The 70,859-nt window shown below is 42.9% G+C and overlaps 6 protein-coding genes across 6 annotated transcripts in view; 3 read left to right on the top strand and 3 right to left on the bottom strand.

Annotated features, from left to right (window-relative positions):
• Positions 1-2,940: 2,940 nt before the first annotated feature.
• On the top strand, positions 2,941-5,280 carry LOC134448786 (uncharacterized). The gene is made up of 3 exons (XM_063198445.1): positions 2,941-2,988; positions 3,290-4,450; positions 4,865-5,280. Exons 1-3 carry the CDS (start codon positions 2,943-2,945, stop codon positions 5,278-5,280), a joined length of 1,623 nt encoding a protein of 540 aa, XP_063054515.1. The 5' UTR covers positions 2,941-2,942.
• Positions 5,281-11,512: 6,232 nt separating this feature from the next.
• Positions 11,513-16,786, bottom strand: si:dkey-11p23.7 (V-set and Ig domain-containing protein). The gene is made up of 4 exons (XM_063197985.1): positions 16,712-16,786; positions 14,775-14,902; positions 13,482-13,743; positions 11,513-12,050 (listed from the first exon to the last, which is right to left on the bottom strand). The coding sequence occupies exons 1-4, from the start codon at positions 16,764-16,766 to the stop codon at positions 11,569-11,571; spliced, it is 927 nt and encodes a 308-aa protein (XP_063054055.1). The 5' UTR covers positions 16,767-16,786; the 3' UTR covers positions 11,513-11,568.
• A 2,056-nt stretch (positions 16,787-18,842) lies between these two features.
• Positions 18,843-22,775, top strand: siglec15l (sialic acid binding Ig-like lectin 15, like). Its single transcript, XM_063197986.1, has 9 exons — positions 18,843-18,898; positions 20,058-20,459; positions 20,669-21,055; positions 21,215-21,254; positions 21,492-21,520; positions 21,623-21,655; positions 21,794-21,847; positions 21,933-21,968; positions 22,082-22,775. The coding sequence occupies exons 1-9, from the start codon at positions 18,853-18,855 to the stop codon at positions 22,132-22,134; spliced, it is 1,080 nt and encodes a 359-aa protein (XP_063054056.1). The 5' UTR covers positions 18,843-18,852; the 3' UTR covers positions 22,135-22,775.
• Positions 22,776-30,743: 7,968 nt separating this feature from the next.
• Positions 30,744-38,677, top strand: cmtm7 (CKLF-like MARVEL transmembrane domain containing 7). The gene is made up of 5 exons (XM_063198645.1): positions 30,744-30,955; positions 33,689-33,865; positions 35,390-35,488; positions 37,293-37,374; positions 37,868-38,677. Exons 1-5 carry the CDS (start codon positions 30,842-30,844, stop codon positions 37,879-37,881), a joined length of 486 nt encoding a protein of 161 aa, XP_063054715.1. The 5' UTR covers positions 30,744-30,841; the 3' UTR covers positions 37,882-38,677.
• A 6,310-nt stretch (positions 38,678-44,987) lies between these two features.
• Positions 44,988-59,016, bottom strand: cmtm6 (CKLF-like MARVEL transmembrane domain containing 6). The gene is made up of 5 exons (XM_063198646.1): positions 58,881-59,016; positions 58,497-58,606; positions 49,066-49,242; positions 48,060-48,158; positions 44,988-47,250 (listed from the first exon to the last, which is right to left on the bottom strand). The coding sequence occupies exons 2-5, from the start codon at positions 58,599-58,601 to the stop codon at positions 47,101-47,103; spliced, it is 531 nt and encodes a 176-aa protein (XP_063054716.1). The 5' UTR covers positions 58,602-58,606; positions 58,881-59,016; the 3' UTR covers positions 44,988-47,100.
• Positions 59,017-61,187: 2,171 nt separating this feature from the next.
• LOC134448301 (cytoplasmic dynein 1 light intermediate chain 1-like) overlaps positions 61,188-70,859 on the bottom strand; it is a 14,102-nt gene continuing 4,430 nt past the window's right edge. Inside the window, exons 8-14 of the mRNA XM_063197987.1 lie at positions 70,692-70,827; positions 70,468-70,579; positions 68,917-68,976; positions 68,659-68,703; positions 68,169-68,259; positions 67,020-67,139; positions 61,188-62,027 (exon numbers count right to left, since the gene is read on the bottom strand). Of these exons, the coding sequence (XP_063054057.1) occupies positions 61,906-62,027; positions 67,020-67,139; positions 68,169-68,259; positions 68,659-68,703; positions 68,917-68,976; positions 70,468-70,579; positions 70,692-70,827 (686 nt within the window). The 3' untranslated portion in view covers positions 61,188-61,905. The remainder of the gene's footprint in view (positions 62,028-67,019; positions 67,140-68,168; positions 68,260-68,658; positions 68,704-68,916; positions 68,977-70,467; positions 70,580-70,691; positions 70,828-70,859) is intronic.

Genomic DNA, 70,859 nt, shown 5'->3' on the forward strand with positions numbered 1-70,859 from the left:
GACGTTAACCAAGAAAGACGGAAGTGCAAATGAGTCAGCCTACATTCAAAACTGTTTATTCAAGCGGATGAAAAGAATATCCTCCAGAATTTTGTCATTCAGGGACGACCTAAGCGGAGAAACAGAGAATAAACCTCAATGATGAAAATGTGCCCTCCACGCTGACTTGGGTCACGGGGAGCACTATGATGGACATTGTGAGTTTGTGCATATTTGAAGCGGCCATGGATGCCCAATAACGTTGAACATTGTCGGTGCGCTTTACACGCGCTTCCCTGCAATGTCTTACAATAATGCAATGCAAACTCTGTCCTTTTGTATGACAGTGGTTTCTCTTAATTAAGATGTGGAGTGAAGACTTTGTAATCTACAACTCTCTCTCCATTCAGTCAGAGAATGTCTGATGTCACACAGGACGTGAACCTCAGCCGTCATGGTAACGTGCGCAGGGAAATAATGACTTTTTTTTTTAGTTTGAGGAACGGTATTAACCGGTATTAACCGGTTACCATTATTTTTAAATAAGTGTTCCCGTTCCAGAACATAAAAAATAATAACGTTTCCGGTTTCGTTTCTGTTCCCTGTAAAATACAAAAAGTTCCTGGTTTTCGTTTTCGTTCCTTGAACCGGTTCGAAGCCCTGCTTAAAACTAAGTCTTGTGTCAAAAACCTTTTTGTTGTGATGTTGGACAGTAATCTCAGTTTCAATGCTCACATCAAATACACAACTAAATTTGCCTTTTGGCTCCTTAGGAACAAACTAAAATTAAGGATTTTGTTGACAGGATTTGGAGAATTTAATACACGCTTTTATTACCTGTAGAGTTCACTATTGCAATACACTAATGCTGCAGCAAGAATTCTGACTAAAACAAAGAAAAGATACCACATCACTCCAGTACTTAGGTCATGGCACTGGCTTCCAGAGAGAATTAGAATTGAGTTTAAAACTCTTCTGATAGTTTAGAAACTTAAATAGGCCCTAAATATGTTGTAAATATGCTTGAGCAATATCATCCTAATAGATGTCTTAGATCTTCAGAATCTCTTCTACTGGTTGTGCTTAGGGTCAGGTCTAAACAGGTTGAAATGGTATTTAGTCATTATGCTGCAAAATGCTTGAACCAAATGCAGCATTTTGAGCTTGTTTGACTTTTTGCTCTTTTATTCAGAACGAACAGCGCATTTTTGTCCTTTAAAGCTTTGACTTAATCTTAATTAAGCTGTTAAATATAAAAGATTTGTTTGATGACATCAGTCAAAATGCCCATCCGTGACATTGGAGAGGGTGCATGTGGCGCTCTCGTAAGAACACTTGATCCATGCCATTCAAATCAGCTCATTTGCAGCTGGTTTGGTTTGGGTGTCATACTGGCTGGCCACAAGTAAGAAGCCATGGTCATTTTACATTACATTTAACTAATCATCGCTATCAGGCAGAAACTTCATCTCGAGTAACTTTTCATTGTTTTTTACTTATTCATTTATGAATATAAATAATGAAGGTATTAAATAATGTATCATACACATGGAGACTGACCAGTATACTGATTTATAATGAATAAGGATGAATAAAAATTCAATAAAAGATTGTGAGATACGAGGTTTCTACTGGTCAATGACGTTATAAAGTTTTTACATTTGACTTAAAAGCAACATCCAAGGAGTAGGGAGGTACAGAGCACAGCAATACACAAGTCATACAAGCAGGGGTGGGGAACTGTATTCATTCGAAGGGCCACTTCAAATTGTATTAAGTCCTCCAAGAGCTGTACTGTGAACACAAACTAGGATTTCCCCCTGCACTTAAAGGACCAGTTCAGTCAATTTCACCAGTTGTAATGTTCACACTACCCTGGACTTGTCAGTACCTGAGTTTTTTTTTCTTCTTCTTCAGCCTTTTCCGAGATCTTGGTCACTGTAATGGGGGCAGCTCTTTGTTTACATTTCAAAAAAACATATTTATTTATTCCCCAAAACATCTGAAAGGTTATAAAACATCAGCAGACAACTAGCAAACAGCGGTACCTTTTGGGAAAATATTTGCAGTAGGCCTATGTTACATTTTTTAAAAATGTAAACAAACGCCACCCCAATTAGAATAGCTCAAATTTAGGAAAGGGCTCAGCCAAAAAATGTGGCATCACCGGGTACTGACAAGTCAAGGATAGCATAAGCAATACAACAGCATATTGAAATTGACTGAACTGAATTTAATGCCTATATTGTGAAGGCAGTCACATTTACAACAGATCCCACCTTCCCACCCCTAAAAGTGTCACATAATTGCATATACGTCATGTTTCACGTGAAGCTGCATGTTGAGACATAAAATCCCCACCCCTGCATACAAACAATACGGCAATAATATGGCAATAGTGGGAGCACTAGTACTTACATTTGTAGGCATGGCAGTCATTTGCATGGGCCTTAAAACATTTCAGTTTGGGTTTTGAAGCCTTGAATACAAGCTCGCCACAAACATTTATGCACCACAAAATACATTTCTCTGTCAGATTTTATGTAATATGACCACCGTTGACCACTACCTAAATTCATATTTTCCTTTTGGGAAGTAAAGCTCTGTTAAATCTAAAAGTAATCCATCATAATCCCTTCGTAGCATTGTTGCATTTCACACGCACACTTCCAAGACAAATTTTACGACAGGGACAGCTGTTCTCTTTGACTGTGCGTTGTTTCGGACTTGTTTCTTTTTCTTGTTCTTCAGTTATGCTAGAGTCTTTGTTGAGTTTTACACATGAGTTATAATTTATTTTGACTGCATTCAACATCAGTCATATGGGGATGTTCTATTACTGTGGTGACAAAAAACACTAGTGGGCTTGTAGATGGAGAGGAGAGAGGTCTGCATATAATACCACAAGTCAGCATTTATTTTTTTATGTTTTTATTTCTCGATTTGTCCTTGCAGGTGGAAAAATGGGGGTGGTACCTGTAATGTTACTCTGTACAATATATCTCCCTGGTAAGACCAAGATAATTATTTTATCTTATATTATATATAAACTTTATTACAGGCTCAGGGCCCAATAGGCAGACACACAACATATACATATTATATTTAAATAATATATTTATATATATACATACAGTATAATATGTAGCATATATATAGCATATATATATATATATATATATATATATATATATATATATATATAAAAATTATAAATATATATATAATTCTTGTTGCTGAATGAAACATTTCATTGATATAAAAAAAAGTGCACCAAGTATACGTATCTAAAGTCAAATGATGTCCACAGGCATCCTGTCAACTGAAGACAAGGGGACAGTATTCCTGACCGCCTTCCCTGAAAATGTGGCCTCCTATGACCCTATAAATCACGTACACAAACTCATCCTGACGGCTCTGTACGAAGACACCAGAGTCAATGTTACTGTTGGGTCAGCTTCGAAAGAGTCATTGCATATGAATGCTAAACAAGTGGAGTCTGTATACTTAGACGACTCTGATGAACTGGGTCGGGAAGTGCTGTCACAGAAGTCAGTGGTCATCAGAGCCAGCAAAGACATAGTTGTTCTGTCCGTGATGTCAAGAGGGGACCGTCAGCAAACAGTGGTGGTGCAGCCCACGAAAAGTCTGGGGACTCTGTACTACACCCCCGATTTAAGCTCATACGGCAGCAGTGGGAACGGCTTGGGTTTCCAGGATTTCCCTGGTGCGAAGGGGAAAATAGTCGTGATCAATTCAGACAAGGCGAATGTTGTGAAAGTCCGCTCCTCAGGGCAAACGGAGACAAGGGAGCTTGAACCTTTTCAGGTTTTCCAGATGAACAGCTCCGATTTCCAGCCCGTCAAGATCGAGGCAGAGGAGAGAGTGGCTGTGCTCCTGTCACATCCCTGTGCAAAAACGACCAACTGCACCTGTGAAATGATGGCGATCCAGTTGCGACCTGCCAACACCTGGGGGAAAGACTTCCTTCTTCCATACGCCGAAAATGAAACAGTCGCTGTCACCTCTGACAAGAGTTTCACTGTAGAAGCTGGATCTCTGACAAATACGGCCAGTACTCCATCCTACTCCTCCTCTCACCATCTCATCCATGATCTAAAAAGTCAGTGGGCCAAGTCCTCAAAGGATTCCTCTCTTATGCTCCTCGAGCCGGGAAAAATCACTCAGGTTATACCCAAGTCACACTTCGCAGCTTGCCTGCTCACTTCCAACCAGGCCTCCAAGGCATTAGTTATTGCTCCAGACTCAGAAAAGAACAACGTGCGTTTCTGGAACGTTCCTTTACTTGCTGACTGGAAACAGTTCAACAGTTCTCTGAACTACTCCTGGGCAGAGATTGACCTACACGTTTTTGAGAACTATCTCATCTGGCACCCATCTGCTAAGATCATGGTCTACGTCAAACATGGAGAAAAATGGAGGAAAGCTTACACTCTGAGTACTGAACCAGGTAATTTGTGTGGACTTGCTTTTCTGGACATTTGCATTCAAACAAAGCATCACTACCATCCCCTTACACAGCAGTCTTATGCTTTCATGATTATCCCAACGACCATCATCATGTTTTCATGATTATCCCTAAGCGTATGAGTGTGAGTGATTGTGTGTGTCTGTGTGTGCGTGTATGTGCGTGTATGTGTATGTGAGTGTGTCTGTGTGTGTGTGTGTGTGTGTGTGTGTGTGTGTTTGTGTGTTTGTGTGTGTGTGTGTGTGTGTGTGTGTGTGTGTGTGTGTGTGTGTGTGTGTGTGTGTGTGTGTGTGTGTGTGTGTGTGTGATTGTGTGTGTCTATGTGTGCATGCGTGCGTGCGTGTATGTGTGTGTGTGTATGTGTGTGTGTGACTATATGTGTTTCATGTTCCACAGACCCCCAGGGCTGCTTGTTGGAGCCGCATGTCTACAGTGTGACTGACCAATCGGGCACGTGGGCGGAGTCCATCCGCCACTGCCAGGAGGAGCAGCAGGCCGAGCTGGTCAGCATCAACACCGAGGACGTCCACCTGACCCTGTCCGAGAGGCTGAGCAACCCAGCGGAGGCCAAGGATGCCTGGGTCGGTATGCGGCGCCGCCTGGTCAACGGAGAGTGGTACTGGCTCAACAAGCAGCCCGTGAACGCCAGCAAGTGGGAGCAGGGCGAGCCGGGAGTCTCCGAGGAGAAGTTCTGCGTCTCCACGTCCCTGCGCGGCCCGCACAAGAACACCTGGAGGAGCCGCAGCTGCTGTGACAACATGAGAGCTGTCTGTTACAAAACAGGTGTCTACCTCCCTCTGTGGCCATGGTAACCACACAGGGCTCTAATGCCTCTTTTCCACTGCCGGTTTTCTGGTAGGCCTACAACTTGACAAAGTCCGACTCGGCCGCCACTTTTTGCTTTACTATTGAGCTGTGTCGCTCTTATTCGAAAAGCAAAAAGTGGCAGCCGAGTCACGCTTTGTCGAGCTGTTGGCCGGCCAGAAAGGCAGTGGAAAAGGGGCATAAATTAACATACACCTGCCAATTGGCCAAATGCTGGTGAAATTTCAGATTGGCTGGTAGAAATGAACAACTTACTGTACTAGCCACTTTGACCCATTAGTGAGTGTGTGTTTGGCTAGTAGGATTAACATCTACTACTCATTTTGACTGGTGATGAAAAAAGTTAATTTAGAGCTAGGGCTGCACAATTAATCGAAAAATAATCAAAATCGTGATAAAATAGTGAAATCGAACTCATGATTTTAATCGTGATTTAATCGTGGCAATAGTGACCTACTTTAGAGAGCGTCCTTGAAGCCAGAACATACAGACAGGCTGGTGTTTCTGGCCAGAAATCTGTCCACGCCTTTACATAATTATTACAATTCATTTTATTTTGCTCATCCCGTATGTAATTCATCTTGTTATAATATATATTTCATCTTGTTATAATTTTCAAAAAAATCTGCAAAAATCAATAATCGTGATTAATAATCGTGATTATGATTTTGACCAAAATAATCGTGATTATGATTTTTTCCATTATCGTGCAGCCCTATTTAGAGCCCTACAACCCTGAACCCTGTCAGTAGCAGGATGAGCTTATCCTTAAGAGAATGGCCCCGTTCGTGATGGAGCATGCAGTGACAGTCTGTGCAGTCTTGCACACTTCGCCATTGCAATGCATTCTGGTTAATTCTTAACCAGAATGCACTGTAATTACGAAGTGCGTTTGCGTGGCTATATGCGCCATCACGAACAAGACCATTGTGAAGTTGGAGTGGAGCATGTATATACTATATTAACTAAAACCACAATCACTCGTCAATGTACATGTATTTATTAAAAGGTTTTCTGAGGTATGGTGACAGTAGTAAATGATATGTGTGGAGAAATGGGGAAAACCTGTGAAACATGAAATCGACTGGCGTTGAGCCATTTACACTGGAATTCAGCCATTCAAGCATGTAGGCCTATAGCCTTGTTGAGTGTTAATTAGCGCATCACACAATATTATAAAATACATGTATGTATATTTGGTATAGCTGTGGTGTTAAAGGCGCACTGTGTAACATTTTTATTAGTAGTTTATTTATTCATTATGACCGGGAAAATGACACTTTTCATACATGAAAAGGGGGATCTTCATCATTGTCCACTACTTTGACTTTCCAGAAATACAGACATTTTTAGCTGCAAAACTGTCAGTACTTTGGTCACACTAATACATTTTTGTTCATTATTTAGTAAATATTCATGAAAAGATAAAATTGGTAGACAGCACAGTTTCAAGGAGCAGCATAGCTGCAATACCTACTTTTGCCACCATCCTACACAGTGCATCATTAAGCTCAGAATAAGTAGGTTGTATAGACTGCCTCGAGAGGGAAATTCAGAGAGGTGTCACAGACAGAATGGTCCTCCTGGCCTTCGACTGCATGTGGAAAACATTAGTGCCATTATTAGGGAATTATGAAGGGCCACCAAAAGACGGAACTTCTATTAACATCTCGCTGTGGGGCACATGAGGCCACATCACATTTTAGTTATTCTTTTTTTCCTACTTTGACTGCTATCCTATACTAATAAATTAATGAATGAGTGTTAATGTTCTCTGTGTCTGACTATTGAGTGGATCATACAATATTTAAGTATTCATGCATTTAACCAAACATGTAGAACAGGGGTGTCAAACATAAGGCCCGGGAGCCGGATGCGGCCTGCAGATGGTTCAATCTGGCCGCAGACTTGTAGAGAGGTATGTCCAAAAAAGAAGTAAATGTGTGGCCCATCACAAAGTTGAGAGATGTTTGACTTCAATACTTAAAGCAAATGCACCTTTTTGCTCGCCTTGCACAGCCAATGCTCCTGACATACAGTAACTGCAGTCATCCACCTCAAAATGATTGACTTAGTAATGTGATCAAGCGGAAATGTATGATATTTCGCAGTTGCGTTAGTGACCTGACCCACTTCAGATCAAATTGGCTGTCTGTGGCCCCTGAACCGAAATAGGTTTGGCACCCCTGGTGTAGAACTTCCTTATGTTCATACAAGTTGCAACAGTTGCAACAAGTTACAATATCATGCCTCTCAGAGCTGGAAGGAGAAGTGGAAAGCAAGTCATGAGTTTTGGTTTATTTTTATTGGTTTGTCTTCACAACAAAAGAGGAAACACAACATCAGCTTTAAGAGGTAGTCTAGTATTTTTTGAGGAAAAATGAAAAAACGTTATCTTGGACTTTATTATAGAATTATGGCTATTTGCTGCTGCTGTATTTGTACTAGTGCCTGTAGTTAACACAGGTAATAAACGGTCACCTCTGGACTTGTATCCCATGAAGGATGACAGACATAGCAAGGAAATGGTTTAACCCCTTAAGACATGGCATTATAAATTAGCTGTTACCAGAATGGCAATGACCAAGTCGTAATGTATTTCTAAGTGCTCTGTGATAGTAGTGTAGTACTATAGTACTTCACTTTCAATGTCTATTACAACGTGCCACGGTACGGCGCACATTAAGGGGATACAATATAGTACCTCTGCTAGTGCTAGGACCTTGGAATCACCCTAAATCGGAATCACCCTAAATCGGAATCACCCTAAATCGGAATCAACGGCACCATGCTGATTATAAGTAGATGTAGGCCTACAGTGCAGCCATGAGCTGAGGTGGAAGGCTATTAAAATATAACACTAATAAAATGCTTAAAATATTGAAATATAAAACAAATCAAAGGCTTCAAAGGCCCTCTGTCAGTTCCAGGACCTACAGTCAGTGGCGGACTGGGATAGAGAAACGGCCCTGGCATTTTGACCCACAACGCGGCCCCGCGGCCCCAAGACCCGCCAGTAGCGACCCCCACGCGCACACGGACAGAGAGAGAGAGAGACACACACACACACCACTTCGCGGAAGTTGCAACAACCTGGTGACCGCGCACCACATGAAAACACATGGGTAAACACAAGGTGCATCCTGATCCTAGAACTAGGTGCATGGTGCATCCTACACGTCGAAAACGGTGCGTTATAACAAGCGCACTCTGCACTCGTTGGCCCGCCCCACACAGAGAGAAATTGTGACTATTAATAAAATAGTAGGCCTAGTAAACACTGAACTTTCAGAAACCGACCTTTAAACAACAGGCACCAGGCAAGCATCAACGTGCCTACACACACACACACTATAAAATCAATGAACCAACCACTTTTGATGTCCGCTTTGCTCTCGCACCGCTTCTTTACGCAAAAGCCCCTTCTTAACGCTGGACAGTGGCCCAGCTATATGATGACAAGACTATGAGTGGGAGTCAGTCCAACTTCTATGCTAACCAGTCCAGAGCTGAACGCAAAACAACATACCGTAGGCTACATCGATATGGCTACTAAAATGTATTTCAGCAAGACAAGCCACCAATTCGAGAGCCCATTACCAAGTCATGAAGTTAAGAATAAGCTTACAGTACGAATAAGAAAAACTATAACAGCCCCCAGATTACCACAAGCTAAAAAGGTTTACAGATCAGATCACCTTGGCTAGTAGCGAGACTAGCCACGGACTGGCTTATGACAGTGGAAACGCGACCTTACGTGAAATAAAAAAAAGTGTCACGGCGGACACAAACAATGTTTATTAATGGAAATCCTTCAGCCCTACCTGGTCTTATTCGTAGCGTCGGGCGGTGCAACACATCTTCTAATATCCATATTTGTGTGGGCGAGAGACCATGTGTGAATGGCATTGTGATTTCTTGGCAATTGCAGAGACAAAACAACACACTTCTTCATGGTCTTCTTCCAAGCAAGCCAAGAAGCTGGCATAATAGATACTAAGACATAGATTCGAACAGAACACCGTGTTTTCAGTGACAACAACCTTGAATTTATGGGACACTTCTTGTCCGCCACACACCGCAATGCCCACAGGAAGTTTATCGTCAGTCACTAGGGAAACGGAGGACTGAACTGATTAAGAAAATACCTGAAAAGACCACAAGATGGCAGCATCTCACCGCGTAGTGACCACCAAACACCTCCACAAGTCAAGTCAAATGTGCTATCAATTTCCATTGCCGCTCCCCCTTCTTTCGTTTAATTCCTCCTCTTCCTGGGCCTTCATTAATTTTTCTTAATAGCTATAATTGTCCATTCGCGTCGCGACATCTACCGTCAGTTTTTCTCTACAACAAGCTTCAGAATGTTGATGAATCTTTAGGCCTACGTTCTTTTTCTTATGGCGGGAACCGAACGTAAATTAAAAAAAATCCCACAAAGCAATGCTTTACTACAGTTGTCTCAAACAAAAGCAAAATATAAATAGGTAGGCTATAGTTTTTTTTGTATTATTTTGAACACTTTTACATCATTGGAATATATATTCAGGAAAAATACAACATGAAACATAATGAGACCCACCCATCAATATGCCACCGTCCGTGTGTAATGTATGGCAGTGTCAGTGGTATAAATAGCGAAACGATGACAAGAAAAACGCTGTTTGAGTGGAACTTTGAACGCAGGCAGCGTGATATTTGCTTCATAGATCTCAGATGTATGATTATGGGGCCGCAACGAGCATTGGAAGGGCCGCGAAGGTTATCTAAAAGGCCGCGGCCCTTCTGGCATGTGCCCAAATGCCAGACTGTCCAGTCCGTCCCTGTCTACAGTAGGAATTACATAACAAACCACCCCCCTGATTCTAACAAGCAGTGCAGCTCTCCCTGCTCCCTCCTGGCATCCCATGACTCTAAAGGTGATGGTACACAGGGCAACTTTTTGAGCAATCTGTCTGGGCAACAATGATACAAACTATTTTTTAGACAGTTTATCATATAATATTTTTATTAGGAGGACTTGGATTAGCAGCAGACAACATTTTTTAAAAATTCCATTAGAAAATGAATAGCCAATGTTGATGTTGCCTGGCAACATTGCTCAAAAAAGTTGCCCTGTGTATCATTACCTTCAAGCTCTTTTCCACTGCCTGTTTTCTGGTAGGCCTACAACTCAACACGGCGCTTTTCGATTGGGCAAGACACAGCTCAATTGTAAAGCAAACAGTGGCAGCCGAGCCGAGTCCCGCTGTGTCGAGCTGTAGGCCTACCAGAAAACCGGCAGTAGAAAGAGCCCAATATGCAGACTCCCGTCCTCAACCTGTGCTTGTTGCCTCGCATTTCGCTGACGCCCCGCCTCCATGGAGAAAACAGTAAACTTTCCCCGACGTGGGGGACTATCCTTCATTCACCATCCCGATTGCTAATGAGAAAATGACATTGGGATTGTCATTTTTTCCCCAAGATATTGAAACACACTTTCAGTGACGTCATTACCACAAGGCCATAAGCCGGCAAATGAGCAAGGGAGGACAGGAGTTAGAATATCGGAAAGAACCTTTAGAGTCAGCGGGGTGCCAAGAGGGAGCGGGGCCACAAGCATAAACAGAGGATGGCGAGAGTTAAGCTACGTACACGTACGTCGCTACTAGTTACTCGCTCAGCGAATGAAGTCAATAGAATGTCAATGTGTTCCAGCGAGACGACCAGGCGAGTAGGCTACTGTACAAGCGATGCGATGTGGTCGGATCCCGAGTTGAAAATATTTTATCTTTGAGCGAGGCGAGTAAGCGAGTAGCCTAACCAATTGGAATGCAGAGTTCGGTACTTCTCGCCTGTACATTGGCAGTTAAAGCCGCAGGAACTTTCAGCGAACGTTCCATGAGAGAGTGGCGAGTAGGTGAGCAAGCGAGAAGCCAGTAAATAGCAACGATGTGTGTACGTAGCTTAAAGTAGTGACGTCATCACGAGGTCACAAGCAGGCAAGTGAGACGTGAGTAAGGGAGGACGGCAGGAGTTAGGATATTGGAAAGAGCCCTTAAGTATCGGCAGCACAGTGCAGCCAGGAGGCGAGGTGCCCCTCAGCCGCCCACACGGCCATGCCCAGCAGCAGCGCTACATTGGCACAAATGACTGTACTTGGGCCATACCAGAAAATATCAGTTTATTACTTAGTGAACTTCAATGAAACGATCAAATTTGGTAATAGGCAGCCCAGTTTCAATGAGCAGCATAGTTGCAGTGCCCGTTTTGACCATTTCCTGCACAGTGTACCTTTAAGTATCGGCAGCACAGTGCAGCCATGAGGCGAGGTGCCCCTTAGCGGCCCACAGGGCCATGCCCAGCAGCAGTGCCACCTTGGCACCCAGGGACACGGAGAAGAGCAGTATCAGAGGAGAGGGGCTGGCGTCCGAGGCTGGGCCCCCGGACTCCTCCACGTAGGGGAGGATGAAGAGGGTGGCCTGGTCCTTACCCAGGGGGTTGGAGGCTGCACACGTGTACTGTCCCCCGGGCTGCACGCCCTGCAGCTGGCTGGAGGTGACGTGCTGATTGGGGGTGTCCTGGTGGTGGTGGAGGGGGTACGCGGGGGCTCCCTCCAGCACCTCCACCTCCTCCTCAGCAGCTCCCCCCCTCACCCACTGCACGTCCGGTAACGGGGACCCCTGCACGCGGCACACGGCTTTGAAGCCGGACGCTGTGGCGGTCGCCGCCGTCTCGACACTGGGCATCACTGACAAGCCCAGGATGCGCGGGGGAGCTGGAGGATGGAAAGGTAAAGATGGCAAATATTTAGTAAATGTCAGGTGAAAGCGGTTTCCGTGATTTATCTTGTTTTGTCAAGTCAGAGCAATCTCTCAATAGAAAAGACATTTTGCCTCTTTTATTATGAGATGATTTACTAATGAAAATGTGCACAGGGGGTGGAGCTGATGAGGAATGCTATTAAAATATAACACTATCAAAATGATTAGAATATTAAAATATATAACAAATCAGGGGCTGTCAGTGCCAAGACCTATAATCACCATAACTACTCACCCCCCAACCCAACCACCCCCTGACTCTAATTAGCAGTGCAGCTCTCCCTACTCCCTACTGGCACCCCCCTGACTCTAAAGCAGGGATGTCAAACTCAGGCCCGGGGGCCAAATGTGGCCCGCGGAGCCATTTGATTTGGCCCACGAGATTATTTCAAATGTTCATTACAGTTGGCCCACACACACCATTAATAATCAGTATAGAGTAAGAAGACTTGAACATGAAATTTGGTGTGTTGTATACATGAGTGGTCCCAGACCAGTGAAACAGCTCACTTGCAACAGAATATGTGCAAGCACATTTGAACTATGATGGGAATCTGCGGTCAAATTTAAATATGAGTATGAAGTGTGTATGCACAACTTAAGTTTCTTTAGTTTAGTTTTTTAGTTTTTAGTGAGTTTGGCCCGCGACTTCGTTCCAGGTTTTGAATTTGGCCCTTAGTCAATTTAGGTTTGACACCCCTGCTCTAAAGGCTCTTTTCCACTGCCGGTTTTCTGGTAGGCCTACAGCCCAACACATCACGACTCGGTCGCCACTTTTTGCTTTTTTGCAAATATTTTGTAAATGTCAGGTGAAAGCAGTTGCCGTGATTTATCTTGTTTTGTCAAGTCAGAGCAATCTCTCAATAGAAAAGACATTTTTGCCTCTTTTATTATGAGACGATTTACTAATGAAAATGTATTTGAGTGAATCACCAGACCACTTCATTTAAATCAATATATAGAGGCTTTCATCTTCTGTTGTCCCACATGTTGGTGGCCGAATATTGTCTCAGACAAAAAACATATATATTTAGTGTGTTTACAGTGGAAGACATCCTGTTACACGTTGATATGCCACTGAAGAAATTTTCGCTGGGGGCCTGGGTTCGATTCCCGTCCCAACGTCATTTCACAATCCTCCCCCGTCTCTCTCTCCCACTCGTTTCCTGTTCCTGTCTTCACTGTCCTGTCTAAATAAAGGGGAAGAGGCCCTGCCATGGCCTAACGGTAGGGCACTCGTCTGCCGTGCGGCCGACCCGGGTTTGATTCCCGGTTCGGGTGCTTTGCCGGTCCTTCCCTGTCTCTCTTTACCCGCTCCATTCCTGTCACCATCTTCAGTGTACTGTCATAAATAAAGTAAAAAAGACCAAACAAAACCCCCAAACCTTCCACTCGTAGCCGCGTGCCCATCCTGTTCTCGAAGACGGCAGGCGGGTGTCCGGGCACCTCCAGGCGGCAGTAGTAGCGGCCGCCATCCCGTAGGGCTACGCTGCTGATGCGCAGCGACAGGTCGTGCTCGCGCGGGCTCCCCTCCAGCCGGTAGCGCTGGTCCTGGCCGGGCCGCGCCTGGCAGCGATGGCTGTCGTTCAGGCTGGTGCACTGGAAGAGGACGGTGGAGCTCACGCTGTGGCCCAGACGCCACACCACCTGGATCAGTGTAGCCAGATATACAACAATTATTGCATATTTAATAAATATGTATACCATACTTTTATGATCAGTACTGTGAAAAAAACATGATGCAACAATTATTTCAGAGTTTTCATTCAGTTGCAGTTGCCTTAAAACAGCCATTTGATTCAAGCAGCTAAGTACAACAGTAAGTACAAATGAGTACAATGAGTCTCTTATCCCTCCAGCCGGTATTATGAGTTAATATGTTACATTACACTTAGATGAGACTTTTATTCAAAGCGACTTACAGTTATTTACAGGGCATTGATTACAGTCCTTGCAGCAATGAGGTTAGGTGCCTTGCTCAAGGGCACCTCAGGCATGGAGTGAGGTATGCCAAGGTAAGGCAGTGGATGGGTGGAATTCGAAACCTGCAACCCTCCGATCTAAAGCCCACCTCCTTATCTGTTAATGGGCAGTCATGGTTAAGCGGTTAGGGCGTCAGACTTGTAGCCCAAAGGTTGCCGGTTCGACTCCCAACCCACCAGGTTGGTGGGGGGAGTAATTAACCAGTGCTCTCCCCCATTCTCCTCAATGACTAAGGTACCCTGAGCATGGTCCCGTCCCGCCGCACTGATCCCTGAGGGGCGTCATTGGGGGCTATCCCCTTGCACGGGTGAGCCATAAATGTAATTTTGTTGTGTGCAGTGTATAGTGAACACTAGTGTGTTGTGGAGTGCTGTGTCACAATGACAATGGGAATTGGAGTTTCCCAGTTGGGCTTTCACTTTCATTAGACCATGGCTACCTACCTGGATGGAGGAGTGGTACGTGTGGTGCGGTTAGCTGCCTACCTGGATGGAAGAGTGGTACGTGTGGTGCAGGTGGGTGTCTACCTGGATGGAAGAGTGGTACGTGTGGTGCGGTTAGCTGCCTACCTGGATGGAGGAGTGGTACGTGTGGTGCGGTTAGCTGCCTACCTGGATGGAGGAGTGGTACGTGTGGTGCGGGTGGCTACCTACCTGGATGGAGGAGTGGTACGTGTGGTGCGGGTGGCTACCTACCTGGATAGAGGAGTGGTATGTGTGGTGCGGATGGGTGAAGGAGCAGGGCAGCACCACAGGGTAGCCCTCAATCGCCCGCACCTCGCTGGGCATCGTCATGGACCAGCCGTCGTCCAGGGCGTCGGAGGCTGCAGCAGGAGATGAGGTGATGAGGAGAAGAGCAGATGGTGAGGAGGTGAGGATATGAGATGAGGAGGTGAGGGGATGGGGAGGTGAGGAGAATAGGAGATGAGGAGATGATGAGGAGATGAGGAGGGGAGGAGATGAGATGAGGAGGAGATGGGGAGGTGAGGAGATGAGGAGGGGAGGAGAGGAGATGAGGAGGAGATGGGGAGGGGAGGAGATGAGGAGGTGGTGAGGAGATGGGGAGGTGAGGAGATGAAGAGGTGAGAAGAGGAGGAGATGGGGAGGTGAGGAGATGAGGAGGTGGTGAGAAGATGGGTAGGTGAGGAGATGGGGAGGTGAGGAGAGGAGGAGGTGATGAGAAAGCATAACAGCCATTATACACATAACACAAGAGCCCTGGGGTCCCTAGGCTACAGATTACTGAAGGCTCCCATGGAAGTCAAATTTCATAACAAAATTGCAGACGACATCACAATTACAACCTAAGAGGAGTATTAAGATTGAAAACTCTACCTGACAAGGCAGACTAAGTTATCATCTTGTTACATTTCTCCAATGATATTGATTTCCCCCCCTTTGGCCAACTAGGGGGCCCCTGGTAAGTAGGGGCCCCTATGCTGCAGCCATATTAATCCGTCCCTGCAAAAGAGGTTGACCGATATGATGAGATGACAGGTTATGTGTGTCGAGGATAAAGAAAAGCAAACAACAGTCACAGACCACAAGAAGGGGATCAAGATGAAGGCAATTTATGTATCAACAAGGATAACAAAAATAAGTACAATGGTAGTCTAGACTAATGTTCCAAAACATAAAAAATGTATATGTGTGCACATATATCATCATGTCAGAAACACACTGAAAGGATCATCGATCAACGTACAACAAGGAAGTCATTTTCTAATTATGTGCTGGATCTTGGATTATAAAAGGTTTTACATGCACCAGAAACATTGACAAGCAGACAAATTGAGAAGCTAAAGCTGAACTCAGAAGCAACAAATGACTCCCACTTATTGGAAATAGTTTACCACTTATGGCCGGCTTCATGCAGGCATGGGTCAAACAAATACTATACACTATGTGCCAGGATTGTAAACTTCATGGCCACATGTTGGCCATCGCTAGAAACACCTTCAGAGTTGGTTTTAGCAAAAACCTTCAGAGGTGGCTTTAGCAACACCTTCAGAGTGTTTTTAGCAACACCTTCAGAGTGTTTTTAGCAACACCTTCAGAGCTGATAGGCAACACCTTCAGAGTGTTTTTTAACAACACCTTCAGAGTGTTTTTAGCAACACCTTCAGAGCTGATAGGCAACACCTTCAGAGTGTTTTTAGCAACACCTTCAGAGTGGTTTTAGCAACACCTTCAGAGTGTTTTTAGCAACACCTTCAGAGCTGATAGGCAACACCTTCAGAGCTGATAGGCAACACCTTCAATGCTGGTTTTATCAACACCTTCAGAGCTGATAGGCAACACCTTCAGAGTGTTTTTAGCAACACCTTCAGAGTGTTTTTAGCAACACCTTCAGAGTATTTTAGCAACACCTTCAGAGTGTTTTTAGCAACACCTTCAGAGTGTTTTTAGCAACACCTTCAGAGCTGATAGGCAACACCTTCAATGCTGGTTTTATCAACACCTTCAGAGCTGGCCCAGCCAACATTTACCATATAGGGCCCCCAGCCAACAGTTGCCTCACCATGGCAAACGGTAGCAAAAAAATAATCCAAAAGTAGCCCATGTCTTTGCTCCACATATAGGGCCCCACCCCACCAAAGGGGTACTGTATAAGCACTGCCTGATCATCTTACCTGCAGTGCGTGTGAGCAGGAGGCTGAGCGTGGTGTAGAGCAGGTGTGTATGCATGGTGCCTCCGGTGTGGAGACACTCTGTCCAGCCTGCCTGATGCTTCTGCTGCTGCTGCTGTTGCTGCTTCTGTGGTCTGCCCAGTCAGCCCTGTATACTTTGCCCTGCTTTCAGGGCCACTGACAGCTTTTGCTGGGCCCGGGGCTGAGGCGTCTGAAAGGGCCCCAAACCCAATACATACAATGTAATAATGAGGATGCAATTCCGGGCCCCCTCTCTCCATGGGCCAGGGACAAGTGACCCCTTTGCCCCGCCCTGTCGGCTTCCCTGCCTGCTTGACTCACTGTCAGTCAGACATGTCATCACAGCAATAGTCATTATTTCTCCTCTCCCTTCCCTTTCCTTCCTACGGGGTGTGTGATGAGCTGTCAGATTAGGCTCATCATCAGTCATATGTTTCTGTCTGCTTGCCAAAGTGCAAAATAGCAAGTGTCTTTCATAGTCTATTCCCTAATGAAGGTCAATGGCAGCAACGCGTAAGCCCATGTGTTTTTAAATGGATTTGCCATGTTATGTTAAAGATGGCCTCTCAACGTCATTTAATTAATATTGCCGTGTTCCCCATTGTTATTGAATGTGTTACGCGTTGGTCCTGTTTTAAAAAAACGTTCTGGTTGCTTTGTTTCAAGACGTTTTTGCAAGCTGGCAAGGTGGCTTGTGGAGAAACGAGAGAGTGTTCCGTGTTTCTCGTGGAAATGCGTCTCTGATTGGCTCACTCCTCCTGCTCTCGAAGAAACGCGTCTCTGATTGGCTCAGTCCTCCAGTTCTTGGAGAGAATGTAATGGGAAACAGAGTCGCCACTTCCCCGGGTGGTACTGCACTATAGGGGCGCCAACGGAGGCGTGCAGGCTCCATTCAGGGCTGTGCTCTTTCGACAGCGACCCCTAGGCGAGCTGCAGGCATGGAGCAACCAGAGTGAGCTGGCTTTATGTATGAGGCTTTGTGCTGTGTGTGTACCTGAGAGTAGCAACCAGCTGATAGCTAAGCTAAGCTATGTTTCGGGCCACCAGGCGTTGCTTGTTTTGAAAACAAGCAGAAAAAAATTACTCGACATGTTTTTAGATAAATGGGTCGATATAAACCTTTGTGGGCAACGCCTTCTTTCGACGTGACGAAACACAGAAAGGCTTTCGTGATTCGCTCGTTTCTCTGCATTATTTATGTAAATTGGGAAACACCGGGAAACACAGCCAGGAGAGTTGACGCACCGCTATGAGAGCCTTGCAAGTGAGTTTAACTTGGGGTGACCGTCCGATCTTCGAAAGGAGTGAGTAAAACTGAGTTTTATCGGAAGTTCGCCTTTAAAGGCTTTTTTTTTCCTCAAATCTGAGTGCTTCTGCTACAAGTATTTTCCTCCCTTTTTGGACTAGTAAGTGCCTTATTTACAATATCTATGAAACTATGATAAAGATAAAATAATTAAATATTATAATAAAATAATGCAGGAGTCAACAACATCATATAGACAACATCATATAGACTGCATCCCTACAAAAAGAAATTACAGTAGGCCTACATGTACTCACTGTAGTACATGATTGTGAGTTGTTACATTTCAGTGTGTTCAGTTCACTCATTACTTTCATGATGCTTTGAGGCGGAACCATTGCACAGGGCCCAAGGGCAAAACACTGATAGGGCCCCCCATAAGGCCTGCTATGGTCACCATAGGGCCCACAACACTAAAACAGATGGGCCCAGGGGCAAATGCCCCGCTTGCCCCACCTATAGCTCCGCCCCTGTGTGAAACGTGGTGACTTTCTCATATTTGCAAGATCAACAGTAAGTGCTTATGGAACGCTGTACAGTGGAGCCTCAGAATCTCAGCCATGGACTGAGTGACCGGAAGCTTGATGCTTAAAAACTCAAGGTGAAAAAAATCATCTGCAAAGGAAGCGTGTCAGATCCAGCTTCTCAAAAGAAAAAAAAATGCCAACTTGAAATGTTCAAAATAACCCTGTACAGAACAGGAAGTCAGAGGAGTCTTTAAACGGACGATTTCACAACTTCACTTTTCTCTCTCAACTGTGTGCAGTGACAGTTTTGTTTAGTTACAGTTTTGGTTTAGTAGCTTGGCCAACGTAAAATGGTATTTTGTCTTTGCCTTATTACACTCTTCTTTACAGTGTCAGGTAAGCTTTCTCTTCTCTCTTCACACATTACTGTGTTCTCTAGTCTTTGACAACTTGTAAGTGGATATATGTGATTGACATGGCTATGGCACTGGCACATGGCACTGACAGAAGTGAAGTCCTTCATTCTTCAATAAGTCCAGAAGGAAACCATTATATCCTGATGTGCCAAGGGACCATGTTATGGTTTTAGAAGATCCAGTCAGCCAGTGGTTCACATTATTACTTCTAGGTCATATTTTATAATTTGTTCCTAATTTTCCTCTCTTACTTATTTGTTGGTGTACTTTACAACTTGTATTTGTTTGTCATGTGTCCTAATTTGCAGTTCCAAGAATACAATTGGTACAACGTTTTGAAAGGCAATTGACATTATTATGGTAATTTAAATGTGATATACGGTAATGTAATATTGCCATTGACTTGCTCTTATACAGAAGAATTCCTATGATTGTATAGCTTGACTACTCAAACTAATCATTACTCTGAAAACAGTCAGCTAAAATAAAAAGAGGGCACATTAATACACGTCAGCTACAGGGTGAATTTATACCTGTGTTTCTGTGTAGGCCAAACATTTTTTATGTCCTTACCGGTATGTACTGCATGTAGCCTGTGTTTGTAACAGAGTTGTATAAAGTACAAGTAAGCTTACTTAAACAATTGTAATTACAACACTATGATGTTACAAAGTTAAAACCAGAGAGAGTAGAGAGAGGTTCCATTGGCCCATTGTTTCCGGGTTCTATTATTGGAGGGGGAATCCCCCTTTAGGCAGACCTAGGCAGACCTAAGGACTGTTCTATTCAATGCTAGGAGCATTATGACACGCCCCTTTAGGCAGACCGGAACCTGGTCATGTTAGGTGCCCATAGAAACCTATTATGTTGGCATATCTCTATATACTTAAAGAAACTCTGGTCAAAACCATGTCTCACCATGTATCATACCACTGGTGTAGTAATTACATCTGGAAGTGTACTTCTACCTCTACTTTATACAACTCTGAGGTGCATTTCTCGAAAGTGTAGTTGTTTGCCAGTTAGCAACTTGGGTAGTTTCCAATGGGACATTGCATTGAAAACAACAAAGTAGCTAATGAAGTTAGCAACTATGGTTTCGAGAAATGCCCCCCTGGTTTGTACTGGCCTCTCCTCAGGGTCCTCTGGTGTGGAGTGGCAGATGTGGGTGCCTGGCCAGGTGAACAGCACGGAGAGGTACAATGTCATCCTGCCCTGCACCTTCACTCACCCTGACCAGGACTCCTACTCAGGTCGGATACGCGTCCAGTGGAAGACAGACCAACATCGATACGCTGATCCCTTCTTCCAGTGTACAGCGATAAACAGCACGTTGCTGGTAAGTGGAGACAAGGAGGACTACAACTGTTCTGTGGCAGCGGGTCGCTTCTCCCTCAGAGGTGACCCTCGGCGTGGGGACCTCTCCCTGCTCATCAGGGACGCGTGGCTCAATGACACCCGAGTCTACTTCTGCCGGGTGGAGCTGGACGGAGTTGGTCAAAACTATCAGTCTAAATCTGGAATCAAACTCAGCGTCACGGGTAAGTGTTAAAAGCAAATTCTCTCCCAGATGATTTCAGTACGGATGAAGGCTAGAAAGCTACAGGCTGCCAAGCGTCTTGAAATCTATTTTCATCATGCCTCATCTATAGTCCTCAGGGTGTTCTATATTGTGCAAACGTCACAGTGAATCAAATCATCATCAACTCATATTTAACACGTTCATGTTGCATGTAAATTCCTCCTCCAGCTCCGGCCCGGATCCTCAGCCTCTTCCAAAATCCCTTCCCTCATAACCACTCTCTGGAGTGCCTGGCAGTGGGGAACCCTCTCCCACAGCTCACCTGGCTCTCCTCCTCCTCCTCCTCCAGTGCCCCAGTGCCTGCCAGCGTGAAAACGGACCCACACGACCCATACACGGTCAGAAGCGTCGCTACCATCACCAGCCTGGAGGAGGAGGAGGTTTACACCTGCCGTGCGGAGAATGCGTTGGGTTCCCAGGAGAGGGTGTTTCCCCCTAGTAAAGGGCCCGCTGCTCTGACTGTGGGGCTGGGGACCCTGGCTGGCCTGCTGCTGTTGGTGGTAGCTGGTCTCCTGGCTGTCTTGATGTGGAAGAGGAGGAGGAGGAGGAGGAGAGGTGTGTGGGTTTGTAGGGTGTGTGTGTGTGTGTGTGTGTGTGTGTGTGTGTGTGTGTGTGTGCGTGCGTGTGTGCATGCGTTGTTGGGGAAGAGTGTATGAAGAATTGTATGCATTGAGTAGTTTCGATTTTTTTTAATGTTCGTTTTGTTTTATCAAGGAGCTTCTCAGAAAGAAGAGACACAGCTTTCCCCAATTCGGTGAGTTGCTTACATTTCTTGATGAAATACCTTTGTCATTGAGGAGAGCTTTAAATGTTACTAAAGTGTGTGTCATGATGGGTAATTTCACATCTGTGCCAAATTTATACAATGTATACTCAGCCTTTGCTCTCGAAACACTAAAACAAATATCATAGGATAGCCCATGCATGGCGAGGGGTGTTAAATAATAGTGTGTTCATGCTTGTTTGATGTTACATTCGCTTTTTACTTCAGAGAAATACAGAATAACTTGCCGGACACAGGTAAGTTCATTTTAAAAGTTTAACAGATCAGCTTGCCCACCATGTATAGTTTGAAGGATGCCAAACTATACCTGAAAATCTTTACATTTCCCATGGAAATAGATCCTGACATCTATGCAAACTGCCCAAAGAAAGGTGAGTCATGCCAAGTCAATTTTACAAATTTAACACATTTCTTGACAAATTTACCCAGACAGTGTCATAATTACGAGATTACAAGATTTTTGGGAATCCGAATGGATTTTAATCATAGTCCTACTCTTTGTCCACTAGATGGCAACCAGGAGCTACTTTATGCTGACATCAACCACAGTTCACCAAACTCAGGTAAGTCACACCTTAGAGAAACAGACATACCTGTGTCTGCAATGTAAAATCTTTTGGTATTTAAAATATTTATACATATTTTAAGGTGCCGCACTCCTGCCACAAAGCACAGTAGAGAATGGTAAGTTAGTTAGTTGACTTCTATCAATTCTGTGGTTAAGACAGTACTGTGGCCTACAGTATATAAAGTACCTTGCACAACTCTCAAACCTCTCAATATTTTTTTTCCTCCAGATATAATTTATTCTGACGTGAACTCAGTGGATGTTGGCTGTTTAGCAAACTGACTGGTTGCTTTGAGACTTATACAGTCAGAGAGGAGTCGACTCACCAGTGAACATACTGATGTAATAACATGTTATGATTAGTTTATTAACACTACTTACTAATAGCCTTGCTGTACTGTAGAAAATATACTTGGCTGTAAGTGATTATGGACAGTCCAAAATAATGTGATACCCTAGTACATTTCAGCATTTTGTCATTTGTGATAATTGTGTGATTTGTGATACTGTGTTTTTGTCACTATGGCCCATTCACTACGCTACAACATATGGAGCTTACCAACTTTAAGGCAGACCTAGTTGCAAAAAGCAACGTGGCAAAAAGCAGAAATACAGAAACACATGCCAGGCAAGGCAAGAAACACAGGAAATAGCCTACAATAGGATGTAGCACTTCAACCAAATAGGAGTGAGGTGATGGCAGACTGCTGGTGTCATATATCAGGCTTGAAAAGCAGGCCAGCCATACCCCACTCCATGGGCAAATGGTGAAATAAACACATTCACCAGTTTGTCTCATCTCATCTCATCTCATCTATTTATTAAATACCTGTATCATGGAACTGCACATACAGTATTTATGTGCTAACTCAAGAGTAATTAATGTTTTTACACATGCACCAATCTATTACATGTTACCACTATTTGCTGTTATATATTCGAAATGGTAACACTTTCTATGAAGCCCATATCTATAGCGCATTATGAGCCCATTTATAACAAATTATAATGCACATTATAATTACTTACAACACATTACGACTACACTGATGATGTTTCATGATGCTTTATGTTAACAGTAATGAATAACCATGAATCTAGCTTATAATACTTTGTAAATCCAAGGGTATTATGAGTGCTCATGACTGGATATAAACTACAGGCTGCCTGATGGGGCTTACAGTGCATTATGATGCATTATAGATGTGCATTATACAGTGCATTATAGATGCATCCATATGAACTTCACTTTACTTAGAGCACACATTGACTACTTATGATCTCACATGAAACATTATAGCATCGTATGAGCCCTTATGACAGTTTATCATCCTAGTCTGTGCATAGAGGGGTATAGGTACTCATAATGTACTATAAGCCCCATCAGGCAGCCTGTTGTTTATAGCCAGTCATGAGCACTCATGACACCCTTGGATTTATAAAGCATTATAAGCTAGATTCATAGTTATTCATAACTGTTAATATAAAGCATCATGAAGCATTATGAGTGTAGTCATAATACGTTGTAAGTAATTATAATGTGCATTATAATTTGATATAAATGCGCTTATAATGTTGGCTCTAAGTAAAGTGTTACCCATGTTATTAATTTATTTATTTTTTCTTTTTTTACCACATAAATCACATTGGTATTTCTTTTTCAAGGGAGCCTTGACCAAGACAGCAGCACATATACATTACATTAATATACAGGATAATAGAAGTCAAAAGTAGGCTATAATGTGCCACGATTAATACAATAGGCCTTCGAACAACATAATGGTCCTCAGTGGTTCTATTTCAACAGCACCCCCATGTAGTGTGACAAGACATTTGTTAAGTGTTTTTTTTTTTTTTTTAAACTAGGTAGTGTCAGACCTCAACAATGTCAAATGTGAATACGGTGCCAAGCCTACACTGTGTGTGCTAAAAAGGATGTGCTAATTTTAAGTCCTCATCCTGTTCTATTTTCAACAGGAAACTACAATATACATGCAAATTGCTTTGCAATCTACTTTTGCCCCCCCTCCCTTATTTTTAGAAATAGAAATAGACAAAAACAATCCCCCTACGCTCAACAGACATCACATTACATTACATTACACTTAGCTGACACTTGTATCCAAAGCAACTTACAGTTATTTTCAAAGGTATTGGTTACAGTCCTTGAAGCAATATGAGGTTGGTCAAGGGCATTTCAGTCATGGATGCATGGAGGTGTAGGGAGGGGTAAGAATGGGATTCGAACCTGCAACCCTGTGACCACTTCCCTTACCACTAGGCAACTTTTGGCCCAGCTACACACACATGCACGCACACACACACACACACACACACACACACACACACACACACACACACACACACACACACACACACACACACACAAACACAGACACACACACACACTTCTTAGCGATAACTATGTCCCGTATGATGTGATGTGATACTTCTAAGCCATGCTACCAAAACAAAGACTAATCAAAGTCAACTTTATTTTCCCAAAAGGGAAATTCATATGGTCAGGGTGCATAGACAGGCAAAGACAAGACTAGTTCCAAATAGATAAATACTGCCCCGCCTAATTATAGTTATTTTGATGTAATATAGCCTACACTCTCGGTCCTTGGCCATGTTTCCTGAGGCAATTGCCCTTCAGCAGTACACTAAGCCCTGTTCCAAAAGGGGGGTTGATTGGTGGAGTTTACTTAGTATTTACACTTCCCATTAATATGAGAATGTTTCAATTGCAAAACAGCTGAGACACTATTAAAAACAACTCACCCTACGCTGGTCACTTTACACTTTACAGTTCCAAATGATGAACATTAGAGAACTGGGGCAATTTTGTAGCTATAGTATTTTGCTAATTCTGCTCTAGTCTATTTTATACAACAATGTGCATGATCTCTATCAAATAGGTAGTCTAAACCATTTCCAAACTTGCTGGCTGTATCTACGCCGTAGCCTGGGTCCACCCATTCTTCTTGTGTCGATTCACAAAAATTTGCAATCAAGTCCACACGATAGGATACTTAATCATTGGTTATGGTTATGGTTATGGTTATGGATCCACCGATATCTCTATCAATGTTGTTGATGCACGAAGCCTCTCCCAAGGCCATGCCGTGTTAGACGACGTTTTGGTGCCATAGAGCAGAGGTTCCCAACCTATTCCAATTTAGGGCCCACTCGAAATGTTCACAAATGTTCAGGGTTCACCTCTGACCGAATTAACAATACAACTCAAATACTCTCTTTCTCTCTCTATTTTTTTTCTTCTTTCTCTTTCTGTAATGTTGTTTTGTTTCTGTATTTGTTGTTTGTTGTTGCTTTTTATCCAAAAAATATTTTCCTTCTACTGTATGTCACTAAGCACATGTTTTTTTATGCATATCGTTGTAAAAGTTGGAAAATGTAGTAAATGAATAATAATAAAAAACAATACAACTCAAATGAATAACAAGTAGCAACACACACAAATATTATTTTAATTTTCTCAGAAAATAATTTCAAGGGCTACTTGGAATATTTTCAAGGCCCACCAGTGGGCCGCGACACATAGTTTGAGAATCACTGCCCTGTGCACTCCTGTGCCTCCTGTATGACTGAGCGCTCAGAGGCCCGTACTGGTGTTCACGCTCCCTTGGCATTTCCTGCCAACCTCAACACTACCATTGTCCTTCTCTTCTGCTGTTTAAAGAAACAAAGTCAGTTCATTTGTATCTAACGGTTAGGTCTATTTATACAGTGGTTCTCAACCTTTAAAAAAAAAAAAAAAAAAAACCCTGGACCCAATCACAAGCCTCCAAATGCCCACCTGACTTCATCATAAGCCTGCCAACACCCCCCTAGTATTAGAAAATTAGAATTAGAAAAAAAATGAAATGTTAGAAATAGATAAATAGAATAAAATAGAATATTAGAAAAAAATAAAATGGACTAATGCAACCCAATGGAAACTAAGCACCCTCCCCCTCAGCAGTATCCTTGCCAATGCCCGCCTAGAGCTCACAAATGCCCCCTCAGGGGCTGTAGAGCCCCCGTTGAGAAACACTAACCTTTTCAGTGTGTTATAATCGGACTTTAGACCCCTCTGCGCAGAGCCTCTGTTATAACCTTATGGTGACCACCAATGGTAATTACCAAGTCCTAATCTGTTACGTAAGGCTCTCTGTAATGTCAATGGCAATGCTGTTATGATGTAGGCTAGTTGAGTCTTTTCAGCAAATGAGTGAATGAGCCCATTGGCACCTCTGCACAAAGATGCTTCTCAAGCATTAATATTGGTTCATTGAGATCACAACCAACAGGGTAATTCTGCATGTAAAGGGGTATTCCACTATTTTGGGGCTGAATACAGTTAAAATCGTTGCTCTGGGTTTATAAAGGTGGTAAAGTGTCTTATTTTTCATGTTAGGCGTTGTCTTGTTTTAAGGTGGGAGTAAGTATCTAAGCTAGTGAGAGTCAATGGATCACACATGCTACAGTGATCCATTGACTTTCACTAGCTTAGCTACATACTCCCTCTTTTAAGTTGTCTTAAAGTAAGACAACGCCTAACATGAAAAATAAGACACTTTATCACATGTATAAACCCCAGCTAACGATTTTAACTGTAGTAGGCCCCAAAATAGTGGCATACCCCTTTAACCACGTAGGTTAACCTGACCTGACCACACACTACACCCTGCATGGGGGAAGATGAGAGGAAAGCGCAGGTCATTGAGTTCCACCCACCCACCTCACACATACAGTATACTATACAGCGTGTATGTATGCGTATACCATAGTTAGTATATGGCTATCTCTACTGTATGCTGTATATGTACAGTCAGAGACGGCCAGCTCGACGTTCCTTCCTGTTTCACTTATGAGTCCGACCACACCCCTTTAGGAGCTCAATGCAAAGAAAGGTTGAAACGCACACTGATGACTTCCCTTTTCTTCCCTTTTCATTTCGAGACAATTTGAGCAAACACAGCCCCTTCTCTACCGGATTTTCATCTGGGGTGTACTCACTTTTGTGAGTAGATGTTCAAACATTAATGGCTGAATTTTGCTGTTTTCTGAGTGAACAAGAAATTTAAGCGGTTAAATATGTTGTTAAAAGGTCACTAATGATTGTGTCAAAGTGAAATTTCTGTAATGCTTTCCTATGAAAATATATACTCACAAATCTGCAAAAACTGTGAGGTGTGTATTCACTTTCGTGATATACTGTATGTCTATGCATTCACCTGTTGCTGTGGGGAAGAAATCGTGACACTTGGGCTACATAGAGGTGCATTTGCTTTCGACCAAAAGAAATGGTTTGTTTCTGGGTGACAATGATAAGACCTTTTTAATGGCATGAATATATCCATAGTTCAATAGTTAGTGTAAAACGGTTAATGGTGGTAATAATAGTTCATATGGTGCTCAACATTCTCTTTCAGAGGTGTTGTGAAAAATGGTCAGTCCCCTGAAAGAAAGTCATTTTGGGGCCCCTATCCCAGCCAACCACCCCTCTGTGAGCCTATGTGAAGCATGGCCCGGGGGTTCCCTGGCTTGAATTGTCCTGATCTAACCCCCACTTTAGCGACACACAACACTGTCACGGCCAGATTAACGCACAGGCTAGGTATGGCTGCAGCCTATAGTAGGGGCCCCCATCTGCCAGGAAGCCCCTGGTTGGCCAGGTAGCGAAGGGGAGAAGAGTTGCCCAGCTGGGACTCGAACCCAGACTTTCTGGGGTAGTAAACTGGGGCTCTGACCGCTACACCAAAGAGCCAGGCTCGTTGGCATAACAGTCAGAACACACCCACAACCCTAGTGATGGTCACTCCATCACACTGCCTTTCCCTTTGGGAAGCGCACCCGTGGGCTTCACACACTCATGGTGTCCCTCATGCAACTGCCCATCATGCTTCTCCCATCCAGTGTGCCCCATCATCAATGCTTCACTCATCACTGGGGTCCCTCACACCAGGTTCACCAATCCTGGGGGTCCCTCGCATGGAATTACGGCTCACACACAATGGGTACGCTTCCGATGGCCTCAGGGCAGCCATCCCACTTCTGACACCATTTGTAGCGAAGGGGAGTAGAGTTGCCCAGCCGGGACTCGAACCCAGACCTTCTGGGGTAGTAAACTGGGGCTCTGACCGCTACATCAAAGAGCCAGGCTCGTTGGCATGACAGTCAGAGCACACCCACAACCCTATTGATGGTCACTCCATCACAGGCCAAAAGTGAAAAAATGCATAATTGTGACACGATACAATATTGGAAAATAAATCATGTGTCATGTTGAGTACAGTTGGTAGACATGGCCCCGAGCCCTGTTGTCAGTAGTTACATAGCTTTCATCTGGCCAACCGAAATGGATGATGACACAGCCCTGGAAGCGGAAGTATTGTTTTTGTGTCATCATCAGCAAGCGGTCCGCCGCTGTCATCTTGCATCACCATGGGCCTATACTATAAAGCTGGTTCAGGATAAGTTAAGTTAAGGTTAAGTTAAGAGGTAAATCATCTAATGCAAGAGCTTACCTTAAGAAAATGAGGACTCCAGGCTCTTGTATTAGATGATTCACCTCTTAACTTAACCTTAACTTAACTTATTCTGAACCAGCTTTGTAGTATAGGGCACCATCTCACACAAATACTGAGTTATAATAGCTGCATACAACAACAGAAGCTTAGTACCAGGTTTCCAAGAGCAATCACTGTTAGGCTACTAGTCAAGTCAAGTCAAGTAGGTCAAGTAGGTTTTATTGTCAATTTCTTTACATGCACTGGTCATACAAAGAATTTGAAATTACATTTCTTGCTTTCCCATACAGACATAGACTAATCTAGGTAAGGACATAGACAGTATAGACATAGACAGTACTTATACATGGACTTAAGACAGTATGGACATAGACAGTGCTCATACAGACATTTAAAGTGCAAGACTGGACAACAGAAGACTTGTAGAGGACATACATTAAGAGGTATTTGTTGTGCTTTTGTGCTTTTCCTAAAAAAAAGTCCTTTATAGCGTTCTGACATGGTAATAGTAGCATTTTGAAGAAAAATAAGTATTAAAAAGGTCTGTCAAGTACACCAGCAGCAGTGTGTGTGTGTGTGTGTGTGTGTGTGTGTGTGTGTGTGTGTGTGTGTGTGTGTGTGTGTGTGTGTGTGTGTGTGTGTGTGTGTGTATGTGTGTGTATGTGTTTAGTGCAGGTAGAAGGTGCGGTGTGCGTCTTGTGTGTGTGTTCGTGTGTCTGTGTGTGTGTGTGTGTGTGTGTGTGTGTGTGTGTGTGTGTGTGTGTGTGTGTGTGTGTGTGTGTGTCAGTGTGTGTATGGTTGGGTTTAGTGCAGAAAGTGCAGTGTGCTTGTGTGTGTGTGTGTGTGTGTGTGTGTGTGTGTGTGTGTGTGTGTGTGTGTGTGTGTGTGTGTGTGTGTGTGTGTGTGTGTGTGTGTGTGTGTGTGTGTGTGTGTGTGTGTGTGTGTGTGTGTGCATGTTTTGAGTTAGTGCAGGTTGAAAGTTCAGTCACAAGTATAGTAGTGCAGGTGGAATGTTCAGTCTCAGATATGGTGGTGGGGGATGGGGGGGGGGTTGTCAGTGGCCTTGCTGGCTAGAGGCTGACAGTGGAGGGAGAGTGGGTTGAGTGTTCAGCATCTTGATCGCTTGGTGCATTGTGCTGCTCGCCAGCCTGGTGGTACGGGAACGGAGGCGCCTGTACCTCTTTCCAGAGGGCAGGAGGCTGAACAGTTTGTGTGCAGGGTGGCTTGTGTCTTTGATGATCATCAGTGCTTTCCGGGTGAGGCGTGTGGTGTAAATGTCCTGCAGGGAGGGGAGTGGTACTCCAATGATCTTCTTCGCTGTGTTCACAACACGCTGGAGTGTCTTCCTGTTTTTCTCCGTGCAGCTTCCTCCCCACACTGTGATGCAGTTGGACACGACGCTCTCTATGGTTCCACTAAAGCAATTGCAGAGTTTATTTTCACGAATGGACAGTATAGAGTGGTCAACACCTTACTGAGCATTACAGGAAAGTGTCAATAAGGGAAATCAGGGGTGGATAGGCCTATGTGTGTATCACCGTAGCCTCTTAGTGCAGATGGGGTCGCCGGCGGGCCTATTCACTATTTGCTGAAAATACTCAACTACATCATAACAACATTGCTATGATAGGCTATTACCGAGAGCATTATAGGCTAACAGATTAAGACATAGCCATAACAATTTTGCTAACAGTGAGGTTATAACGTAGGCCTGTGCTAAAGGGTTAATGCACGCCTGCCCACCAGTGGAACGCTGTAATGGCCACTGAAAAAACGTAATTACCACAGTACTACACCCTGCTATGACCATGCACAGGGCCTTTAGTAATACACCATGACTTGCCATCGCCATTCTGGTAATAATAACCATTCTGGTCACAGCTTATTTATAGAAGGGGCAATGTCTTATTGGGTTACCTAAGATGTGTGGTTTCATTGTAAAATAACATTTAGGCCTACCAGTAGGCCTAATACAGAACATGACTGCTGTTGTCTTTTATGAAGTGCTAGTTAGATAGACTATAGGCCTATTATTCACACACACACACACACACACACACACACACACACACACACACACACACACACACACACACACACACACAATGCCTAAAATCACGAGCATATAGGGCCAATATCCAAGTGTAGGCCTATGGCTACACCGAGGGCTACTGCCAATTCAGTTCACATTATTCGTGGATTGTCCACTGCAGTAGTGATTTTGGTATGCTCTCTTTCCCCGCGTCCACTCTAGAACAGCTACAACTACAAAGTCAACATTTTGTTAAAAGCAATGTGCGCCGCGTGCCCCTCCTCCCCCGCGTGCATGCTGGTCACACCCTATGAGAAGTTCGACACAGCACAGCGCACCGCATTCAGCACGGACAGGACACAGGCCTGGACGATAATCACATTCTTGTTAAAACGTTTAGGTTCTACTATAGAAACACACAATGTCTCACGTCGTTACAACTACTACTACCACCACAACGTCATCATCTGGCGGAGGGGTCGTAAATCTCGGTTACGGTCGCTCTGTCTCGGGACTTTTGAAAATCGCGCAAGTGGTAAGTGATTTTCCCCGTCTGCAGTGAGAAATTCCATTGCGTGTTTAATACTCGTATGTGCCGTTGGTCTGTAAAAAGCCAACGTAGGTTCTTGTTGATCATGTCCATGTAGGCTAACAGCGGCTGCAGCCTCCTGCTCAAAGCTGGCGACAATGTAACGAGATCAGATGCTTCGCGAGTGCATGGACATAATGCTTCCCCCCATTCATGTGATTGCCAGTTTACGGTGACATTGTTGTGGTTGGTTTCAACAGTCAATTTTTCAAGTGTGAGTTAGTCTCATTTTCACATCTTCATGTTAACCTTTTATTTTATTTTATTTTGTCTTTGTTTTAATAATCTATTTGGTAATCTCTTTTTATCCAACCTTTTCCAACTTGGGGCCCACTTGAAATTTTGGGGCTCAAATGTTTGGGGCTCACCTCTGACACACATAAAACAATACAACTCAAACTCAACAGCAGCACACAGAGAAATATCATTTTAATTTTTCAGAAAATTATTTCAAGGTCCACTTAGGCCTAGAATTCCAGGCCCACAGTTTGTGAATCACTGGTCTAGATATAGCCTAACCAAATATGTTACAAACGAATAAGCTCCTTGAATGGTAAGGTTTTAACTCAACTTTGACTTTTTAAAAAACTGCAAAAAATGATAATCATACTGAAAGGAAGACGATGACTTGATTCATATCCTGCACTCATCCTGCCAACCGATGATGCGATGACTAGATGTTTTGACTGTTGCCTAGCAAAGAAGTGTTTCTGTTTATGCCATTGACAGTAAATAGAATATATCTACTGTCAATGGTTTATGCATAGGAAGTCTTGCAAAAGGTGTTACTTTCTTCAGAGGCAAAGTCATATCAATAAGGAAAGTCATATTACATGGCGCTGTCATGGAACTTGAATTTTGAACATTCTTTTAGGACTTTTTCAGTGCGTGAAAAAAGAAAGTCAACCTATGCTGTATTTAGCTGAGGCATACGTATGCCTATACATTCTATGTTTTATTAGGCCTATTATTCCTCTCTTCTCTTTTTAAACATTAAGTCAAAGTATTAAATAATTCATATGAAGGTTTTTCTGTGACCTATTACATAACCCTACATTGCACATTATGAGAGTCTGTCAGCTCCTTTGTAGAGTTTGATCCATACTTACAACCGATGTGAAGGAAGGATGACTGGCCATCACTTGTGCAGGGGGTACTCCCTGACTGCTGTGTTCACATTACATTACATTACATTACATTACATTACATTGCATTGCATTTGGCAGACACTCTTTAATCAAAGTGACTTACAATGAAGTACATAATCAGTTAACATCACTGGCAGATACAAAGTGCACAGGAAATGTGCCGCTATGTAGGGTTATTTTTTTTTTAAGTACATTAGCACAGGGTAGACTAGTACACACACACATACACATCATGCCATAGAGTCTAGCCCTGGACTGTGGCAGTAGATTATCACGAAAGAGAAGAGTTTTTCCTTCTTGAAGGTTGAGAGAGATGTGCCTAGTCTTGCAGCCTCTGGGAGATTTAATGTACAATACAAAAAGTCAGAGAATTCACACATACTGTAAGTTACACAGGGGATGGACCACTCAGACGATAACTGAAAGGAAAGGATAAAGGTCTGCAGCACTGTTCGATGCTCCCAACAAAGTCTAATGGCACAATGTTTCAGACGTACAGTATACGCACTACCCATGTTCTCTGTTGCTCTTTGATGAAGGACTGAGGGTTCGTAACATTGTGCTATTGAACTTAGTTGGGAGTATAGAACAGTGTTGGTGACGTTAATCATTTCCTACCTGTCATGTGTACAAGCCTGGCTCTTAGGAGTAGTGGTCAGAGCCCCAGTTTGGTACCTTGGGCAGCTGGGTTTGAACCCATGCAATTTCACCTCCCTTCGTTATAGGAATGACCCCCTGGAGGAAGACGGGTTAATAACTCATCTCACTTAGAATTGTTCTCTAGGTCAGTGGTTCTCAACTGGAATAGTCTTGTGACCCACAATTTGCCGTGGTCAATACGTTGTGACCCAAACTGCGTGTCGCACCATCAGATTCTTCCAATAATAATAAAACATATTATCATGCATTTCATAATAGGCATTATTATTTGCATTGTATGCTGATATACAATGTGTCTTATGAAGTAGTGGAGAGGAAAAGGTCTGTTAACCATGTTTCACTCTGTCTTCAACATCATAGTCATTTTTAGTGCATTGCTTTACAGCTCCGCGACCCACCCAGGAACCCTCCGTGACCCACTTTTGGGTCCCGGCCCACCAGTTGAGAATCACTGCTCTAGGTCGTCCTCAGACGAGCCTTCCATCGTTGCTTCCAGTCATCCCGATTCTCCATACATCTTTTCAGTTCGCTGGTACTCTGGGTTCCTGCGTCCTTCTTGAGTATGTCCACATATGTTAGTGTGGGGCATCCTCCTACCCGGCACCTACGTGACGGTTCCCACAGCACCAGTTTGCTTTCATTTGTTCTCCACTAAAACGCACAGGGAAGAGTGGTGATTTAGTTTTTATAGACCTGAAATAAGAAAATAAATCTGCTTAATCTTAACTTTTTGACTAAGATGAGAATCCACACAGACCTGATGTAAGAAACGTGCAAACAAAAGTGTTGTCGTGTAACAAACACTGTTCTACTATGTTTTTCTGGCTCTTTTGACGTGTAGGCCTATATCTCTTGCTGTGTCTATCTGCAGGTGACACTGCTGATTGCCTACTTGTGTGTGAGTTTGTCCAGAACTTGGACGGACTACTCTGCGCTGCGCTACTTTGAGGTGGTCACTCTCTGGTTCCTCATAGCCTTCTCCATTTTCTTCCTCCTGCACATCCTCAGGCTCACCAGCAAAATACCCTGCATCAACTGGACCCTAACGGTAACTTAACTTGGCAATGGTTTAGAAGTATTGCAGTACACTTATGCCTCTTTTCCACTGCCGGTTTCTGGTAGGCCTACAGTTCGACACAGCGCGACTCGGCCACCAGTTTTTGCTTTACGATTGAGCTGTGTGGTGCCTATTCGAAAAGCAAAAGTGGCGGCCGAGTCACGCTGTGTTGAGCTGTAGGCCTACCAGAAAACCTGTAGTGGAAAAGAGGTAGTAGTAGCCTATTTCACTGTTTTGTTTGTTTTTCTTGTTTTGTCCTCTGTCTTTGTTTTTTTTCTTTCTTCAAAGCGTTTAACTTGATGCCTCTTGACCAGGACTCCCTGGAAGAAGTCACTTTGACTCAATGGGACCTTTCTGGGTTATATATATTTAAAAAAAAATACCCACCCGATTATATTATTATTACTGTATGATAAGGTTGTAGGTAGGTATATCCATCACAAGTAGGCTACATAATATCACATGCTCGCCAAGGAGAGAAACTGCAAAATAATGTGTTGCCTAGGCTACTGTAAGTTTATCATTATTCAGATTCCTACTGTACATAATGCACTCAAAGCTTTCCCATTTCCGCACTTGCTAAGTGGGCAACTGTGCTGTAATGGCTGGGGAGTTGCCCTGGGGATTGGATGGTTTCATGTTAGTAGCCATTAGCAGTTGGAGGTAGCTTATGTGGGTGGGATAATGAATAACCAGCTGTCCCTACATGCTCATTCGTGACTGAAGTGCTCTGGATCAAGGCGTTTAAAGTAACACTCCACCATTTTGGTAATATACGGTATAATATTTGATATAATATTACATGATATTAGCACGTCATTGAACCAAATGGGACTAGTTGGTACCTGTCAGTTTTTGCTGCCCTCCGGTTCAATGATTGAGAATGAAGATTGTTTATCCATATCTTGTTAACAGATATGCATGTGTTCTCTCTCATTTACAAGTCTGGCCTGAACCAGGGATTGCAATTAGCCAGTCTGCTAGTGCTAGTCTGTTTGTTTGCAACATCACATGCATTTAGCATTTGGCAGGGGACCACGTTGCTAACGGGCATGTAATGTCCATGTTGTTTATGAGTGTTTAGAATGCACGTAGAATGCGTCTCGTCTAATCAGATATATGGAAAAATATATCGACCAGATCTAACTACTCTATACTATTTATACTGAAGCTAACTGTGGCACTGGAATTATCTTGTACATAGCCCCTGTCAAGTATGCGTATATAAACTAAACTAAACTAAATTAAACTTATTCCCTGCCCATTTTGGAAATGACTTGTGTGTTTATTGACATAGGCTATCATTCAAAATTGTACTTTTCACAAGGGGTGTATTCATTAGTACTACTGAGCACTGTGTAATAGCTTTATGGCTAATGGTGGTATTGGAATTATCTTGTACACGCCCATATCAAGTATGCTAATAAACTGAACTAAACTAAATTAAACTGAACTAAACTAAACTAATCTTAACTAATCTTAACTCTGACTGCTGTTGCGTGTGCTGTGCCTCAGGAGTTCCTGCACTATGTGATTGGTACCATCCTCATCTTCATCGCGGCCATAGTGGTGGCCATAAAGGCACATGGGGTGAGCGCCCTGATCGCAGGATCGGTGAGTTGTTATTGTTATTATTATCGTTATTATTTTTGTTATCATTATTATTATTATTATTATTATAACAGCAACAACAACAGTTCCTCAGGATTAAAACATATATATAATTTGCTTTATTTGGACTGGAAATTGTGAGGGAGTGTGACAGGAAATGAGTGGGAGGAGGAGAAGGATGGGGAAATGGCGGGCAGGGTCAGACTCGAACCCGGGTCCCTGCACATACACTATGCTGAAGCTCCTTAGCCAACTTAGCCACAGCGCCCCCTCCCTCTGAGGGTTTTGTTATTTACTGCATATCTTCCTCCAGAGATGGGACCAAGTCACTAATTTGCAAGTCACAAGTAAGTCTCAAGTCAGAGTCGAGTTACAAGACACATCAAGTTAAGACACATTTGACCAAGTCCAAGTCCAAGTCTCATTTCTCCCAAGTCCAAATCAAGTCTGAGAATCAGTAGCATACAAGTCCGAGTCAATGCACAAGTAGTTCCTTATATTTCCAAGTCAAGTCTCAAGTCAAGTCATTTGTGACTCAAGTCTGACTCAAGTCCAGGTCACAAGTCACAAGCCCCCATCACTATCTTCTACTGAATTCCAGTAGTAGTGACAAGTTCTCAGCTTGACCTCAGGCTAAATCAAACACGGTGTCTGTTTATCACTTGCGGTTTCTTATCATTTTGAATATTTTTGGCCAACTGCCGTAGGAGGAAAGGAATTTTATCAGTTTTGTAGTTGATGATGGCCCTGACTGGACTACACTGTATATAAACAAAGACTTTAAGGCAGGGAACACGTGCATGTGAAACTAGCGAGGCAAAGAGAGGCAAAATTCAGTGTTCCATTCTGACGGCTCAACGGCCATCAGGTTGCTGCTACGAATCAAATCGATTGAAATGTTTATTTTGTTGTTTTGATTGGCTGCCGCAGGCGATATTCGCTCTTCATTTGCATAATGTTAAACTTGGCCAGATATTTTCGCTTCACTTCACCTCTGTTCACTTGCCCTCGCCACACTTTGCTTTCCTCATAGGAATGTATGGTGAAGTTTGCTTCACTTGGCTAAATTTGCATGTATGTGGGCCCCCGCTAACGGAGTACAGCATTCAAGGATTTTCTTGAAATCTATTTAAAAAAATGAAATGTAAAAAAGGATAAGCTCACATGTCAAGATGAGTCATCAGTTGCTGAGTATTTCTCATCTATGAGTTATAATGAGCTGGAAATGCAGGTGTGATGAATGGGTGTGGAAGTAGAGGTGTGTGAAAGCTAATGTAGCCTGCTATGTGCGTCTCCGTTGAGCCGCAAATTGAGATGCGTGAAGGCTGATGTATGAGTGTTCCCATTGGGCGGTAAATGTAGATAGGTGTCGGCTGATGTATGTGTGTGTCCATTGAGCTGGAAATGTAGGTATGTGAGGCCCAAAGTATGTGGGTATCCAGGGCCCTTTTCTCATCACCAGCCAAAATGGCTTGTTGATGATAATCGTACTAGCCAAACACTCACTCATTAATGAGTTTAAGTGGTCAGTAAGTTGGTCTTTTCTACTAGTCAAACGGAAAGTTAACCAGCATTTGGCTGGTTGGCTGGTGTTAATTTAGGGCCCTCTGTAGGTATCCATTGACCTGGAGATGTATATGTATGAGGCTTAATGTGGGTATCCATTGAGCTGGCAATGTATATGTATGAATGTAGGTATCCATTAAGCTGGGAATGTATATGTATGAGGCTTAATGTGGGTATCCATTGAGCTTGTAGATGTGTGAGGCCTAATTTATGAGTGTGTGTTATACTGTATATGTTGCAGGTCTTTGCCTTCATTGCCACTGCTCTGCTGGGCTACAACGTGTGGACTTCTTACCGAGTCACTTGTGGATCACAACCCACAGGTACTAGTGAGTTTTTTTTAGCACCCATACCTTTCTTAACTGACATACTACAACACTGCAATGCCACACTTCATTAACAGAACTCGTGCTTCCCACATTTTAAGCAGTTTAAGCAGTGCATTCATTCACCTGGATGACATGGATTGATTGAGTAAATGCCATCTCACAAGGGAGTAGTGTAGATGGAGCAGAGAAGACTCATGAACAGAACAATGAAATAATGGAATATATTTCATATGAAATATTCAAGCAGCTACAAATTATACCCAATACTCTGTTAGATGTGTTTTTGTGTATATACCAGTTTGGTCTACTAATGGCCTAGTACAGGAGCATCGATGCAGGTTTCAAATCCACAGAGGTGTCATTTCTCATGAATCGTTATGGTCAGGAAGTCATCATCATAAAGTCACCGTAAGCAACAGCGTCCATGCATCACCTCTCAGACAATATAAACTAATCAGCCCTTTGACCTCTCCTCCTCTTTGTTTAGGCGCAGCTGTTTAAGGAATGACATGCTCCCTCCCAAGACATGAGACGCCTCAAGTTTGAGTCGGGATAAGAAAGCACTTCTACTGTTTTGGTATTGCATGCCAAGCTGCCTTGGGCGTTTTCGATCAACATTGATAGCCTACATTTTTCAAATTGTGCCTTTTAAAGAGGTCAACGAAGGATTTTTATGAGAATGAAGTATTAAGAGCTTGGTAACACTTTATTTTAGCATTACATTAGCACTAATACATACGTTAATGCTTGTATACTGTACAAGTTGCCTTACAAGTTACTTATACAGACATTAACATTGTATGTATTTGTGATAATAGATGTAATGCTAAAATAAAGTGTTACCAAGAGTTTGTACAATATTTATTTTAGCTTTTTATGTATTGAATGACAAATGAGTTTCGGGTTTCACTTCATGACATTGTGCCATGTGAGGAGTTTATTTCCAAAACTTAAGAACATAAGTGCATTTTTATACAAAATATACATTTGAATAGAATAGATTGGAATATAGATTGAATCATTTGTTTCTACAAAAAATTAGCCACTCTATGAACTAAAAAAAAAAATAAACCCAAAAAAGTGTTAACTTCACAAGCACAACATATATGGTGGGACCAGTTTTTCATTTGTTGACTGAAGTGAGTTTTTGAAGTAGTGGTCAGCTGATCTTTGCCAACCTTTATAGTTTCTTTTTATACAAACTTCATTGACTATATTATTATTGTGTATGCTTTGTGTTGGTCCAGATTTGGACATGCAGCTGTTTACCTTTTCCATAAAGTTGCCAATTTCATAATTCCCTGTGTCATTTGTTTTTATATAATGTATTTTATGATTTCTATAAGGAGAAAATCTCCTGTGAGAGTGAGCAATTCTTAGCCTGGTTCTCACCGACGGTACGTGTGTGTACCTCTGTCTGGTACCATCTACCATCTGGTAGCGCTGCCGTTAACATGCTCTTCTCGAGTAGAAAATAGACGGAGCATTTGTTGCTTAAATATCATTGGCAACTCGCATTGATGAATCACAGGACATCTTCTGGACTGTATTGACTCTTTAGAGATGAACAGAAACGTTTTTGGAGGAATTTGTTGGTGGCGAGTTGCAATAAATGCACCATTTATTTTCTCACTCGAGAAGAGCATGTTAACGGCAGTGCTACCAGACGGTATGTGTACACACACTCATCGTTGGTGAGAACCAGGCTAAGCAATTCTGCTCTGCAAAGGCAAAGTCTTCATGATACCTCCTTTTATATTGTGCTGTCCAATGCCTTATGGTTAAAATGGTGTCCATCTGAAATATATTGCTATGGTATGACAAATTTGCAATAACTACAATATCCCACCTAGTACCAAGGCTTTGAAGGCATTTCTATTGTTTCAATATTTCTGTAACTTTACTGTACTTTGCCTTTAGCCAGTCTATGCCCTCCTAGTGACGCAAGACCTTCAGCATTGCTTCTAGTCAGGCCAGGAGCAATACAAATATCGTTTCTGAGCTCCTCCCACTTAGTCGGGAAGCAAACAACCAGTAGCAAACCAAGGGAGCCGGATCAACCATGCCGTTTGGGAAATGTTAATTATTATGCTCTTGGTCAGACCAAGTCTCGAAGAGATTTGAAAGTCGATGATAATCAGGCTACTTTGCCTTGGCAGGGCAGGCTTGTCTTGTGTTGAAAGGCATCCCTGCACTGCTGGGAGTGAGACTGCAGTAATGACTGTGGGGAAAGGAGGAGATCCCCATGACATCATCATGTGCTTCACATCCCCTACAGTGTGTTGCTATATTTAGGCCCGAAAGGAGGTCCCTCCTGTCGTTCAACCCTGCAATCGGGCACTGTGTAGGGTCTCCCACTGCCCTGGGCTGTTGCGAGAACAGAGCATTCACTTAGGTGAAAGACTGCAACACAATCAGGCTACTATACCTCAATCAGCAGCACCGCTCCTTTGGCCTGGGGCTGGAGTGAGACCAGAGGCACAGCACTCTCCTCCTCCCCCCCCCTCTCCTCTCCTCCTCCTCCTCCCCTCCTCTCCTCCTTCACCATCATCACTTTCCCCTCTCCTCCCCCTCTCCTCTTCATCCTCCTCCACCACCACCTCCTTTCCTCTCCCTCTTCTTCTCCTCCCCTCTCCCCTCCTCCTCCTGCCCCTCCCATCCTCTCCTCCTCCACCTCCATCACCTCCTCCTCTCCTCTCCTCTCCTCTCCTCTCCTCCTCCTCCTCCACCACCATCACCTCCTCCTGCCCCCCTCTCCTCTCTTCTCCCCCTCACCTCCTCCCCCTCCTTTATGACCTTATATGGGGCGTAGAGTCTGCGCCACAACTACTGAGGATGAAGAATGTCCAAGTTTACACACTGCACAAGTATACTCTCTTTCAAACACCAGTCCAGTTCAAACTAATCAAACAAATAGAATATAGACCTACAACAAATGACAATGGGCTCAGTCACAATTTACCATTTTGATAGGAAAAGATTCCACAGTCAGTTCCTTTCATTGCTATGATAACTTAAGGCAGTAATGATACTATCAAGACTTTTTTTCGGGCCTAACCAGTGATCGAGAATCTGTAAAAAAAAAAAACCCTACTGTGTTAGCTTCAGTAGTCCAAGTTGGTGTGAATGCTTCAGCTCACAGTTACATATTCAAATAAAGACAAAAGGGAGTTGAATTAAACTTGTTTTGACGTACGTAGCTAATGCAAAATACTTCAAGAAGCAGTGCTCCCCCTCTGACCACACATTGCTCTGTTTATCCCTGCCATACGGCGCATATCTGTCTGTCAGTTACTAAAGTAAAAGCTAAGGACTGGTGGGTGGAGTACCGCCAGGCGAGCTATTTACAGCAAAAGAGAGGGAATACCGGACAGAAACAGAGCAGGGATGAGGGAAACCCATACATGGTCTTCGATGGCGGCGCGCTCACAACTAGAGATGCACCGGATCCAAGATCCGGTTCCAGATCCGGCAGGATAATAGGGTTTTTCACAGGATCCGGATCCGGTTCCAGGATCCAGGATCCGGTAGCCGAGGCTTTTCAGTCAAAATAGTTTCAGCCAACGTGATAAAAAGGGCCCACGTGAGTGAGTAGGCTATGTGTTTCAAGCCTTTCGTAGGATCCGGTATCCAGTTCCGGATCCGGCAGGATCTTAAGTAGTGGATCCGGTATCCGGCAGGATCCTAAAAATCAGGATCCGGTGCATCTCTACTCACAACGCCACAGAAGCTACAGTACCTCTGTCGTCAATGTTTTGGTTTTGTTTTGTTTTTTCGAACACATCTTAATCGAGGGCTGAGATCTGAAACTCTAGAACTCAGAGGCTTCCCGAAAGACGTGGTGGTTAATGGGTCATTTATCAGTGAGGAAGTGCATATGTACAGGCTAAGAGTGCAGAAAGAGAAACACGCTGATTGCACGCTCGAAAAGGGAGAGAATGCAAGGGGGAAAAGGAAGGCGAGGGTGTGTGTGTGTGTGTGTGAGAGAGAGAGAGAGAGTGTGTGTGTGTGTGAGTGAGTGTGTGTGTGAGTGTACAGTACGTGTGTTTGTAGAGGGGTGGGACAGGGAGAGTGGTGGAAGAAGTGAGAAGTCAGACTTTGTGTTTGGAGTGGTGGAGGGGTAGAGTTTTGCCGTACGGAGGAGAGCGCATGGAAACAGCATGACTCATTCGGTGCGGCCTCTCCCTCCTCCTCCCCATTCTCCCCCTCCTCCTGGGGCCTGGGTTGGGTTGAGTGGCTGAATCACTGGCCATCTTGTGCTGTTTTCCTTAACAAGCGCGCTCCTGATTTATTTTCTGCTTCCTTTTCCACCTAACTCCTATTCTGTACAGAGGCGGACTTTCCATTAGGCAAACCTAGGCAATCGCCTTGGGCCCTGACCAAATCTGACCTCCAATAGGGGTCCCAACTGTCACAGCAGTCGCAGTAAACACACACAAAAGTAGCCTTGATCTTAATTTGTCATTTATATTATAATAATAATAATAATAATTATTATTATTATTATTATTATTATTTACTGTATGTTAAGTAATCAAAGATATAAATGAGACGGAACATTGAAATAGTCTACTTTTTAGGGCCCCATGTTTATGTTTCGCCAAGGGCCCCAAAATAGCCCCTAGACCCGCCCCTGATTCTGTATCCTTTTTGCTCCTATCAACCTCTCATCAGGAAAGGCAAGAGAAGGCAGCTGAAGCATTTGAAAACAAAGGATCCGTGTAGTGTATCCTACTGTATGAACAGGAAGCGGCATCTGTCAGAGACGCTTGCTTCTTCAAAGCTGTTTTCTTTTTTCATGTAGAAAAAGAAAAAGCCCACCTGGGAAACTCCAACTCCCATTATTGTGACAGCACTCCACAGCACACAAGTGAACACTGCACACAACAAAATTGCATTTTATGCCTCACCCATGGCGCCCCAAGGGAGCAGTGCGGAGGGACAGTACCATTGCTCAGGGTACCTCAGCCGTGGAGGAGGATGGGGAAGAGCACTGGTTAATAACTACCACCACCAACCTGGCGGGTCGGGAGCCGAACCGGCAACCTTTGAGATACAAGTCTGACACCCTAACTGCTTACCCATGAATGTTGTGATCTAGTTCTGTGGACCCCAGTCCAGACACGACTCCTGATATGGAGCACAGAGGCTGTGGAAGTAGAGTGGAGTAGAAGGCCACTTCCAACACCACACTTTCACAATGGCTGAGGGAATTAGCCTGGTTTTACCATACTCAGCATGGCTACATCTGGTAAAGCGGGGGCAGGCCGTGGGGAATACCATTCATGCACCCCCTCTTGTGGAGAAACTTGGTATGACATAAAAGGCCCCTCCCATATTTGTAGCGCCAACATTAGGGGCCTATAATACTACAAAGCTGGTTCAGGATATATAGTTAAGGTTTAGTTAAGAGGTAAATCATCTAATAGAAGAGCCTGGAGTCCGCATTTTCTTAAGAATGTATTAGATGATTTACCTCTTAACTTAACCTTAACTTATCTCAAACCAGCTTTGTAGTATAGGCCCAAGGCTACAGACAAAAAACAAATAAACAAACAATCAAACAATAGCCCACATAAATAATTGTACGCTTGCATGCAATGTTATTACTCTAAAACCTTTCAGTTTAGTTTCCTCTTTACTATATATAGGACAATGCTATCAGTGTTGCAACTGTGCACTGTGCATTATCCTGTTTAAATAGCTCCTTGTAAGTCGCTTTGAACAAAGGTGTCTGCTAAATGCTAATGTAATGTAATATATACGTAAGGGAGGTAAATCGTGCTTATGGCCAACTCCAACTCCCATTGTGACACAGCTAGGGGTGGGCATAGATTATTTTTTTTAATCTAGATTAATCTCACTGTAATTATGAAATTAATCTAGATTAATCTAGATTAATCTATATCAAAATGGCTCATTCAGAATAGGCACGATAGCGAAATAATGCCGAAAAAAACCTTGGGGTTTCTTAAGACAGATGGCGCATTAGACCAGAGCTCATCTTTTTTTCCAAAATGCATCTCATCTTCAAAAAATGGTCATGTTGATACTTGGAGATGAAAAAATCACAGCAATATGTGTAAAGTGTGTCCAATATGTTAGGAAGCATTTACAGTTATAAGATACTGAAATTTCAAAATGAACAGCGCTATAAGTTGTAGAGGCAAATACAGATAAATCTATCAAACATTTAGGCTATTTAAACAATATTACCTCAACAATTCAGCATTTCTAATGGGCAGAGAGAGAGAGAGAGAGAGAGAGAGAGAGAGAGAGAGAGAGAGAGAGAGAGAGAGAGAGAGAGAGAGAGAGAGAGAGAGAGAGAGAGAGAATCTGCCACTGACTGTTAAAAAGAGCAGCGGCTCCTTTAAGAGAGGGAGGAGATCTGCGCGTTGTAGGCACAGCCTCAGCAGAGCCAGGCTACTGGAAATGCCTATCTAGAACCTACAGCACTGGCACACGGCGATTTGACAGTTGTTCTCAGAGTTAGAATGCCAGATGAGTTACAACTCGACATGAATTCAGTTTGCAAAAAAAAAAGTCAAGCGCGACAACCGCGAGGTTTATTACCATCGGACATGAGAATATCTCACTGAATCGCAAATGTGCGCGATTGCAACACAAACATTCAGCGAGAGTATTGACAGTTTCAGTTTGACAATCTTCAAAATGCATAGGACTATCACACGGAATGTTTTGCAATTATAGCACAGGCAAGATTTCTGGAAGTTGTTTATGTAGCCTATTCTATGCAATGCGTGAGGAAATGTAGGCTATGTCGGGCTGGTAGCTACTCACACACAATAATGTCTCTCTATGCTTCACCTCAAACAATAACGTCTCTTTAGTCTACCACTTATGAAAAAGCACTCAAACAACAACTACCACGGCAGAGGGATTAATGTTTTCAGCATGCAAACACTTCATATTTAGTAGGTCTGCTGAAACAACAGGTGGAGAGAGGAGAAGCGACTGGAGCGCAGTCTAAAAGCGTCTGTCAATTAAACGCTATGGTGACGTGCATACCCAAACTCCAAACCTATATTTTGAGAATAGATTAACGTGCGATATTTTCTTTATCGCGCGACAAGAGTCTCACATTATCGCAGCACGTTAACGCCGATAACGGCCCACCACTAGACACAGCACTCCACAGCTCACAAGTGAACACTGCACAATGAAATTGCATTTATGCCTCACCCGTGCAAGGGGGCAGTCCCTGATGGCACCCCAAGGGAGCAGTGCGGCGGGACCGTACCATGCTCAGGGTACCTCAGTCATGGAGGAAGATGAGGGAGAGCACTAGTTAATTACTCCCCCCACCAACCTGATGAATGGGTAGTTGAACCAGCAACCTTTGGGCTGCAAGTCTGACGCCCTATCCGCAGGCCTGTGGCGTGTTGTGTGGTTGTAAATAAGACAAAAGCTACTGTATTCATATAATTTTGGTGGTGGGTAAAACGTGTGCTCAGGAAATGCACTGTAGGCTACACATTGTAGAGAGACTATGATTGGACAAAAAGCTTGCGTGAGCAACTGCGATATAAAATCAGCAACATCAGTAGGTTGACAATGCAGAAACAATAAGGCTGCTACAATTTATGTATTTTACATGTTTTATTTTAAAAAGTCACAGGTTATAGGCAACCACGTTGTTGATGTTGTACACAATGTAATATTGAATGCAAAAACAAACAAACAAACAAAAAATGGCTTATGAAGAATCAGACTGGACCAAACTGTCAAGAACACTTGATGAGTTGGTTGACAGTTTTCACGAGCACGATGGTCCTCTAGCCTGGTTCTCACGCAGACCCTTCGTGCATTTTCGTTCAACTTCGTGAGCTCGCATCCATCTGCGCGAGAACCAGGTTAATGGTCCTCAGCCAGCCAATAATACAACATTTTGAAAGTAAGAGCAGAGTAATAATGACAATACATTTAGCAAAATAAAAAAAATAGAATAAAATAAAAAAGGAAACAGAAAAGCACACAAAGGCATAAAGTACAAGGACAGACTTCTTCCCTACAGTTGAATGTCTTAAAAAACACACACAATGTTGTGTCTGCTTTTGAAGTTTTTGTACTTCATTAATTCATTGACTTAAATATTGTATAAACTTTAAGTATATGGTTTAAATCTTAAGCCATACACAAAAGCTTTGTCAAACATACTGTGGTTTTTATTACTCTTGCCAACAGCAGAGATATAGGGGGGCCAAGCAGGGCATTTGCCCCTGGGCCCAGAATCCTCCCATATTGGTGGATGGGGCCCTTAGCAATCCGTATGGGGGGCCATGTCAGTGTTTTGCCCTGGGGCCCTGAGCGCAATTGTTCCGTCACTGACTCTTGTCGACCCATAAACTATACATGGGTTTGCGGTGTTTGTAAACACGATATTGTGAGGGGGGGCAAGACACTGGCAGCCAACCATGTGAGCTAATTTTTTGACCAACAGCGGTTTCCAACAATCAGAGGTTGAATTGTGCGCAGCTAGGTTCGCGCTGCCAGGGGGGAACAAAAATGTAGAACCCATGTATATGGTAGGCTTTGGCTATCTGGGTGCAAGGTGATATTTTTTTTAATCATTGTGTGTGTAGTGAGGAGCATGGCTAAGGCACACAGTCAGACACAGTCGTGCAACGTCCATGAAGTGGCATCAATCTGGAGGAATACTCCACAGATTAGTGGGCACACACACACACACACACACACACACACACACTTTTAAATAGAAGAAGACATTTATGGGTCAATGTCCCAACATGATTGCAGTCCATTTTTCTTAATGGGCATCACAAAACCTGATCCGATACTGCTTTTACACACTTCGAGACCAAAACGAATAATTCAACTTTGGGACGTAAATAAATGTTCTTAAAAATAACACCACATGATTTAAAAAAAATGAAGATAAAAAAATAAAATAAAACATTTCATGGGATTACATTATTAAGTAAAGTCCTCGATTTTGAAACATGCTGGCCAGGATATTTAAAATCATTTCTTTATAAGAGCAATGCATAGCCTACATAAAGGCACAAACAGTTATGACACAAAAATACACAAAAAGGCACTTCTGCAGTATTGTACAAGGTACATCATGTAACAAGCTAAATATAAATTACCCACATTCGCACAGGAAAACATCTATGCTGCATTAAAACAATTTATCCATGAACTGTACATACTAAAAGATGACATAAGGACAACTTGAGTTTTTGCCTTGCATTTTCTTTTACTACTTTTGATTCTGCCAATATCAGAGTACAGCTCTGGCCAAAATGTGGTCAGACTGCCCCCTTGTGGAGTTGAAAATACCATACATGTACAGCTTGTCCTGAGGGTGGACAAAGTCAAATTACTATGACTGTTGTCCATTTTATGCCATAAATCCATAAATTAAATACTGAGGGGAAACTAAAACACTTCTGGCCAATTTTGATGATTGTTCAAATTAAAACAATGTCTAATGTTAGAATATGTATAAATTCCATTTGAGACATTTCATTGTTGCATTTACATGAAATGCAGTAAAATGCTGTACAGAGGGTATCCCTATTAAAACATGATACAAAGAAATATGATCTGATTTTAAAAGACTGGCATGACAGATTCATCCATTCCACACAGTTTTGCATAAAAAGGAAAAAAGAGAAAAGGTTTGTTTCCTTGAAACAAATTCAGGAAGGTGAAAAAGCCACTACAGCCAAGTCATCATGCGCCATTTTGCAGTTTCTCTCCCTCCTCCGCTTGGACTGTTGGTTTTTTTGTGTCACCCAGACAGAACAAGACTTTGCTTCGTTTTGTTGCCAAGAGGAAAGCAGCATTGGCAAAGAAAAAAACTGCCGCAATGATGCCAAATATCTGCAAAAACACAAAAGGGAAACTTTTCATTTCACTTAAAGAGAACAAAAATCAATTACCGGTAATGTGAAAGTGTTCACCAAAACGCTATTGTAGTGACCGCCAAAACCTTTCCATTTGCACACTGTATCACCTTCTGTATATGTGCATATCGGTGCAACTTATAGGCTACTATATGTAATTACAGGGCACCAAATTATTATTAGTATTATTGCAGACCACCCTCATAAGTCCACAATGAAGCAAAAACGCAAATTTTATAGTACATAGTACATTGATGTGTTAAATTGGAGGTAGCTGAAGCTGCTTGTCAACAAAAGGCCAAAATGGATAACAAAATATGTATCTTTATATTTACATGTACATATATGTACACACACACACACACACACACACACACACACACACACACACACACACACACACACACACACACACACACACGTATATATATATATATATATATATATATATATATATATATATATACACACACACACACACACACACGATACATGTTGACAGGCCACAAAGGGTTGAAAAATCTCTATGCAGAGCAGTAGCACGGTTTGTTGTCATTATGACAATGATTGTGACGGATGGAAAAAAAAAATCAACACAACATATATTGGGCTACAGTTCACATTACAATAATAATTAAACAAACACTACAATACTACAATATAGCTGACACACTCCTGGAAACTCTTCTTAGACTGTTTTTATATGTGCTGCTATTTTATATATTCTTATATACTAATATGTATGTTTACTACACAGTTTACTTGATGGCACAGAGAAAGCCTTACCCCAGACACTTTCTCTATCTCAGATCCGTTGTTGTTGGAGAGGAAGAGGACAGATGCCAAAATAAACAGAATGGCAATGACAAATGTATACCCGAAGTCCTACAACAGGAAAGTGTCAGTTAGTCACCAAGTGAAGCGGAGAACTCAACACAACAAAACACAGACAATGTCCGGTATATCTTCAAATGAAGAGTTCAGATGCAAAACCCCCTAAGTGCCTTTTCAGAAAAAAATCTTAATTAATTTTTATTTAATACAAAGCTATCAAAATTGCATATTTTTTTTATTTTATTTATGTAATATAACTATTTACATGTATTATCAAGTACATGAATGTAAACCAAACCAACAACAGGGTTCTCTAAAAATATAGAAGTGCAGGTCTTCAGAAATGTTAGGGAGTTAGGGGGTTTTGCATCTGAACTCTTCAAATCTTGCTGTGTTAACCAGTTGAAACACAGCGTTATAAATTTGCTGTTACCAGAACGGCAATTTCTGAGTCCCAGTGCATTACTTAACCCCTTAGCGCAGCACTATGGCTCTCTGTAATGTCATAGCAATGTTGTTATGATGTAGTTAAGCATTTTCAGCAAGCGAATAGGGTCACCGGCGACCACAGCTGCAGTAAGAGGCTACGGCCCTCTGTTCTGTCATTAGTAGAGTAATACTACGGTAATTAACCTTTCAATGACTATTACAGCGTGCCACTGGTGGTACGGTGTGCATTCTGGGGCTACTTAAATGTTATGCTTTGTTTAGAAAATTGCCCTGTGTATGGCAGGAAGGTATGTGGCACGTGGCCTGACATAGTTTTCAAAGTGAGAAGTCTGCACACTTAAAATCCTTTTTGTTGTCTTTTATTATTTCATGGCTGGTAATAAAAGATAACAAAAAGGTTTTCAAGTGGGCAGACTTCTCACTTTGAAAATTACAGTTGGCCTTCGTCCAGCACCTTTTCCTGGGAGCTGCACAATCCTCTCCTTGAACTGAACGTGGCCTGACATACCAGTGTTTCCCAGCGGTTGATGCCAACTTTGCTGTGCAACTTGGAGGCGAGGAGGATGGTGAGGAGGAGGGTGAAGAGGAAAGCCGTGCAGCTGATGAACTCGAAGAAGTAGAGGAATCCACACGCATTGCAGGTGGTCACAATCTCCTCAAGGATGAAGGCAATCACAGAGAAGAGCTGCGAGTATACACATAAAAAATGGTTATAGTATTTTCAAGAATCTTTTGGGGTCTTTTTCGACTTTATTTGATAGGACAGTGTGAGAGATGGACAGGAAGCGAATTAGGAGAGAGACTGCGAGGGGTCGGCTAAGGACCCGGGCCAGGAATCGAATCCGGGTCAGCCGCATGGCAGACGAGTGCCCTACCGGTTGGTAACGGCAGGGCCGGTTATAGCATTTCATAGTCATAGGCTGTGTGACCACAACAGAGGGACTTTGGGTACTGTACAGACTTCAGGCATTGAACACTCTACCTGCAAATATCCAACAGCACCTGATGAACTTATTGTCTTATGACCCAGTTACGTAGCGAAAGTGCACTGTTAACACAGCCCTTCCACTTCCACTTTCTCTCAAATAATCTCCCAGTTGACCTAAATTAAAGGTTAACTGAATCATCGGTAGGCTGATGACATTGCTAAATAGTTAAAATTCTTCATGTATTGACTTGTATCCCCATGTGTTGATGTTGAATTGTAAGTGTATCAGAGGACGCGCTCAACTTCTAGAGTAAAACTAGAAATGCATTCTCACAGAAAATGCTGGAAGCGGGCTTGCCTTTTGGGGCAGAGATGAAAAAAAGTACTATTGAGAAAACAAAGCTAAAAGAAATGTTGGGAAAAATCCATCCACCCAGTCAGAAGTTATGGGCCAAACAATTCAGCCATCTTGGATTCAGCCATCTTGAAAATGCTGTAGCTCTGCGTTTTGGGGATATACTAAATGACATTACATGGTATTTTAAGTTGGCTAAGGAACACTGCATATGATATAATTTTGAAAATCGACATGGCTTCGAGCGGGATTAGAACTCACAACCTCCATATCTGTAATCCAACCCCTTTGCCATTGATATTAAATGACATACGATACATGATATTTGAAGTTGGCTAAGGAACACTGCATATGATATCATTTTGGAAATCAACATGGCTTCGACTGGGGTTCGAACCTCCAACCCCCATATCCCTAATTCAGCACATTTGCCATTCATACTTAATGACATACATGGCATTTTAAGTTGGCCAAGGAACACTGCATATGATATACTTTTGAAAATCAACATGGCTTTGACTGGGATTCGAACCCCCCCCAACCTCCATATCTGTTAATCCAGCACATTTGCCATGCATACTAAATGACATACATGGCACTTTAAGTTGGCCAAGGAACACTGCATATGATGTAATTTTGAAAATCAACATGGCTTTGACTGGGTTTCGAACTCCCAACCTCAATATCTGTAATTCAGCACATTTGCCATCCATACTAAATGATATACATGTATGGCATTTTAAGTCGGCCAAGGAACGCTGCATATGATATAATTTAGAAAATCAACATTGCTTCATGTGGGTTTCGAACCCTCAACCTCCAATCTAATGCAGCAGCATGCATTACCACTAAGCCAAGCAGTTAAATGTCATGCATAGTCCAGCAAGACTATATTACATTGCATTGCAGAGCTGAACAATGGACTTCTAGAATGCTTGCTCGCACCTGCTCGTTAAGAATGGAATCTTGAGACAGTGACAGTTGAAATGGAATCTTTACTGGCTGCACCTGTTGTGATTGACTGAAAGACAGTTAGTATTGAGCCTTTAACAGGGGAGAAAATGAGAATGAGTTTTTTGTCTTTACAACATCGTTGTAAAAAAACTAAAAGGAGTTGGCACGTGTCCTTTTCACAGATCGGAGTCATGCTTGTGATGTCTCTAACAGTCTTTGAATGAAGTTTATAGGTTACATTTTTCAGGCACAAATGGACCTCCGTGTGGGACATGCGCTGATCTCTTGAAAAATGCACTTTTCCAAAGACTGGGATTCTCCATAGAGCCAGGTCTGTTTTTTTTTTACAAACCTGCCATTTAAAAAGTATTGGGAGTTGGGAGATGAAACTTTCACAATTTGGAGACATCACATAGAGCTCGCTAACAACGCGTCAACTAAACTTCTAGGTGAAAGTGTTGATGTTTTATGACCGAAAAAAGCCTCCTACACTCTAATCTCTAGAGTGGCGGAACTTTGGTTCATGAAGGTTCCACCATAGTTTTCAATGGAGACCCAGGCTTTCACAAAATCGCCAAAAACGGGGGGAAAAACGACAAGAGACAACGGAGAAGCCTATAACGAGACGCGATCTCCAAGCCGAGCCGGTCGTTTAAGTGTTTGAACGGTGGTCTCTATCTCGAAAGGCCTAGGAGGAGATCCATTTCTATTTTTACTGTCCCTGTACAAGAGAACCAATAATAACTAGAAATGCATTCTCACAGAAAATGCTGGAAGCGGGCTTGCCTTTTGGGGCAGAGATGAAACAAAGTACTATTGAGAAAACAAAGCTAAAAGAAATCTTGGAAAAACTCCATCCACCCGTCAGAAGTTATGGGCCAAACAATTCAGCCATCTTGGATTCAGCCATCTTGAAAGTGTTGTAGCTCTGCGTTTTGGGGATATACTAAATGACATACATGGTATTTTAAGTTGGCTAAGGAACACTGCATATGATATAATTTTGAAAATCAACATGGCTTCGAGCGGGATTAGAACTCACAACCTCCATATCTGTAATCCAACCCCTTTGCCATTGATATTAAATGACATACAATACATGATATTTCAAGTTGGCTAAGAACACTGCATATGATATCATTTTGAAAATCAACATGGCTTCGACTGGGGTTCGAACCTCCAACCCCCATATCCCTAATTCAGCACATTTGCATTCATACTAAATGACATACATGGCATTTTAAGTTGGCCAAGGAACACTGCATATGATATCATTTTGAAAGTCAACATGGCTTTGACTGGGATTCGAACCCCCAACCTCCATATCTGTAATCCAGCACATTTGCCATGCATACTAATTGACATACATGGCATTTTAAGTTGGCCAAGGAACACTGCATATGATGTAATTTTGAAAATCAACATGGCTTTGACTGGGTTTCGAACCCCCAACCTCAATATCTGTAATTCAGCACATTTGCCATCCATACTAAATGATATACATGGCATTTTAAGTCAGCCAAGGAACGCTGCATATTATATAATTTAGAAAATCAACATGGCTTCGGGTGGGTTTCGAACCCTCAACCTCCATATCTCTAATGCAGCAGCATGCATTACCACTAAGCCAAGCAGCTAATTGTCATGCATAGTCCAGCAAGACTATATTACATTGCATTGCAGAGCTGAACAATAGGCTTCTAGAATGCTTGCTCGCACCTGCTCGTTAAGAATGGAATCTTGAGACAGTGACAGTTGAAATGGAATCCTTCACTGGCTGCACCTGTTGTGATTGACTGAAAGACAGTTAGTATTGAGCCTTTAACAGGGGAGAAAATGAGATTGAGTTTTTTGTCTTTACAACATCGTTGTAAAAAAACTAAAAGGATTTGGCACGTGTCCTTTTCACAGATCGGAGTCATGCTTGTGATCTCTCTAACAGTCTTTGAATTAAGTTTATAGGTGAAAGGGTTCAGGCACAAATGGACCTCCGTGTGGGACATGCGCTGATCTCTTGAAAAATGCCCTTTCAAAAGACTGGGATTCTCCATAGAGCCAGGCCTGTTTTTTTTACAAACCTGCCATTTAAAAAGTATTGGGAGTTGGGAGATGAAATTTTCACAATTTGGAGACATCCCATAGAGCTCGCTAACAACGCGTCAACTAAACTTCTAGGTGAAAGTGTTGATGTTTTATGACCGAAAAAGCCTCCTACACTCTAATCTCTAGAGTGGCGGAACCTTGGTTCATGGAGGTTCCACCACTGTTTCCAATGGGGACCCAGGCTTTCACTAAATCGCCAAAAACGGGAAAACGACAAGAGACACGGAGAAGCCTATAACGAAACGCGATCTCCAAGCCGAGCCGGTCGTTTTAGTGTTTGAACGGTGTCTCTATCTCGAAAGGCCTAGGAGGAGATCCATTTTCTATTTTTACTGTCCCTGTACAAGAGAACCAATAAACAGGACTTAGAGATTACTATAATCGGGCCTTGCTCTGCAAGAGCTCTGCTCTTGCTCCGCAAGCCCGCTTAATAATCGGGCCTTGCTCTGCAAGAGCTCTGCTCTTGCTCCGCAAGCCCGCTTAATAAATAAACAGGACTTAGAGATTACTATAATCGGGCCTTGCTCTGCAAGAGCTCTGCTCTTGCTCCGCAAGCCCGCTTAATAAAAAATAACTTTGGGTGCGCAAAAAACCCTACAAACTGAAAGAGAAGAATAAAATCTGTACACACGAGCTGAGTCTCATTATTTAAACACTGATGATGACTTGAAGACCCAAATTCGTCTGCTTGTGGACATGGCGGTAATTGATAAATAAATAATGAGACTTGGCTTGTGAGTGTTGATGTTAAATTTTCTTAATTCATTCATTCTTCATTCTTTATTTGTGACAGACACAATGGTCCATAGCATACATATACAGATTACATAGGTTAAATAAGAGACAGTCAAGGATAAAATAAATAAAAACACAAGATAGGCCTACAGCCATCAAACATAAAGACACTTTCTCCAATGTCGCCTGAGCTCAGAAGAGAACCTTAATAGCTACAGAACTCTTGGCCGGGTCTTCTTAATTAGTCTGCTGAGTGTGTTATCCTTGCCATGCAGTATGCACTGCAGCTGAGGAGCAGGAAGGGTTGCAGAGCATAGTTACCTCCGCTAAGGAGGTTATGTTTTCGGTCGCGTTGGTTTGTCTGTTTGTTTGTCTGTCAGCAGGATAACTCAGACAGTTCAAAATGGATTTTGATGAAATTTTGTGGAGTAGTTGGAAATGACAAAAGGAACAAGTGATTACATTTTGGTGGTGATCCAGATCACGATCCGGATCCAGGATGTTTTTTTTTTTTTTTTTTTTAAGTCTTCACCATTGTGGGAATGGGATAGGGCGAATTTTTGACATTCCAGTTTTTAACTCCACAAAAACAAGACAGAAACACTTGAAATGAAAAAATGAGGGTGTAACCCCATGGCTTAGCCAGAGGTTTGCACTCTCTGAGTGAATCTGATTTTTTTTGCATTATTTCACAGCTATGCTGGAGAGAGACAGTACTGTTTAATTTGGATTTAACAAAGTCATCGACCCAATTTAGGTAGTTACTTCAGACTGTATTATGAAGATTTGCTCCTCTTCGTGACATTAGTCACTTGTTAGCAGTGGGAGTCATTTCCCTTCGGCAAGGTCCCTGCATTCAGAAGTAGCTACCACGTTTTTGCAGTGTGGAGTGTACAGTATAATGTGTTACAGTGCAGAACAGCTCACAGCAGGAGCAGAGGTGTCAAAGTAAAAGTAAAAATAAAAAATAGAAACCATTTCTTTTCAACACAGGTAGCTTATCTGAGTAACCAGTAGACCTGTGTACTTGTCTAACGATCAGCTAACTCTGCGCTGGTTGAATCAAATTTTGATGTGGGTTCTTGTTAGGTTTTTAGTGTTTTTCAGTAAAAACACAGTCAATCTACCTCGTGGTGTATATGGTGTAATAGATATGTAAAAGCATGTGCTAGTGTCGTACTTACACCATGCATTTACTTTTACTTTTACTTTTGACACCTCTGCACATGAGGTATTCAAATCCCTTCAGACACCGATTGCTGTTGGAGATACACGGGGCAGGCAGAATATAAACCGATGTCTTTTATGTGCACAGCTGACAGCCGTGTGCTGTATGTCCCTCACAGATGCAGTGACGCATAGTAGCCAACAAAAATCTCACAACTGGCCAACATCTTACAAACACCCTCGCAGAAAGCTATATTTAAACATTTGCGGCTGGCACAAAAAAGGGCCGCCTGACGCAAATGGCCGTAATAGAGCTCAATAAAGAAGACGGGGCCTCAACAAAGACTGCCTCTGTTGCTTTAATAAAAAGAAAAGATTCCTCTCTCCACACATCAGAGGCAGCGGCACTGCCGCTAGTCTGGTTTTTAAGACTCCCAGGCATTCTCCTGCCTGTGCCCAACACATAAACGCAAGTCAGAGAAACTCCAACGTGTTTTAAAACCCTTTGAGGAGTACCATCACAAATATGTGATTAGAATCTTGCCCGAATTTTCAGTTCTCATTATGATGTCATAAGGACTTTGCGAGATTTTTAACACAGACGTCTATAGGAGCTGTAGAGTGTTCCAGTACAATTCTAGAAGAACCTCTAGAAATTCCTTACTCCTCAAAGGGTTAAACTCTGAAGACATGGCCCCTGTTAGAGTGACCAATACCAGGATGGCACGGCACAGATTAAATTGTATGCTAATCCATTACTACATGTAACTACGTGTAAGACAACATGTAATGTCATACAGTAGTTAGTAACGCAGTGCTATGGTGGTGAAGTCTTTTCCCGCAGCATCACGAGACTACAGCTAGTTGTGTCAACAGCTTGTGTAGATAAGAGAGCATGCTGTAGCGTAGCCCTCTCTGCTCTAGTTAGTTTCACTTTCCATTATTTGACAGGGAAAACCCTCCTGTTCCTGCTCGCATGACAGAGTGCGGATATTTATCAGAAAGTCCCTCGTGCTCGTAAAGAACTCCATGCCCTTCAGATTCACATTTAGGAAAGTACAAACTCTCTGCAAACGAAGTTATTACGACCAAGTCAAATCAAATAGAATTAATGTGCAATCGTAAGAAACTGTGATCTTGTACTTTGCTGGGTGGTCCTCACAAATCACAGACAAAAAGGACATGTATTGCAACACAGCACAAGGGTGTTGCAATCCTTTACAAGGAAGAGGTTGCAAGTGTCAATATGCTGAACAAGGAAAACATAGGGACTTCCACATAGAGACAGGAGTAACCCCGCGGAGCTGGACTTACTGGCAAGTGGAAACTGCCATAGTCACACGACTCCTCTCTCATTCTGATCAGCCACGGTGCAAAACACAAGCATCTCACTAAGCTGTGTGAGAGCTCTAGAGATGGTCTTTCCTTGACATGCCCACATAGGGCAGTCATGGGTAAGCGGTTGGGTGTCAGACTTGTATCCCAAAGGTTGCCAGTTCAACTCTCGACCCGCCAGGTTGGTGGGGGGGGAGCTCTCCCGCATTGCATGATACCATCGCACCGCGCTGCTCCCTTGGAGCGTCATTGGGGGCTGCCCCCTTGCACGGGTGAGGCATCAATGCAGTTTCTTTAAAAAATATATATAGGAGCCTTTATGCTTTTATTTGACAAGACAGTCGAAGATGGTGACAGGAAGCGAATGGGATAGAGAGACAGGGGAGGATCAGGAAATGACCCCGGCCAGACTCAAACAGGGGTCCCCGTGGGTGGGCATGCAAGCCCAAATGTGGGGCTTAGAGCGCTGCGCCACAGCACCCCCCATAAATGCAGTTTCATTGTGTGCAGTGAGCACTGTGTGCTGTGTAACAATGACAGTTGGAGTTTCCCAGTTGAACTTTCACTTTTCACATGCTAGGTATAGAACACTGATATGTACAATGCCTGAATGCTTGCAGAGCAACTTGTGACAAAAAACAGAGACACAGTAAGATGTTGTCAAGGAGCAGAGGTGTCAAAAGTAAAAGTAGAAATATGTTAATGTGTAGGTACAGCACTAGCACACAATATTACATAGTTGTTAGACCATTTATACCACTGACACTAATGCAGTAGAAACAACAGTGACCCCTTGAAATAGTGAAATGCCCAATGGGAAACTCCAACTCCCATTGTTATTGTGATACAGCACTCAACCACACACAGTGCTCACTGCACACAGCAAAATTGCATTTATGCCTTGCCCGTGCGAGGGGGCAGCTCCCAATGGTGCCCCCATGGGAACAGTGCGGTGGGACAGTACACAGTACCATGCTCAAGGTACCTTAGTCATGGAGGAGGATGGGGGAGAGCACTGGTCAATTATATACTCCCCCCACCAACCTGGTGGATTGGAAGTCAAAACGGTAACCTTTGGGCTACAAGTCTGACGCCATAACCACTTACCCATGACTGCCTTAAGAAACGTGGGCTTGACCTTAACACTTCTCGTCGGGAGCCATTCTTTATGTGGGCACCACAAGGAGTACATTTCCATTGGAAAAGCCTAACTAGTATGGCCACTAAACAAAACATAGCCCACCAGACAGGGCTACAACACAAGATACATGCTTGTTGTTCTCTTGTTGTAGCCATAGGCCTACGGAAAGGAACGCTGTTGCACCTAATGAGTGCCCAAGATTCACTGGAAAGTCCCTCAGAGTGGAGCTGTAGAGCATGAAAAACCAAAACAAGAAGACAGGGAAATGTTCGCCAAAATTGAAAAAAAAAAGAATAGACCCAACTGCAAGATGACGCATGTACATACATGCACACATAGCCTACATTCTGTAATATCAGCCAAGGCAGGTGGTTTGCAAAATAACCATCTAATCATCTACATGTAGGCCTAAACGTCTGGACAATCCAAGAAAGGCACTGATAAAAGAATGAGTTGTAAAAGCCTGGCTGTTCACTGAAGCACCTGTGAAAGACCTTTTTGTACTCCAACACATGGCAGCTGTATTTGGTGGGAGAGGAAAGGGAGTGGGAAAGGCATGATCTAGTTTAATTCAATAACCAATTAGGGATACACTTTTGAATTGTCCAGTTGTCTAAAAGCTGGGCAGTGAGACAAAGACTGTAAGACTCATTCAATTATCCACACATATTTGCAGTCATTTTGCCGGTATCCTGCCGCTTCATGCCATCTCTTTGACTGGGCATAACATTTCCATTCGACCAAGTGGAAACTATACGCTCGCGCGTAACTGAATTTGGCATATTGATGTAATTACATTTGTGGTTCAAGGGCAGCTAACAAAGCACACTCTTAGCCGTGGCCTTGTTCATAAGATCACAGGATGGTACTTTTCTGAGCAGCGGCCTGTCCTGGTGCGCTTTCTCCTCTAACCGTGTAGGATACTGGTGCGCAATCGCAAACTCTGGACGGTGAACCTATCCCTGGTGGCTTCGTTTGTAAAGCTTTTCTGTATAATACAGACCTAGAGTTTAAGTGTCAGAAGGCAGGCTAGACGAATCTCCAAGCAGTTAAGTTTGAAACAAAAATGTTTAAAAAAAAATGCTTCCTGCTCATCTACATGACAAAGACACTCACTCGCGTTATGGCCATGTAGTGGCGCATCGCTGTACCCAAACAGGCATACAACTTTTAAGTATTAAACAACTGATACATCCACTGTTGATAAGTCCACACACTTACCAATTGAGCACTCTTTAAGAAAACTTCAGGAAAAGTTAAACGTCCAACAGTTCCCGATTTGCGACTTGCTGGTGTCGTGGTGCCTTGGTACGGTGAATCCGCCATCGCAACTAGTAACAACACAAACATACAATAACAATAAAATAAAAAGAGAAAAAAATCACAGCAATCATACAAGCATTACAGCAATCATAGTACAATCATAAAGGATACGAATTACCAGCGAATCGTAGCTCTCTTCTACTTTAATAGTTTGCCAGCGAGAAAAGCCAAAGCGTAATGAAACCGAAAGTAAGCTATTATCTTACAATAGGCCAACACAATAGCAGGCTATGTTTAATAAAATGTGTAGGCTATGTTTGCTGTCATCATATGCGTCCTTACCACCGTCTACAAAGTCCACTTCTGACAGACAACTTCAGGAAACCAATCTGTCTGGTCTGGTCGTCTGGTAGAACTCCGAATGTTTCCCAGACGAACTTTGTGGCGCAGCATCGAGCTCACTTCCGCAATAACGGAGCCTCAGACCCTGCCCACTCCCAGCCCTTGTCAGGAGAAAAACACAGACCTAGGTCTATGGAGAAAAATAACTTCATCACTTGGACGTTGGTTTCTACACTGGCGTTCACGGCGCAGTAGTTCCCGTCTCAATCCATTCTACCCCACTACCCAACTACTGTATAGATTGTACATTTGCACCTGGGTTATCCATCACAGATTATGGATTAATGTAGTTGAACCGATAGCCCTACCCTGTCTACTTTTTTCTATTTTTTTATTTACTGCTGTATATCTGAGCGCGCGCGCACGCATGTACGCACACACACACACACACACACACACACACACACACACACACACACACACACACACACACACACACACACACACACACACACACACACACACACACACATTTTTGTTATTAGGAATTCATAATTATTATTGATATGGTATTAGATGTGTTACAGACTAATATTCACCAAATTCTGGGGCACCTCATCTTCCAGGGTTTTGCCCACCCCATCCTTGTTGCATTGCCATCAATCAGCTGGTGATAGTGGATTTGAGGGTAAAGCCCAGGTCCACCCTTTCCAACCATCCTGGGGTTTTCACTACCATGTTCATCACAGGCATGTAGCAATTTCAGCTTCCTGAAACCACCAAGATCTCTGGAAATCAATCTGTGAGGTTGTGCTCTCTGTAGTAGAAGAAAGACCGCCTGCTCGAAAATAATGATGGACCTCCACTGGCGGAGATATAGGGGGGACAAGCAGGGCTCTTTCCCCTGGGCCCAGAGCCCTCCTGTATTGGTGGTGGAAGCCCTATCTTGATGTAATGGAGGCTATCTAGCAGAGTTGGCGTGGAACGTTGGTAAACCTCCCTTCCAAAAGCCTCATACAGTGTCGATACCATTGGGCCAGGAGACTAGTCTCTTGGCCCAGTGCTATCGTACTGTGTCTCCCATTGCCGGACTGTTGTAGTTGACGAGGTCGCACGTTCGATGCCCAAGGGCTGAACAGGTGCAAGATGACCTCCGTCACAGTGGTGCCGTGACCCGGATGGGAGTGAGGTTTAAGAGGGAGAGTGTAACGGAGGCTAACTAGCAGAGTTGGCGTGGAACGTTGGTAAACCTCCCTCCCAAAAGCCTCATACAGTGTCGATACCATTGGGCCAGGACTCTAGTCTCTTGGTCCAGCGGTATCGTACTGTGTCTCCCATTGCCGGACCGTTGCAGTTGACGAGGTCGCACGTTCGATCCCCGAGGGGGGTGAACAGGTGCAAGATGACCTCCGTCACATTGACATTGGCAGGGCCCATTCAGTGTTCTTTTGCCCCGGGGCCCTGTGTACAATTGTTCCACTACTCATTTTGAATGTACTTAGTGTATATGCCTCAGCTCAGCCAATAGGGAACTTCTTTCTGGCTTCCAAAGCTTTAATTTACCGGTGTGTATAAATGTACATGTATATTTATAGTATCAACACATATTTATCTTAAACATAACCGGTTTGGGGCAGGGGTATTGGTTTCAGAAGGGAACCAAAGGACAATTGCCTGTTTCAAATCATGTCTGTCCAGAGGGCACCTCTGTGTCAGTGTCTGGTACCAGTGGCTTTGTCACATGCTTTTGATCATGAACCATTGGTAGATTATTGTGTCAACATGGAACACAGAACATAATGACACATGGGCACTTACTTTTTCCTGAGGAACACCCCAGCACATACACCATGTTTTGCACAGACTTGAAAAGACAAAAATCATACAACCCAATAAAGCGCTATGTGCAGAGTATAAAATGAATGCAATTTATTTTCAAGCAGTAGGAAACCCCCCTTTTCCGAAATGTGACATACAGAGATGGCCATAGTCTACATTTGCATGGCCATACAGTATAATCAAACCGAGCACATGTGGATTTACCATAAGCACAATGTAATGTATGAGTTGTGCATAAATGACTGATTTTTGTGGATACAGACTGAGTGTTGTGCATACTGTACAATAGTAAGCCAATCGATTCTCCTTATACTGTATAGGCAGGTATCCCACATATGTTTTCAAAGTGATAAGTCTGCACACTTAAAATCCTTTTTGTTGTTTTTCTATTTCATGGCTGGATTAGGTTTCGACTTCAACAGTTGAAGTCGAAACGTAATCCAGCCATGAAACAATAAAAGACGACAAAAAGGATTTAAAGTGTGCGGACTTCTCACTTCGAAAACTACAGTCAGCCTTTGTCCTGCACCTTTTCCTGGGATGTGCACAATCCTCTCCTTCAAATGGAGGTACTCCACATAACATATGCAAAATCATATTAGACTCCAACATGGTCGTGGGGGATCCTTTGATATTTTCCAGTAATACATTCCCTTCCTTTCCTTTTTATAGCAATTATTTGGATTTAATGACAAGACAGGTCCTTCATTTACAATATGTACTTCACAACTGGGCTGTACACAGGAAGGCTGTACATATAGCATATACCTTAGAACTCCAGGAGGAATATAACACATTTTGCATTTCATCATGGTCTATTCAAATACTGTACATTAGAAAGAACTATGTTATTGTAATGTAGGTAGGCCTGCCGATATGTGGAGCTTTTAACACATACAAAAGCCATCCAATGAATTTCCGAAGTCCTGACTCATGTGAACCTTCTAATTCCTGTATGGTTCCCAGCCATGTTGCAATAACAAATGAGCGTATATTTACGGTATAAACAGGCAAACATGCAAGAGGCCCTGGATTATGATTTCATTCTGTTGGTTGGATCCCCCTTTTTGTGCTGCAACAGAGGCCACTTGACTTCTCCCTCTTCAAAGGAAATAAAAACAAAGGCAAATGTGGAAGGAAGATTGTTTTCTTCTTTACGTCAGTTGATTATGTTGACGGAAAGCCTTTATGAGTCTTCTGCCTCCATGTGGGTCATGTTGGTGGAGGTGGGCGAGGAGGGGTCCTGATCTGATTGGTTACCCATACCATCCAGTTCCGCCTGTTGATCTGACAAGCCCGACTTGGAACCTGGAAAGACAACAACACAGTCTGACACAAGTAATACAGGTAGAAAGGCAAAGACATGTGCATTATTTGGGTCCTCTAACACTGTGAATCCCAGAGAGGGTATTACCCCATATTCAGACACCCTACATTTCCTTTTTTAATGTATTTTTGGGGGCTTTTTGGCCTTAATGACAGCACAGTATGAGAGGAGACAGGAAACAGTTGTGAGATGGGGTAGGGCTAGGAAATTAACCCGGCCGGTATCGAACCGTGGTCCCCATGGCACTGTAAGCCCAAATGTGGGGTGCTTAGCGCACTGCGCCACAGCGCCCCCTACAAACTATATTTCTATATGCACTTGCATGTAGCTTTCCCACATACTCAGAATCTTCAATCCTCAGACCGTAAAGTCTGAGTGAGAAGTGCTGATTAACATGTAAGCTACATGTAAAGGGAAGAGTTTTGAGGACCACATCGGCCCATAAGAACCCCCACATGGCAATTGTTCACATCCTGAATTCTGCAAGGACCAAAAAAAGCTTGTTTGGCTACAATGAAAATGGATCAGCTAATGCAGAGCTACTAAACAAACTTACAGTCAGTCACTCAATCATTTTTTAACATAGCTCAAAGGTGAAATTGTATTTTCTGTTCTGCCCCCACATCAAACTGAACTTGACGTGTTGTCTGCTCCTTAATTCAGCTGACTGTCTGTTTTGTGCATAATGTGAGTATGACATTTTCTACAGAAAGCCAGACAACTGCAATGCACAAGCAAAAATGTTAAGATGCAGTGCGTTGGTAAAGAACTTGGAGCTGGTGACTCATAGTCTCACACCGCCTTTTCCCGACTACTTCCCCCATGCCCATATCTCTGGAACTGTGTTCAAAACAAGCCGTAGTAGAAAACAACACTGGGGTGCATTTCTGGAAAGCATAGTTGCTAACTATGTTAGCTACTTTGTTGGTTACAATGCAATTTCCTATTGGCAACTACTGAAGTTGCTAACTGCTAACAACTACACTTTCCAGAAATGCACCCCTGATCAGCACACACATCAGGCCACACAGGAGTTGCAGGATCTTTACGAAGACATTTGTGTCATACCTTGGTCATCTTTGTCAAATCAATATTGTTATTATCACTTCACATCATGTTAAAGGGGTATGCCACTATTTTGGGGCTTAATACAGTTAAACTCGTTGGCTGGGGTTTATAAAGGTGGTAAAGTGTCTTATTTTTCATGTTAAGCGTTGTCTTGCTTTAAGACAAGTTAAAAGAGGGAATATGTCGCTAAGCTAGTGAAAGTCAATGTATCCGTGTAGCATTGTAGCATGCTACACGGATACATTGACTTTCACTAGCTTAGCGACATATTCCCTCTTTTAACTTGTCTTAAAGCAAGACAACGCTTAACATGAAAAATAAGACACTTTACCACCTTTATAAACCCCAGCCAACGATTTTAACTGTATTAAGCCCCAAAATAGTGGCATACCCCTTTAAAGTTACACCAACCTTCAGCAAGGCAATTCTGGCAATTTTCAGAGAAACAAAAGAAGCATACATCCTAAAGTTATGCAGAAATGGATAGCAAAACAAATTAATCAGATATTTACCGTATGTACGAAAACATAAGGGGGCAGAATGACTTGGACTGGAGAGGATGTAATAACATTCACAACACATGCAGTAGAAATGAATGGATAGACATACACAACAAAGAGAGGAAAACACACTTCCAGTTTCTTTCCTCATGAACACGATACACATGCATTATAGCTAACCAGTGAAGGGGAAACCTGAAATAAGAAGCTAACATCCAATACCACATATTCCAAGTCAACGAGTGCACCTGTGCTCTCAATACAGGTAATTTCACCTTAAAGGGGCATTCCACCGGTGGAGACATGAATATGTATTGAGAGTGGGTCATATGTGTAGTAGAATAGTAGCATAAATTTCTAATTTGGTGCCTTCTTGGCTGAGAAAAGGCAGAAAATGACTTTTTAGTGCTTGTGGATTTGGGACAACAATCCCCATAATGCATTGCAATGCTCAAGTTCCACAGGCCACACCCAGGCAGCTCTGCCAGTGACTTACTGGAGCCTCAATGCCAGTGATTTCAAAAGCACTGGCACACTGATCTGTGATAGGTCTGTTAGCGCATTAGGTCCAACCCCCTATGGGGTTGAAAGGGTGGGAAAAAGGCTTGTAGTCTCAACAGAAATCCACCTCTCTTACACTTCCTCCAAGCCTGGTCCTGACCATCCCATAATACTACCATTTCATTTCGTATTTATGGTCTGGCATTTGTTTGCTCTGAAGCGATTGTAGGAAGCAGGAAGTTTGCACTCAGTTATGGTTTGAAATTATTGGACACCTCTCACCCAATCGCTGGCAGTTACTCAACAACAACATAGCGCAGACCAATGGCTCTGGCGCTGATGTGTAGTCATTGTCACGAGCATCCTCCCCCTTTCGTCCCCATGTGGGGGGCGTATTCGATTATTGGCTGTTTTCTGGGGGGGCGTTGCGATCAAAATTCTACTGCTCCAGGCACTCCACAGAGAAGCACGGCCAGACTACAGTAGTGGAGCCAATCCTTTGGCGGAAGTACGTAGGATGGCTCGCGAGGCTAACTTCCTCCTACAATGATGCAAAATGACGATTTTTACATCATTGTAGGAGGAAGTGTTAAGAGGTGAATACGGATTTCTCCTGTCTCAGGGGGAATTGAGAGAGTGTTGTACGACCATTCAAAAGTATGACTGGGTGTCTAGCAATGGAAAGCCTAATGCAAATGGGTGGAGTGTCCCTTTAAAGGAGCAGATTGTGGCCAGAATAGGTATTGCAACAATTCTACTTATTGCCAAATTTGAACTTTTCATGAATATTGACTAATTAATAAATCAGTAGTTATTTGTATGACCAAAGCACAATAAGTTTTGCAACTAAAAATGTCTATTTCTGGAAATTCAAAATGGCGGACAGCGGAGAAGATCCCCCTTTTCTAGTATGATAAAGCAACATTTTCGCAGTCATGATGAATACCGGTACATCGAATTTGATGGTTTTGGTACCATTTGTGAATGAGCAGCGTGAATTCTGGAAATAAAAAACTAAAAATATTACACGGTCCGCCTTTAAGAGACAATTTAGCAAGTAAATAGGTAAAAAAACAGTGGTTCTGGATGGTAGCATCTGAAGGTTTCGCACCATCGTAATCTGCGCAAGCATGCTTTGCAGCTATCTTTCTCTCTCTGTATCAGTCTGTCATTCACTGCATGACTGTCAAATGTGCTGATGCAAGAAAGTTACAGCTACACCGACCTTAACGAGGCCAGCATCCCGTAACTGACGGACACACACACACACACACACACACACACACACACACACACACACACACACACACACAGGCAGACACACACACACACACACAGGCACACACACACACACACACACACACACACACACACACACACACACACACACACACACACACACACACACACACACACACACACACACAGGCAGACACACACACACACACACACACACACACACACAGAGGACAAAGGAAGTGGGTGAGATTTGACATGAATAATGAGGAACTGAAGCTGTTGAGCTGTAGGAGTGAGCAGGATGCGGAGGCAGGGAGGACAGAGAGACCAACGCCCGCTTGCACAAGTTACTAGAAAACATTCATGACGAGACAGCACAATGGAGAGGTCTTATGGTAGTGGTGTCACAAGATGGAAATGAATAGGTGAAACGTGAATTCGGTGCCCTTGCAGTGTTTCGTTTAATATCATATATAACATGATGCAACAAAAGATCTTTTAATATTTAACAAGATACTACATATCTTACCGTACTTTGCTGGTCAATCGATTTACAGAACAGTATCTTTTAAATTTGTCCCACATACAAACATGCTGCATTTGACGTTTAGCACTTATGAAATAAAATCACATGGATGAACTCGTTTGGAATATTTGGTTGTGTTTCTAACTATGCATGTACTGTATTTAGCAAATTTTCTATGTATTGAACAGTGCTAGGTCAATAATAGTAGTAGTACTAGTTTACTGAAATACAAGAAATATTAACTTCAATTCCTCTTAATTAACTCTCTACAAACATTTCCTGCCTGGATGTCTTCCACTAACTAAGAAAAAATGGCCAATGAAAAGGTGCATCAAAGCCATGTGACCAATCAAATGGTGCACTAGTAAGTTATTAACACATATGATCTGTGTTTAATAGGTCATAGAAGTGGAAGTACTGTACTAAAAATTAAAATGATTTGGTCTTGACAGTAACAAGATTATTTCAGACAAACATGGCAGCGCATGTACATCACAAGACTCAGTGTCTTTTCAGATTTTGTAGACAGTTACTGTAGATACTACGTACTAGGTGGCCAAATTCAAGACTACTTCATAGCACCTACGACGTGTATGCCACATGTCCTAGCTTATTTCAATCACATTATGTACGTAGCCTATTTTTGGAAGGCCTCATCTGATTGCATCTGAGGCAAGATAATAGGGTGTTCAGATCAGATGCAAGCTGACTGTTTGTATGAATGTTCATACTCTGCATTTCAACCTGACTGAGGGATTACATCTAACTGACAGCACTGTATCTGGCGAGAGCTGGAAAACATTACTCCTGAGTTAGGCATTTTCCCCTGAAATTAGATTACCGGTACATGCTATTGAAAGCGAAAGGGACTTGCCCACACCACTGTGTCGTACCCATTGATACTGAATAGAGGGGATACCGTGGTAGGTTCTATTCTGAAGTGAGCAACAAGGGGTTGGGACTAGACCCGGAAACCGGAAGAAAATCGACAATTCCCATTCATTTCTATGGGAGAACGAGTGCGGACATTTAGGGCGTAAGAATCTTCGCAGATCAATCGCGGATGCTTCAAAACCGTCGAATGGAATACATTAGAAAAATTCACGTCCATGTACGTGTATATACGTCAGTGTTCGTACCTGATTTCTTAAGTGTCGTGCCTGCGGAGTTGTTCCCGTTCTCGTTGGCCCCTGCTCCCTGCTTCTTACTCAACAGGCTGTTGAAAAAGTTGGCCAGTACGCCCTCGCTGGTCTGGCCTCCTGCAGATGCAAAATAAATGGTTACACTTTATTTTAGTTGTAGAGAGTTACTTGTGCACAATCCCTGGTGCTGAACAAAAAGATTACGTATTTTTTGAAAAAAGGTTCGCACACTTCTTTGGATTTTTCTTCTTGAAGTTATTTTTTCATCTTTTTATTTATTCATCCATTGGCAATGACGTTTCGACCTCTCGGATCTGAGGAAGACCGAGAGGTCGAAACGTCATTGCCAATGGATGAATAAATAAAAAGATGAAAAAATAACTTCAAGAAGAAAAATCCAAAGAAGTGTGCGAACCTTTTTTCAAAAAACAAATACACTTTATTTTAGGGTTTCTTTTTGTAGTGTATCTACTACATGTATGAACCTGTAATATTGTGTACTTAACCCCTTAAGACACTACCCCCTGTTATAAATTGAAAAAAAAACTGTTACCAAAATGGAGATAACCAATTTAATGTATTACTAAAGGCCGCGTGCACTACCGTATGGTAGTTACTTTTTTTCATTACTTTCATTACTAATTCTTTTTCATTATTACAATGTCCCAGCGGCAGAACGGTGTCTGTTAAGGGGGTGCGAGTCTTAACTCTAACCCTATGGTACAGTGAAAGTACATAATGGTATTATGCTGTTACATACTTTATTAAACGGTAGGAAATTAAATTGTACCAAATGATCACAACAGGAACTGTGAAATAAAGCATAACCAAAAGAAGCATAGTTACTCAAACAATCAGAATGTACAGTAGACAAACACAAATAACAGGATTTTTTTTAAAGCTTTTGAATCAAATCTAGACTAGAATCATGCAAGTCTAAGGACATGGCAGATGGATGTTCCACAGAAAATGGGTAGCTGAACTGCTTTAGGTTCCTGCTGCTGGAAAGTTGGGGCAGGCCGGAGGAGCCAGACAGATTGCAAGCAGGAGAGAGAAGATCAGCCAGGAGATTGGGGGCATGCGGCCACATGAGAGCACCTCCTATACCGTACACACCTTTCATGTTGGGGTCTATCTTCTTAGTACCTGAGTGCATGGGCATGACGCTGTTGACGTTGGCTGTGGCCGAGCGATTGGAAGCCCTCGGAGACCCACTTGCACCCCTATTGGAGGGGTCCTGGAGAACAGGAGGCAAATGTTATTCTAAGATAATACAATGTAATCTGTATGTATGAGTTAACACCAACACAAACATGCTATAAAATTAGTACATTAGTACACTATAAAGCGCTATGAACCTCAGTACACTAAAATATTGCAGCAAGTTAAACGTGAAAAAGCTAAGTTGCCCTGCTGCCTCAAGTTAGTAAGTTAACTCAACTCAACTTAAAAACTTAGGACAGCAGGGCAACTTACTCTTTTCCGTTTAACTGGCTGGAATGTTTTACAGTGTATGTAATACATGCACTAAGTGTCACATTCTTATACAAATACTAGGTTCATGAGGCGAAACATCCTCTTGGCCATCATGCTGAAATGTTCTATTTGAACTAATTTGATCTGTTCCATTACTTACTGTAGGTCGTCCTGCAGCTGCAGGGGGATTTTTGGTCAGAAGAGTCTAAGAAGGGAGGGATGGTGAGGCAGACAGATAGTACACATTGAAACAAAAACAATTACAACAGAAACATTTTTTAGCAGCTGTGCTTCCCAAACAATGTTCAAATACACAATACCTCCTGCTTTTCATTACATTTCATGTTACAATTCCATTAAAATACATTGTAGTAGCATCATTATTTAAGAAACAAGTAGCAGTCAGGACTCTGCCCACCTGTAGTTTGGCAAGGAACACCTGGTCCTCCTCTGCTCCAAGGTCCTTTTCTTGTACTAACTTCAAAGAGAGAGTTTCTTAGGTCAGGTCGACATGGAAACCGCTGAGGCGGACCAAAAGTACAGATAGAAAGTAAAGGTCTTGCCATGTAGTCCTCCGGCACAGGGCTAGATGGGCCATCTGGCATAGCGGGCACCCTTGTGGGCCCCTATTTTCAGAAGTGTAAAACAAAAGAAGATGTTTGTGGGGCCCACCGGTGAGTCAGTTCTGTGCCTCTTTACGTTCCAGATCAAATTAAGTAGTATGTGGGATTTAACCAACTGGAATTATTCCAGCTCTCACTTTTGAGGTGGGGATAGGTTGAGTTTTCCAAAGTTCGCAAGTAGGAGATCCCACTTTTTTGGAACTTGGATGTGCAGTTATACATTACATGAGATTCACATCATAAACAAAGAAAGTATATCTATGGGGATAAGTGCATGAGTGTTTTGATCACAACATAGAGATACTGACGGTCCCATTTTGGCAGGAATGCTAGTGCACTTTTTGTAGTTGGAGGTACAGTAGGATAAGACCCCCATCCTACTAGCTTGGACTGGGTCTGGAATGCATCATGATTTCGCCTAATAGCTGACATGGGCAGGGGGGCCGCTAGGGGGGGGGGGAGGGAGTGGTACAGATTCTAAGGGCCCAAGCACTGATAGGAGCCCTTAAGGGGGCCCAAGCACTGAGAGGGGCCCTTAAGGGGCCCCAAAATGCGAATCTTTCATGGGGCCCAACATTTCTGGCAGCGCCACTGGACATGGGATCATCTGGTTGGGAAGAACTGACCAGAGTAAACACATGACAGGACTTTAAACTTTCTTCAGCTTGAATGTCCACCATTAAAACATGCCGTTTAGTTCATATACATTAGCTATAGGACTACAATCCACTGCACTAAATGCAATGGGCCATTTGCACCAATCAATATCTGCAGCAAGTGCGTCTCTAATGGCAACTTTCATGTACACACAAATGCACATGCATATGCACACACGAACGCACACACACACGGACGGATGCATGCATACTCCATTAACCATCAGAAATAGCTGACTAAACAACCTTGCTGGGTAACCGGGGCCCTAATGTCACATCTCACCAGACAGTCCACTTAAAAAATCATCTTCCACTATCACACACGAGGGACAAGAGCGGTCAGAAATGGCGAGCTGGCTCCCAGGCCAATGCTTGATGCACGTGATGCAATGTTGCACGTTTTGCGCCTCTTGCAGGCAACTCAAAACACCAAAGGCGGACAGACAAAAACACAGATGCACAGACGGACAGACAGACAGACAGACAGGGTCACTACATGCATCAAGGATCCCGGTAAAAAGGAATGCAGAGGAATACCCAGGCAGCAGAGCTTGGGGACAGTAGCATTCTGAGGAACCTCAGTGCTCCACAGTTAGTCCACTCTGAAATGGTTTGGTACTTTACAGTAATCAGAAGACCATCACTGCCTCTATAGCTTTGCATTAAATTGTGTGTTTGCATATACTCTACCTTCCTCAGTGGTGGCTTGACGATAATGTCCTCAAAGTTGTCGTTTATTTTCAGAGTCTGGAAGTTTTCATAAAGTATGGCAATCTTCTTTTCATTGTCCCACCCGGAGGGGCTTCAGTGAATAGAGACAAGAGAAGTGTTATATACAAAGACAGACATGTTTCATATTGGTATGTCCAATACTGTATGTAGATATTGATGAGCATTATTACACACATACTTACATAAATACAGAGTCTTTCTCCACTACCTGCGCAGGGACGTCAAAAAGAAATCCATATAGTCTGTGGATAATGTATTTATATAACAAATCTAAGTTTTTATCCTCTTTCACTGAAGTGTACAAAAGTGCAGCTCCATCTGTGAGGTAAATGTTAAGGTGAGTCACAAAG

This window comes from Engraulis encrasicolus, chromosome 5, assembly GCF_034702125.1.
Source record: "Engraulis encrasicolus isolate BLACKSEA-1 chromosome 5, IST_EnEncr_1.0, whole genome shotgun sequence".
NCBI classification, from domain to species: Eukaryota; Metazoa; Chordata; class Actinopteri; order Clupeiformes; family Engraulidae; genus Engraulis; species Engraulis encrasicolus.

Bases quoted from the DNA above. Each gene is read 5' to 3' on its own strand.
- LOC134448786 (XM_063198445.1), top strand. From the start codon at position 2,943: ATGGGGGTGGTACCTGTAATGTTACTCTGTACAATATATCTCCCTG. The intron at 2,989-3,289 runs GTAAGACCAAGA...TGATGTCCACAG, and splicing joins CTGTACAATATATCTCCCTG to GCATCCTGTCAACTGAAGAC. The intron at 4,451-4,864 runs GTAATTTGTGTG...CATGTTCCACAG, and splicing joins CACTCTGAGTACTGAACCAG to ACCCCCAGGGCTGCTTGTTG.
- si:dkey-11p23.7 (XM_063197985.1), bottom strand. From the start codon at position 16,766: ATGCATACACACCTGCTCTACACCACGCTCAGCCTCCTGCTCACACGC. The intron at 13,744-14,774 runs GTAGGTAGCCAC...ACACTGATCCAG, and splicing joins CATACCACTCCTCTATCCAG to GTGGTGTGGCGTCTGGGCCA. The intron at 12,051-13,481 runs GTTTGGGGGTTT...TCCATCCTCCAG, and splicing joins CACGCGGCTACGAGTGGAAG to CTCCCCCGCGCATCCTGGGC.
- siglec15l (XM_063197986.1), top strand. From the start codon at position 18,853: ATGGTATTTTGTCTTTGCCTTATTACACTCTTCTTTACAGTGTCAG. The intron at 18,899-20,057 runs GTAAGCTTTCTC...GCCTCTCCTCAG, and splicing joins ACTCTTCTTTACAGTGTCAG to GGTCCTCTGGTGTGGAGTGG. The intron at 20,460-20,668 runs GTAAGTGTTAAA...TTCCTCCTCCAG, and splicing joins AATCAAACTCAGCGTCACGG to CTCCGGCCCGGATCCTCAGC.
- cmtm7 (XM_063198645.1), top strand. From the start codon at position 30,842: ATGTCTCACGTCGTTACAACTACTACTACCACCACAACGTCATCATCT. The intron at 30,956-33,688 runs GTAAGTGATTTT...GTCTATCTGCAG, and splicing joins TTTTGAAAATCGCGCAAGTG to GTGACACTGCTGATTGCCTA. The intron at 33,866-35,389 runs GTAACTTAACTT...GCTGTGCCTCAG, and splicing joins GCATCAACTGGACCCTAACG to GAGTTCCTGCACTATGTGAT.
- cmtm6 (XM_063198646.1), bottom strand. From the start codon at position 58,601: ATGGCGGATTCACCGTACCAAGGCACCACGACACCAGCAAGTCGCAAA. The intron at 49,243-58,496 runs GTAAGTGTGTGG...GTATACTCGCAG, and splicing joins TCTTAAAGAGTGCTCAATTG to CTCTTCTCTGTGATTGCCTT. The intron at 47,251-48,059 runs GTAAGGCTTTCT...GTGTTTTTGCAG, and splicing joins AGATAGAGAAAGTGTCTGGG to ATATTTGGCATCATTGCGGC.